This window comes from Apteryx mantelli, chromosome 3 (assembly GCF_036417845.1).
Source record: "Apteryx mantelli isolate bAptMan1 chromosome 3, bAptMan1.hap1, whole genome shotgun sequence".
Taxonomy (NCBI): Eukaryota; Metazoa; Chordata; class Aves; order Apterygiformes; family Apterygidae; genus Apteryx; species Apteryx mantelli.
This window is the reverse complement of record NC_089980.1, coordinates 73,921,699-73,993,787: the sequence shown is the minus strand read 5'-3', so window position 1 is coordinate 73,993,787 and position 72,089 is coordinate 73,921,699. Positions and strand designations below refer to the sequence as shown.

The 72,089-nt window shown below is 44.5% G+C and overlaps 1 protein-coding gene across 1 annotated transcript; it reads right to left on the bottom strand.

The window, feature by feature from the left end:
• Positions 1 to 40,583: 40,583 nt before the first annotated feature.
• OLIG3 (oligodendrocyte transcription factor 3) lies at positions 40,584 to 41,405 on the bottom strand. Its single transcript, XM_013958922.2, has one exon. It carries the CDS (start codon positions 41,403 to 41,405, stop codon positions 40,584 to 40,586), a length of 822 nt encoding a protein of 273 aa, XP_013814376.2.
• Between the last annotated feature and the right edge of the window lie 30,684 nt (positions 41,406 to 72,089).

Below are 72,089 nucleotides of genomic sequence, written 5' to 3'. Positions count from 1 at the left end.
CTTCAGTGAAACCATATATGTTGTTATATAGCTTGAGAGTTAAACCTAAACAGACAGTATGTGAATGAATATAATAGAAGAAAATTTGGTTTTGTGTCATTTTAAGTAAGTGATCCAATATAACCAGCAGTTAACCATTTCTGAATAACTCCTTTTGTGTTACATGCTGAATATATACAAAAAACCACCCCATAGTTCAGAATTTGCTGTTTCTGTGCAGGAATATGCAAGTTAGCTTACCTTACTTTACCTGCATGAGTTTTTTCTTTACCATTATATTTCCTTCTTCTCTCAGCTTTTCAGTGGAGAAATTACATTTTACCTATAAACACACACAATACAGACATGGGTGCACACAGCTGTTCAAACGTACATGTATTTGTATGCTTGTACACATAGATTCCTCCATAAAAAAGTTAGTAAACTCAGACTTGCTGGTGACTTCTGTTGCCTCATATAATAGAACTAGCTGATGGGAAGGGAGTATTCCAGTATAATTTGACATTTAAGAATTTTTGATATATACATTAATTCTAAAACTCCTTATAGACATACCCATATCCCCCCAAAATTCTAATTTGTCTTGCCACACTCTCATATAATGTTATAATGAAAGAAGCTGTGACCCCCAAGCTACCTTGGACAAGCAAAGGGAGGGTGTAAAGATAAGCATTTGTGATGCTGATCTCTTTGTCAAAAGAGAGATTACTGTCCTGTGAGACAGTTTAAATGAAGTAGGCAAGAATCTGCCTGGTATCTTCATAGCTTTCTGATTTATACACATGCACATACACACACAGTAACTTTGGGCTCAGATCAAGACATGAGCACGGTATGGCCCAGCAGTGAGGGTTTGCTGGGAGTGTGAAAGCCTTCCTGGAGTGAAAAATTGGATTCCTCTCCCCAGGACATGCTCCCTCACCTATCCACAGGCACCCAGTGGCAGCAAGTCTCCCCAGCACCCCAGTGAATACCCTGGGCCCTTTCTCTGGGGGATACAGGACATGCTCTTCCCAAACCCCTACCTGCCCTAGGGAGTCACAGCAATGCAACCAGCCAGTGCCTGGGTTGAAGCTGAGAGCTGACCCAGCACATACCTCTGGGCTTCTCTCGGTCTGAGGTCAAATGCTTCAGCTTGCAGTCGGGTGAGAGGCTTCACAGTACCAAATAGTGTTGGACTGCAAGTGACCTTAGATGTTTTGAGCCCGCAGAGAAAACGCTGCTCCTCCATGACGGCACCAAAAGCTGGCCACGGCACCACTAGTAACTCGCGCTTCAAAACCAGGCCTTTCTGAGCACATGCAAGGGCTGGCAAACACATTCAGGAAAAAGCTCACGAGCTCCTTGAAGGGAGTATTTCAATACTGAATGATAGTGAGAATGCTATGAACATGTCAATTAACATCACTTAAAGATTTTTTCTTCCCACTAAAACAGCTTTTCAATGGAAAACCATTTTTTCGACTAAACATACTTTTTATGAAAAGTGTTTTCTTTCCCTAGAACATATCAAGTTTTTATCAAAACCCTTGTCGTGAACACAGACTAATTTTTTGGGGCCATAAATATTCGGTTTCCTAAAACAAAAGAAATAGAAACTGATTCTAGGAGATTCACTGAATAAATTGTTTATAGTAAGTTATTTAATTAGCACTGCTCTTAACTGTGAATTATGGGAACTACATGGAGTTCATTTAAAAGCAGAATAATTCAGTAATCCTTTTAGCATCTCAGTGCATTTGCCATTATCTTGCTACATCATCTTGTCACCTTCTCATAGAAAGGAAGAGACAGAAAGTGTAGTGACATAGGCCCCTTGCTCTCCCTTCTAGCATTACTGCTCCAGTGTTTGCAGGAGATTATTCTAGTATCTTGATATCATTTTAGTCCCTGAGATACCTTACTGTACTGTGTTTTCTCTTAGCTGCACTAATCTTCATCAGCCAGGAAATCCTTGATCACACTGACATTACAGTTCATGAAGTCAATATGAGATCAGCAGGTTTCATGAAATGTTGTGGCTTGCAAAACTTCACCAAGTGCAACATGGACACAGTCGGTCTGCTTACCATGCACTCTGCAATCACCAGGTAGGGGCCTGATCTAGGGGAGGGGTGCAGTATTTCTTCTGACCTCAGTGCAAACTGGGAATAGCACCCCTAGGACAGGGCACTGACTTCTGCTTCCGCTTGAGAACAAGATACAGTTAGTCCATCGCTATGAATATTACAGAAAAATAAGTCCACAGCTCTCCATTTCCACACATTCATGGGCAGTGACAGGTTGTGATTCTTCTCTGTAGCACTAACCAAGTTTTCTTGTTCTGGTCAAGGAAAAAAACATTATTATAAGTCTTCAGAAGTCAACAATAACCTCGGAAGAGTTAATGCACTGACATTTTTACTGGGGGGGCGATATTGTGTGTGTGGTCATTTCAAACCATTTTTTCAGATTGTGTCAAAGTAAAATCATTTTCTATGATGAACCACATTGTAAATGGATGGTGTGTGGGGGGAGGTGGGAGAGCAGGGAATCAAATTACATTTGGAAACAAAAGCTTTAACTTCTGGCACCTAGACAATTAGTTTTTGCTTCTTCTGTTGTTGGTCCTCGTGGTTTCATCTGTAATATGTATGGTGATTGTTTGCAGCCTGGCAACAGCATGAAGTTGTGTGGGGGAGGGAAAACTATAGCCCTTGTTAGCTGGGATCCAAACTTCAAAGGCTTTGGGGACATTGAGCAGACAGGTTTCAGCAGCCGTTAAGGCAGACATGCAAACAAAAGGGCTCCTTCCATTTCTGTGGAGCAGGGGTGACTTTTTGGCGCATTTTTGTTGCTGTTGTTTTAATTTTGCCAGGAGTGGAGGGAGCAAAGCTCCTGGCACCAGGGCCACTGCATTCTGCCCATGACTGTGTGCCCTCTCCTTGCCGTGTCAGAAGCAGATATGGGCATTTATGGCCTCATAAATCACGGGATAAACCATACATGAGCAGCTGGTACATGTGCTAATAACTATAATTATTAATCATGTCGATTTCACACCCTTCAAATTTCTGCTCCGCGCTTTCGGCAGGAAAGCCGTCCCTGGCGCCTTGAGCTGTTTATGGTATGAAAATATGATGAGCTGACAGTCTTTGATAATTGTCCTATGACAGTATTGATCTCCCTACAATTGGGTTTGTGGGGTATCACTACCCAACAAAAGTGGCTCTCCTCGCCTCCTGGTATATATCATTGTCACACATCCCCCATTGTTACGGAGGGGAGTGAATTACTTTCAGTATTCGTCCCAGTCTTTAGCTAGCAGGTCACCATTATTCTAGCCTTATGTCAGTGTGGGGACATTTACTTTGATGTTTTCTTTTGTATCTTTCTTAGGGCGAAAGCATTTGGCTATATAGAGCTGCTTCAAAAAAAAAAAAAAAAAAAAAGTCAGCAGTTCAGGTTGGGGTGCCTGGTGCGAGGCAGGGAAATATTCGTCCTCGCGGGCAGACGCATCCAACCTCCCTTGTCCTTGGTGCTGGCTGCCTCCACCACGGAGCATTTCACCCAGCAGCAGCCCAAGAATTGCTTCCAGCCCCAGTGAGTGCAGTTGCTGGTGACTCTTCCATCATCAAGGAGGGAAAAAAAAAAAAAAAGAAATCTCCCCCTGGCCTCACTGCAACAGCAAATTTTTTTCCATGGAAGGGCTTTTTCTTTATTAGTATTTTGTTATTTAGCATTTATTTAGCAGTTATTTAGCACATTCAGCAAAGTCTGGCAATACAGCAAAAAACCAGCTTTATAGATGACACTGCTCAGTGATTAAAAACAGTAATGATAACAATAATTTCCCTTACAGCAAAATAACCCTTTCAGGGCTGGGTAGCAGCACCTTCACAGGCTAATCTGCATGTTAACTTGACACTGTGGTGGCCAATCATCTCCCACTGGCCTGAACAAGGGCATGGGACTCTCCCCACTTGTTCCAAAATCTGCATGGCCCCCATTGGGCAGCTTCTAAATTACTCCTGCTGTCTTTACAGCTGCTCCGTTCCAATGACCCCCAGAAGGGTCCAGGGATTGTTAGAAGAAATTTCTATTAATCAATCACAAACAGACTGTTACAATTTCACACTTTTTCTCCCATCATTTCACACATTTAATGAATTTTGGGGTCTGTTACTTTCAAAACAGTTACGATCAAGGCCACAAAAAATTAATTAATAATAATGGAAAAAATAAAATGCTGAACAAAACAAACAAACAAACAAAAACAACTGACAGCAGCAAGACAGGAAGTGCCACTTCCAAAGTATTCCTGCAATGGACTCAGAGAAGGGCCGAATGGGAACAGAGGACATCAAGCAGCAGATTCCTAGTTCCTTCTGGGCCTGATCCTGCTCTGTTTTTGTCAAGAGGATTTTTGCATTTGACATCACCATGAACAAAACAGGCCCTGAGTCAGTTACAGACAAAACCCTTAAACCTCATTTCCTTCAGGGCTTGAGCCCATTTGTAATTACCCAGGATTAAAAGGCAACCTACTATGTCAAAGGGCCACATGGTCCCTCAGCTGTTTACTGTAAGGTCATTTGCTCTTTTCCCTGAGGGTATAAACACATCAGGGTTACCAATGATTGGCAGTGTCAGACACTGGACTGCATGTTTCACCTTCTAGTCCATCACCCTCGCTCTGGTTCGGGGGGACTGGAGTCTGCTACCATCTTCAGAAACCTTCAAACATTACTGGAAGCCTCTTCTTATTCCTGAACTGACTAAGGCAATTCAGATTTCAACTGGGCAAGGGTCCAGCTTGCTTTCTGATGCTCTTTTATTCACGCTAACAGAAGGGGCCTTACCTTGTGAGACAACAGCAGGGCCAGGCCGCCAGAAGTGGGGCAAAGAGTGGGACTTTGTGCAAACAGCACCCACCAAGCTCATTCACAAACTGGGCACCAGGCAGTTAGTTGCCTCTGTCTTAGGTCACTTTGCTGAGGAGGAGGTAGTGGCTGGGGAAGGAGGAAAGCAGCGAGACAGCATGGCAAACTTCAGCAGGCAAAATATCTGGTTTGCGCTTACTGACCTTGAAGTCACAGATGTATTTCACATTGTGGTTGTGTTTTGTGAACATTATGTTCTGTCACGGGTGCAATACACAGGCCAGGGACCTCTATCTGTAGGTCTCCAAGTCTACGAAAAGGCCCTCTTTATAAAAGTCGTTGAGATGCTGTGGAAGTGAGCTGAGTACTCATCACCCTGGGCTGAGGGCAGGAGGAGCACCTCCTCTGCCTTTGACATCCTCTCTAGCTACATGAGGTGTAGCTCTCTTGAGTTCTAAGCCACTGTTTCCTGTCCCTGTCATGTCAACTAACACAGGCTTAAGGAGAGTGTAATAGTAAGACCACATTAAAAAAGTCAGTCTCACTGATGCCTGTGACAATTTGCACTCCTTTTTCCTTCTTCCCCCGCCTTCCCAAATCTAATGCAATGCAGCAAATAAGCATCATGCTAAGGAATATCAGCAATTAACAAACCACATAAATAGAGCCATCTAGGATGGAGGGCAGGATAAACCACTTAACCCTCCTGACAAGTAAGATTATATTGCCTCTTATTGGACATCTATTAGCAAATGCAGGTCCCCAACATCATTACTTCTCTGACCACATGGTCCCCTCCTGCTGTCTCTGCTTGCTACTCTCCCCATCATCCATAGGCAATGCCAGGAGACTCATGCTATGCATTGAAACCCAGAAATAAAAAGAGGAACAAGCAAATAGGTCTGGGTGGTCAAGCTGAGTGTAGGACACAAAATCCCTAAGCCATTGCTGATTGATGCAGATTATTTGAATTTACTGTGTCTACTGCGTGAATGGACTTGACTACTAACTAGTCCAACCTGTACAATAAAATCTCACCACGATGTATTTGGATGGATATGAACTGACTGTGGGTCTCTGAGCCCATCTGGACCCACCGAATCCATCTTCTCTGCAGCTGCATCGGTGAGACAGTATGCAAGAGCATGGCTCAGGCCAGAGAGGCCACGATCCAGCGATGAGAGGAAACTCTTCCTCCCCAAGTGGTATTGGGGATTAGCAGGCTTTTGGTTTTGTATTCTGTGGGTTTGGAGAATTTTATACTTGCCTGTGAAGTGGCTCTTGATCCCAGCCAGAATTAGGTGCCTTAGACTCTACACAATACCTCTGAACTCCTACTGGGATGCTAGGGGTTAGAAATGGGTGGGTAATGGTTTTCCATTGTGCAAATACATGTTTTTCGAGATGTCCCATACTTCCAGCAGGGTATCACTTCTGACTTTTGCCTGGGAAAAGTGGGAATCCCTCTCAAGCATTGAACCTCCTGCTCAGCAGAGCCCCACCAGGGCTGGAGTCAACAGAAACTTAAATCCCTGCTCTGAATTAGTATCTCACATTCCAGCCAAGTGGCTTCATGTCTAGATTATTGCCTGATTGATGTTCCAGCTCAACTGCACATCTCACAAACTTCACCAAAGCAAATTTCATGGTCATTATAATACTTTCATGACAAATCTGCAATGTGCTAAATCTGTATTCCCCCCTCCCCCCCCCAACCCTCCCAAACCCTCAATGCACTCTCATTTTAGCTTAGTTGAATGATTTGCAGTCTCCTAATGCTTGGTTTATTGGCCTAACAATCTTCGTAAGGAGTCTTCTTCAATGCAGCAGGTTTGTCTGTAGATCTAATACATTTATTTGGAAAAAAACTTCTGTTGGTCATTCATCTAGAATTATCCCTTTGTGCCTCTTCACAGATGCACTATATTTTTCTCCTCTGTGTGACAGCTGTCTCTATCAGAGACTGTGAGGCCATGTCTAAACGTGTACATATGGTCAGAGTGTGGGCTCAGGTACCATTACATAGCCATCCATACAGTTTTGTTGTTACCCTCCTTGGAAAGTCTCTGGCTTGTGTCACCTAATGCTTTCCTTGGCAATGACTTGGTTTGAAGGATAGTACAAAGCAGGGGTTGTCCCCACCAGTGTTATCAGGGAAGAGAGTTTGGTCATATGGATATGAGCTGCCCTGTGCCACTTGTCCTTGGTATCAGAAAACATAGCACAGGTCCATTTTATTTAGTATAGATGTTGCCTGCAGCCCTCATGTGAGGGCTGTATGCTATATGTCTGCTGTATGGAGACAACCTAGGGTTTGGTTTCAACCTCAGGACTCATAGAAATTTCCCAAATATTCAATGTCTCATCTAAATTATTCTAGCCAGAGTTTACTTGATTAGTCTTACCTCCTCTCATCTAGTCTCTCTTCTGTTATTGCCGGAAGGAAATAGGGATGCCCCCAGACAGCAATTCATCTCACCCTGGGATATACTCAAGATAGACAGAACGAGTTACCCTCAGGAGGTGCCTGTTTGGACATGAGAGGAGCTGAGATGACGAGCCGAGAGCAGAACACAAAAGTCTGGACAGCTAAAATTAGCTAAGATGAACACTTTTGCTTCCCTATGTCCTGCACAGCCTCATAGACACCCTCTTCTATCTACTCCAGTTCATTCTGGTATGCACATTTCACTAACACATTTCGCTCGTTTATGTCACAGGCCAAGGTGGTGGAGACCTTTGCTTTGTATTCCACTTTGAGTTTCATCATCATGTTCGATCCAATACCTCCTCTCCCCAGATACTCACTGCTCCTTTCAGAAATCCATGCGTTCTTGCAAAAAAACATTACCTCTGTAATGCAACATCACTAGTGCTTGAAATCTGCCTGTGCTATAATTTTCTCCATATCTAAAACAAACAAGTCTGGAGTCAAGGCCTAATGCAGCTTATGCTGTTGTTTGTAGCTATGGTTTTTTTTCACCCTTAGGTTCTGCCCTTAACCCCATCTGATCAGGTAACCCCACCCTGACCAGACATACTACATTTGGAAATCAATTTTCATTTTTGAAAATATTTAGTTTTCTGGGAAAGTCAAGTTCATTTTGCAAAAGCTCTTTGTGTTGCTTGCTAGTGGTGCCATAAGTTTTAGAAGGATGCTAGGTACCCTTGACTAAATTGCTTCTGAAATGTGACTTTGAGGGATGGAAAAGGCTAACCAAATTTAGGCTAACCTAAAGTTAAGATAGTCAGCCTAATCCGTCTATGTTTCTTGTACAGGCAATGGAGAAAGCCAGAGTTCTCTGGAGGGCTATATAATGGTTCTCAGATTGCCTAAAATTGGACTTAGTACATTTGGATACTTTTGAACATTTACCCAAGCTACACTGAATCCAGATTTGCTGAACATGACTTTATTAACTGTGTCTATAGCAAAATCGCCCGTGGTTTAATCTGGCAGTTGTTGTGAATAGAAAAGGCATTTATACGTCATTCTTGCATGGATGACAGTATTCCTGGAATGTGTCAATATTTTGTCTAATGCTCTTTGTCTCACGGTCAGCCATTGCCTACACAGTCCCACACACCCCACAAGGATTTGAGATGCTGGTGTCTCTGGGCCTACCACATATAGCAAATTTGGGGAAATCATCATCAGATTTCTTTTTGCAGAAAACTACAAGCACTGTGTTTGCACTGATCATCTCCCTGACATTCTTCCACTTCTCTGGCAGCTTACTGTCCAGACTGAGTGATTAAAAACAGTTCATTTGCTGTATTTCTGCCAAAAGCTTTTGATGCTATGTTACAGAGGGGTGGTATGACTGTGAGATGCCAGTTTTTAAGTGGCATGGATCTGACTAGATTTTTGTTTCAGGATTCTTTTTTGTCCTTCTTTTAGAAAAAGTGTTCATTTGAAAGTGGAAATTAGTACATACAGTTTTGGTCTGTGTATGAGAGGGAAGTTTCAGAGTTGTAACTGTTTCCTTGGTTGAGGATTTTCAGTTCTTGGTTCTCAGACCTTTTCTATTCCCACATCGCTCGTTCAACTTCTGTCTCTGTCTCCTCTCCTCTGTCCTCCTCTTATTTTTTCTGTGGTTTGTAGTGATACAAGGAGAAAAAAAGAAAGGAGGGGAAGATGGAATGGAAAAAGTTGGTGAGAAAAGGATTTTGAAATGTATTCTTTTTCAGGCTTCTGCTCTACCTTTTTAAGAAGGTGAAATTTACTGACTTCCAGAAACTTACTCGCCTCTCTCCTCAGCTTTGGGGATTTGGATCAAGGTGCATCCCTGTCCCCAGTTACATGACAGGGGTCACTCATTGCCACTTTCCATCTCCACAGCGACTAACTATTTAGGCTCTTTACTAACATTCATCATTACATTATCTGAGCAGTTGCAGTTACAGTTACAGCAGAAATGTTGCTCTGCTCTCACTTCTGCTGTTGTAAATCTGCTGCTTTACCTTCACTGTACAAATAAACAGATGGGGGGATTAGACTAGAGTTACTCTCTACTTTACCAGGCTTTTCACCCCCAAATAAATAAATAGTGTTGGCTCCCCTTGCCTCGAAACAACATTCCTGCGATGCTTGCAAAAGAGCTGAAGCTCGCAAGCAAGGGATGTCGTTTTTATTTGCCTAACGCTCCCGAGGAGCAGGAAAAAACAAAACGTCAGGACAAGGAGGGCTGTCAAATGAAAGGGTTTCCCAGAGGCTGGCCGGCTCCAGTGTGCAGTAGGTGTATATAATGCCATTCAAGCGATTCAGGCGAAGAGGGTGCGGTGGACAGGCAAGGCTGCTCCCTTTGAAGATGATTCTATCAGGCTGGAAATACAGGAGAAAAGCACAGCTTCTTTCAGCTGTCCCCTTTTGTGTGCTTTCCCATACGAAACTATGTTGCCACTGCTGCTCTGCACTTTGTTATTATGACAGGAAAAAATGAATTTCTAATGAGCTATCTGTGCCAGCTGCAAGCACCTTGTGGATCTCCGTGGCCCAGGAGCTTTGTCAGCCTCTCTTTACTAAATGCTAACCAGCTTGGGGGAGGACGACTGACTGTCAAAGCACATTCCCTGTGAAAACCCTTTTTCTGTACAAATCCAAACAAATGGAAACACCCCAGTTTCCCTAATAAGCTATGCTGTGACATGTCCTCATTTCACAGTGATCGACTCCAGGGACAGAAGGGCTCAGTGAGGCTTTGACAATGTGTAAGGAGCTCTGATTTTTAAAGGCAAGGAATGGTACGTTTAAAATTGATTAATATCCTCTGATTCCCAGAAGGCTTTTCATATGCAATGCAGGAAATGTTGTGCTCAGCCCCTAAAATGCAGTTGCATTTCCCAAGACCATGTCAGCTCTTAGGAAAGCCACGGTAACACAACTGCTTTGGATAAGTCTTAGCGAGAGATTACCACATCCACCATCTGCTTCAAACTGCTGGCCAGGCGGAGGGAGGTCAGGGGTATTCCCAAAGAGGATTTCAGCCACAGTGTTCATACCGCTATGGCCAGTTTAGAGGCTACCATTTTAAAAGTTTTTCAGCTGTTAGCATGGGCTTAGCCAAATAGCACAGAAATATATTTGTTCTTGCATGGCTTGGCCCGCACAGATGGTTACCTGGCAGTTGCACTTGATCATATTTTTGCCAGTGCAATGCCACAAATCAGTTGAAATCAGCGCTTCCATTTCTAGCAAGGTTGTGCAGTGAGGAGCCAATGGAGCAGCACTGCAAGCTGTTTTTACCAGGGATCACACTCACCCCTCATGGCTGCTGTCACCCACGGAGCCCGCTTGCTGTTCAGGCTCTTTTGGTTAGTGAGACCAGGAGTAGTCCAGTCTGGGGAGGGGAAACTGGTGAGTTTTGAAGGATAGCTTTAGGTGAGTTTGAACCCAATTTTCAAAATAAATCTATGCATCAGTGTGCTCAGCATCAGCTAAAGAAGCTTAAAAAGTTGGTGATGGGAGTTTACCGTAACTGTTTGGTTGTCCCCATGCCAAAGGCACTGCATTTTTGCATGGATTAACCACCAACAACCCCGAGCATTTGCACGGTGAGTATCCACACAGTACCTGACCTCCTGAGGGTTTTTTGTGCTGAGAAACTAAGCTCAAAGTGCAGCCTTCTTAAGTGATTGCATACCCTTCAGTAGCCTATCTTAAATACCCCTGAAAAGTCTTCCTAGTCCCTGTGATGATACTGACTGCTCATATCCTCTCCTTCTGCTCACGTTGATGGACAGAAATGAATGACTGACTGAATGACTGACTGGGGGTGATGTCCCTGCAGGTGGTGGTGACATTGATGGAGAATGATGGATGAGGGTGACATGGCTCCACCCCACCCACTTACCCATGTGCATGACAGAAGGTCCCGTAAGCCAGCCCCCACTCATCTGACAATGCCTCCAAGTAGGTATCTGGAAGTGTAAAAACAATGGGTTTGGCTCCAGCAGTGATTGTGCTACAAATTTGGGGCCATTTAATGAGTTACTAATGTGAAAATAATGTTCTGACTTCAGAATTGAAGGAGTAAAGACAGATGGCCCCAAATGCAGGGAAATGCAGCCATAGAATTGGTAATGGCTCTGCCAAGGCTTAGAAAGCAGCTCTTCAGGAAATGTAAGGAAAGGGAAGACCTGTCACTGTCAGGAGCTGACAGAAACCCTCTGATATTTTTCCTTCTCACTTCTCTGGTAGGGGCTTTCCTGCCAAAGCTCACCAAACTGTTCTGGAGATTTGTCTTGCAAAGTCTAAACTGCTGTTTCAAGTTGAAAGGCATCCTGTAAAGGGGAGAAGAAGAAGTTCCTGGCATATGCCTGAGAATGGCAATTGATTGCTAATCCAGATATAGGGGAAGTATTTGGTGATTGATCACTTGATCCCAAATGTCAAAACAAAAAGGCTAAAACACTTGAGGGACTACGGTAATAGTGTTAATGACTGCAAGGAATGTCTGTGTCTTGCAGGGTTTTTATGTTTTAGATGTGGATTGAAGTTAAGAAGATACATTTGGCATTTAAGTGGGAACTGTCAGTTCTTTCTATCCACACTAATTCTGCTTTTATAAAAAAAAAACCTCATACACAAAAATTGCTAAAATTCCTATGAAAAAACTCATATTTTTGTAAATGAATAATACCTCTGAAATCTTAATGCAGGGGGAAAAAAAACAGAAGTGAAGTTAATGTAGTTTATTATTCAAGACGACAGGGAAAAAAATAAGCACATTATTCAGGAGCAGCTAACTGTGTATCAAATTCATTTGGTTCTAATGACTGCAATAACAATGTGATAATATCTGATTTCTGTGAGATGTCAGACCCTTCCCAACAATGAATGAGCAGAGCTGCATGCCCAGTAATTTTTACCGTGAGTGTTCCTTTCAGAAGGGTAGCTCTTTTGGCTGCCATTCCCTTTAAAATCCAGTGGCTGGAATTTCAAAAGTAACAGAGTTTCCAGTTTCTGGCCTGACATTGCTTCCTTGATAAATAAATGTTAAATTCTCTTCACTTTCAGAGAGTTTTCTGAAACCCAAATGCCTTAGCGGTACCCAGAATGGATGTGCCCATAATAGCCAAAAGTTTGACACAGACTGACTAGGCCAAGGAGCATTGAACAAGCACAGAAGGAAGCTCTGAAATCCCACTTGGAAGTCCCATGAAAGTTATTGGACGCTGTTTACCTTTGAAAGCTGCTCGCTAAGCTCCAGGCTTTACCCTCTCACTCCTAGTGGCGTGAAGCTCCCAGCGAGGAGGTGACCAGGTCCCTCCTGCAGGGATGGGGCAGTGGCACATCCCCTCCCGCCAGCTGCACACAAGCCCACTCCTGTCTGAAAGCCCTGAATTTAAACTGATCCCAAGCACATAAAAGTATCAATGAGTAAGTTGTCCATAGAATTACGCTTTTCTATAGAAAATACATAAGATTGTTTGCATGATTATGTATTATTATATAATTTAGGTACCGAATGTGTAAGTTACTAGCTTTGTCACACCATGATTTTAGACCTCCCTCATCAGAGCAGGTTTCTTCTCACCCAAGGAGGACACAGATAAGCAGAGACAGGACTGTCTGCGCTTCCCCTTTTAGACACACTGGTCAGGGCTTGTAAGAGGCTTTGGCTGAAAAGAAGATTGTTAACCTGTGGGAAGCAGCTTCTGTTATTTACTCAGTACAGCTAGTGTAGCAGAAGGCTATCCATGTGGTATGCTCTGCAGAGATGTGCCTCAGTCCATGAAAAAGCCTGGGAAATCCTGTATTGGGAGATGGACAAATCACATAGACTAGGCAGCTCCCATCCATCATGCTAAAACCTCAGTCAGTTACTGTCAGTCCACCTCAGGGGAAGGGGAAAATGAAGAAAGAAAGAGTAAAGCTGTTTTTGCAATGCTGAAAGTAGGAGAGGAGGAAATACGCTTTCTGTGCCCTGTACTGATCAGCTGACAGGTCCCAGCTAGAGATGGGGTATGCTTCCTGAGAACAAATCATGGCAAATGTGGCTCACAAATATATTCATCCTGTTTTAAGTAGCAGTCATATTTAACTCTGTGACTTACTTCTGTGCCGCCTCTGCCTTAGGCAAGACCATGATCCTCTCTGCCCACCCACCAGATTGATCACCAAGCCAGGTTTTATTCCCTGTGCAAATATAATCTACACCCTTTTAGTCCTTCTGAGCCATGGCATGGCACAATGTGCAGCAGCTGAGAGCAGTGCTGGTGGCAGCTCTTTTAGCAGAGGCTTAGGTGCAAATCTCTGTCTTGTCAAGCAAGCTTAGTACAAATAATTAGAGAGGCGTAAGCTAATCCTAAAAGGGTAGACTGTGGCCAGAGCTGATACAGGAGCACAGCATGTGAGTGCAAGCGAGGAGTCCTCTTTGCTCCCGGAGAGGATCTGCAGCCGGGTCTCTGTGGAGCAGTTCAGGGCTGCCTCTGCAACGCTCCTGGGGAAACATGTTCCCACCCCTTTCCTTTCCATCCGCTTGGCCAGGAAAAAACTTGCAATCGCACCATGGATGCCTCTGCCTGTGGGGGCATATTCAGCACTTTTCAGAAGCATCCCTATTAAGGACATCTGCGGAGGCAAGCACTAATGATTTGAACTATTACATGACTAGTTTTCACTCACTCATGAGAATCTCTCTTAGCTGAATAAATTACTGTGAATCTAAGGCATACAAGCCATGAAAACGCTCCTTGAGAATGCAAATATTCCTTAAGCTGGGGACAGAGACTGTAGCATCTCCAGTTAGATATTCTAACATGGAATAGGTGCTGTTCACCAGCCCCTATCCTATAATAGATGAGAGTGCCATGCTCCCCTTCCCTGGGAGCTTGCCTCACAGAGCCAGTCTCCGGAGAGACAACGTCTACAAAGCGCTAACATCTGGTGCCCATTATTTCACCAGCTCTGTTGTGATTAGTCCATATGATAAGTCTGGCCAATTGCTCCTGGTAAGGGATTGCTATGCTCCCTCCACCAGCTTCCTAGAGCTGTCACTTCTGGTTTGTGGCCCCTGCTAATTTGCCACTGCAATTTCCAATATTTGCTCAAATCCCATAAGGAAATATCCCTGCCTTTCAGACAGAAGGGTAGCACTGATAACAAAAAGGGAAGGTTTATCAATTAACTCAAACCGCTCTATTGAAGCAGGCTCAGAACCCCTCCTATTTCAATTATGTGAGACTCATGAAATGCTCTGGTAAAACTTTTGCTCAGGCAAGCGTTTTGTGAGGGAGCTGGTGGGATTTACCCAGGCTTTAACAAGTTGGAGAAGAGGTTAAAAAAAGAAATCCTCCTGCTTCCCCAAGGCTTTTCCAGTTGTGTGTCAGCCACTATGATAGCTGGATTGTGTCCAGTTGACAGAATGGCTTCTCCTCAGAGGTGTAGGAGAGGGATTTAGGGCCTTCAGACAGAAGCTTCCTCATAATTTTTCTTTTTCACTCTTCTTTTTTTCATTCATTTGTTCATTCTTTCTTTTGTTCTACAAATGTTGACTCTCCCACTCAAACTTGTAGGACTATAGGAAAATTCTGTTATTCTCATTTTATATTACTGGAAGTAGGCTAAGATAAATAATTCACTAAGGACCAGAAAGGAAATTGTTTGAAGGGCTGGGTTTATACTTCTGGGTATCAAAACAATGACCCAAACTGTGGACCTATTCAATAAATGATTCAGATAATTTTCATATTATGCAGGTTCCTTGAGAAGATATGAAAGAAAAAACATGATAAAGGGGCCAAAATAATCCACATGTATAGAAGAATCAAATTTTATATTTTGTAACTGGCATGTGATATTGGTTTGATTAAATAATTTCCATTATTTCTCACTTTTTAATAAGTTTCTCTGTAAATTCCATACTAAAGAATTTGCTTGCAAGGACAGAGCTCCACAAGGAGAGTTCCACAAGTGAATTTAGCTGAAGCATTAGCTCCAGGCAGCACATTTCCTTTGCAGTTTTATTACACATGTAATACACTTTATTCAGTTCAGGGCATGTGTTTACCATCTTTATGTTCCATCATAAACTTATGCCTTTCAACACTGGATGATGTTTAAGCATAAGTCAGATGTCAAATGTGGCAACACTCCATGCTATTGTGGAGATGATGGCACTCAATTTTTTTTCTGCTGAAGTCCTTGCAGTACTGAGGAGATAAGTGCCACTGAACTGGAAGAGAAGGAAGCTAATGTGTTTTCTAAATGAGCCGCAAAAGTAGAAGCCACAAATTTTCCAAGCTTTGCACTTTCCTGGACACTTCCAATACTCAATTTTGACAGTACTATCCCAGTTTACATTAGCTAAGGATCTGGCCTATACCAGATCCTGTGCCTCATCACCAAGGATCTCGGCATGGCTTGCTCTCCTTTTATAACAATACTGAGGTAGCAGTCACGATCCTGTCCTGCAGAGGTAGAGACTGAGGTGCAGAAGAGTTAAGTGAAATGGCCAACACCATGTGGAAAGGCAGTCTATGTTACAGCCTCAGACTTCTGGCTCTCTAAACATTATGGTATGCGGATTTTATGATCAAAATTTATAGCTTGTCTGATTGAATATAGCATGCATGCACATACAGATATGCAAACACAGATGTGCCCCCCCATGGATGAGCTCATGCGCATACACCAAGTTCTTGTGATGTTAGTTGCTAGTGGAGTAAAGTGAGAGACATAACGGGCTTCAGTGGGTCGAAATGTCATATCAGTACTCCCCAGTGCAGAGGCCCTCTATTTCTTACAACAATTTATGTCAAAAATACATTTTTTTCCTGTGATAGAACTCACTGTTTTCTCACAGAGGATGACACAACCCAGATAATGACTTATACTTGGGTTTCCAGCAAAACTTGGGTTATAATTAGCTGGTCTTATAGGGCCTCCCGTCTCTCCTGATGTATTCAGTGCAAGGCACTGAAGTGCAGTCTTCTGTGCAGAACCACCTCAGAGACATCTGCTCAAAATCACTTGCTTAACTTCTTGCAAGCATGCTAGCTTGCCAGCTTGTTAGCATGCTAGAAATGATGACCTATAAACAGACCCAGACACAGAACATAAGAAGAAGCCTGAAAACCATCTCACAAATTTAAGGCAGTATGATCTCTTAGCTGTGCTCCCTTTACCTGTAGGGCCCTTGCTTAATGGTACTTCACTTTCCTGTGTCAGTGCAACAGCAGCATCTAATGAAAGACCTGGTGAAGTCCACCAAGAACTAAACAGTTGGCCACTTCTCTCACTTTTTTGAAGGCCTCACTCTCCCACTCAAGTTTATAAAGTCTCATCAGAGTTAACAACATATCCAAACACTTCATCTTTCTCTGGATGAGGGCTAGGTGCTCTGGGCCTCTGGGGAAAACAAAGTGAGGGAAGGAAGGGCTATGGTTATTTTGGAGAAGGATAGGAGACAGATACAGAGGAAGGGGCTATCAAAAAAATGTAAAAAAGCTTCATGTCCATGTTTTTCAGGGCTTAAGAGGCTGGACATCTATATTTGTGAAGAGACCTGCTCCACAGTGCAGTGGAGAGCATCCTGGGTCAGAAGACAGGCTATGGCACCAGGCTCTGCTGACTGCTGAGTCCTCAGATTTGCTCTTGATTTGGTTCATATTGCAGGAATTAGCTGATCATTTTGCATGGTAGTTATCCTCATATGTAAAATGCTGTCAGCAATTCATATTTACCTACCTCCCAAGAAGCTTTGAAAATGACTTTGATTTTACAAAGAATCCAAACAGAAAATTCTAATAAGGTAATGTGGTGTAGTTTGAATTCTGTATCTGCCTTCTTAGCTATAAGTACCCTTCTTCTAGGTATCGTAATAACCCTTTAAGTCTCTCCAAAAGTGTTCCTTTTGAACTTGCAGAAAATTGGTTTGGTCCTTTTAAGAAGTCAGGAACAGAGGCCTGCAAAAGGTCCATTTTACCATTTTACAAGAGTTTGGGCAGCTCTCACCTACTCAGAGCTCAGCTGCACCAGGCTAATTTCCATAAGCATCATGTGGTGTTACAGAAACCACATTTTGCCAAGCTGTCAACTGTACAGCCTTCTCTTTGCTAAACAGACTCCCATTAAAACTGTCTGCACAATTTGTCAGTTAAATGAGGTACAAGAGGGATGCTCTATTTGCCCCTAATTAGCTGTGCAGACTACCTTTGTCTGTTTGATTAAGTATTCACATTATCAATTTTGTTTAATCTGATTCATTTCACACACCTCCCCTGGGACTCAGCCCATACGGTTAACTAATCTCTGATATCATCTCTCATATCAGCCTGCAGTAATCTCCCACGGCACGCTCTACCCACATACACACCACTCACCAAAATCTTCACCGCAGAAGATGTTTCACTACTAGCAAGAATTACACTGCCTTCCTGGAGCTGAGGGTCAGCATCTTTAAGCAAAACCAGAAAGAGGAAAATTCTTGCTCACTGTTATTCCCGGACACCCTTGCAGGGTTTTTATCCAAGAAGCTGCCCAGATGCAGCCAGTTAACTGCCGCACTAACTGATATGTGTCCTGCACCAGCACCCTGCTTTCTGCTCTACGTGGCTGCCTGCAGAGTGACCTGCTAGGCTTTCGAGAAGATCTCCTATTTTAACAGGCAGCAACATGAGTATCCAGGTCATATAGTGACATGGGAGGGGGCTTGCAATAATGGGAAAATGAACTTGATAAAGCAGGATGCCTGTCTAGTCCTACATTACGTAAGAGAGAAAAGGGACAGCATATCTTCAAAGAATTGGTTTGGAAGTCCTCGAGGTCTTGACTGACTGTTTTTTTCAGAGAATAAAGCCCATTTCCAAAAGTAGAAAGATACACCTGAAGAGACATCTACCAAATAGATCCAGCTCAAAGCCACCTTCATGGTTTTGCTTGAGGCACTGCTGGTAAAACCCTAGTGAGAAGCAGATAACCCTGGACAGGGACCAGACAATGGCTATGGATGAAGTATTGTTTCATCTTCAATGGATGGGTTATTTCACCATAAAACTTGATGCCTGTCTTTGTGGAAACTGAGTGCATTCCCATGCACATGCCTGTCTGCATACATATATACACTCGCATATTAGCATGAGTGTGGTAGAAAATAATTCCAGCAAAATTTCAAACCTTCCACATTTGAGATATTATTATTGCTGGCTTCTATTAGGGCTTTTCTTAAAAGGTGTTATCATGCTATTACTACTGGTCACACTTCCGATGAAAACAAAGTTTTCATAATTTTACACTGACAAATTTTATGTGAACAGAAATCAATTTTTGCATCTTATCAGTATACTCTGCCCCGCCCCTCACAATTTTTTTCTGTGCTTCGGTGTGGAAGAGTTTGATTTTTAATATTTTCCAGTGGAATTGCAATTTCCTGCTTCTTTGTTTCAAAGGAAGTGTGGGATGCAGCTGGGATTTATTTCGGCAAGTCTGTTATTCCCAGATTCTTTTTCCTGTGCTACCAATGTCACACGCATGGCAAGAGCAAGAAAGTTACATGATAGACTCAAAAGTCAGCTACGCTCTTCATTGGGTCTGATTTTCACACTGCAATATATTGAAAAGGTCTTGACAACTATGGTCTGGCTTCTGCCCTACAGTAAACACCAGCAGTGTTGCATCCCTCCACCTTGCAGGGGTTTGGGCCATGACTCCTCTTCTTTCATGCCAGATAATACAGCTGAACTAATGCTAATGCTGTGCTTCTCTTCTTGGATAGTGTAATATTTGTTAGGGTCAAGGAAGAAGCAAAACAGGAAGATCTCTGAGAGCTACTTTCTTTTTGCTAATCCCGGTGAGTTGAGTGGGAAGATAAAGATCGATAAATATTGTCATTGTCCCAACCCCCCGAGCCTCTGCTTCTGGGTATTCCTTCCTGAAAACAATTTTAGATGGTAGGATTGCTATATCATAATTTGTGAAATAGCATAGATTGGAAACACAATGTACCACTGCATTTAATTGGCTTTCATTTAATAGTGTAATTCAAATAAGTTTGTTTTAGGAATCCCCAGCTGCCTCTGTGAGAGTGGTTTATAGGTGAGAAACTCCTATAAATGCTTTGCAAAATGTCTTTCACTTTATTGATTCTAACCGCCATACAAATTGTTATTTCAATGATAACAAACTGTTTTATGGTTAACGCAAAAAAATTAACAAGATCAAACCTTGTGAATTACTTGATTGCTCTTCCCAGCATTAAATGTCAGTGAATAGATATAACTTGGGGTACTTAAAACCAGCAAAGAACATCTGGCTTTTGGTGCTAATAAAATGAGACTTATTTTTTTTATTTAGAAAGAAAAGAGGCTCACAAAATCTTTGTTTTAATATTCTCATTTCTACAGATCCTTAAAAAAAAACAATTTTTGAGCAATAACTGTGGAAAAAATGGCATGAAATATAAATTAAAGTCCCAAATAGAAAAGACATCAATATTTGGAAGAATATTTTGGTATACACTTGAAGTTAATTGAAGGCTTAAGTGCTGTCCTGAACTGCAATAAGCAAGTATTTAGGTGAGCACATAAACAATCTCAAAGGCAGAAAACTGAAGAAATGGTATTGTTGAGAAGTCATATTTAACATTTTAATTAATTTTTAAACTAATCAGTCCCCAGTATCTACACAAAGAAAGAGAAGAAGTTACTATTTCTGCTATATATTAGAATTTCCCTGAACTCATTAACTTCTATTCTGTGACACCATTAGGTATCAATACTCATGCTCATTGGCACTGACATAAATTTTATACCAATCTAAGGAGTCATTCTGCATAGACAGACCATTAATTAAAAGTGATAGTGAATCTGAGAGAAGGTAGTTTCACTTGCAGTTGTACCATTAAGCCAAAGAGGTACAAGCAATGAGGGAAGAGTGGCTAGACAGAAGGGTTCAAGGACACTGGGCACCAAGGAGGAGGAAAACAAACGTCTTCACAGAGGGAGGGAAGATACATTTTCTTATACTGAGCGTCATTAACCAGCATCCTATAACTGAGCTGACAAAAGCCGAGGTATCTTATCTGGGCACTATGAGACACCTTCCACAGACTCCACGCTCTCAACAAAATTGCCAGCTTTTGCTTGCTGTATACAAAGCTAAACATGTGGGAGCAGGTTAAAATCTAGCTACAATAAGAACATCGTCAGTCTCATTTCTGTAAATAGGGTTATGGCTAAAGATGATAAATGGTTTAACACCTCTGTTTCATGTCTCCTCTGCAAAGTGTCGTTCCTTAGAAGCTGTTATCAACAGCATCCACTGGGTGGTTCTAAGCCTGTTTTGTCTTGCTGATAATTTTTTTTTTTTTTTAATGAAAAGATGACACTCTGTGGGAAAACTGAACACCTGCTATCTCAGAAGCATCTATATTCCCATGGTTGGTAAATTATCAACAATGTGTTATATTGAGGCCATGGGTGATCATGATGTAAATGATTACTATTTTATGCTGTATAGTCCGAATCCTTATTCCAAGAATTTTCAAGATGAAAATTCAGCATACCGTCATTAGTTTCTAATCTTCTCCAAATGTGTCAGCTCAGGGTACAAGAGACTATTTTAACCAATAAAAATTATTCCATCGAATCTGAGACAAAGAGGTTAGAAAAATGGGGTATCTTGATGAATTTTCTTTCTTTCTTTCTTTCTTTCTTTCTTTCTTTCTTTTCTCTCTCTTTCTTTCTTTCTTTCTTTCTTTCTTTCTTTCTTTTTTTGTCAAATTTCAGGGATGGCTGGAAACATCAGGCCTGGTTCACTGTGAAGCTCTTGAATGGCTCTGTTGCCTTTTGCTATTTCCAAGAAATGGTGGTAACTCTGGGGGAATGCGCTCATGGTTACTTAGCACAGCCAGAGCCTTACATTGGCATGTCACTGTCTCCTAAGCTTTGCCAAAAGTCTGAAGGATCCAGTGCAGATCACCAAGTGTCTGACAGGCCTTGGCAAGTTCACCTAATTAACTTGAGGACTCTTGCAGAGCTTCTAAGTCTCGTAACAAGTCCAGCCAACATTTAAAGCCATGTTGTGAAGCAGATCTCCTCAGTCCCAAAAGGGGTTCCTGTTAATCTCCTTAGCCCCACTGAGTTTGTTAGCCAGAGAGAGACCCCGACAGAGTACAAATGCTGTGAGGAATTTCTAATCCCCAAAGAGACTCTTGTGGGGATCTGAGGCAGAGCTAGTTGGGTTAAAGGGTTTTGTGAAGGCCCCAAACGTACCTTGGAAAAAAAAAAAGAACAAACTTTGGGTGCACTTCTAGCAAGCAGGAGACCAAGATATGCTAATTAACACAGCTGCCATGAAGGATGTAATCTAATTTACATAGTTCGTAGTGAATAAATGCTTCCATATGGCAGAGTACCAGTATTTTTCCTTGACAACTTTATCAAACAGCTAATGAAATTCCCATGCAAACAACTTTTTCCAGCTTGTCTAAAGGTAGCAAACCCAGTAGAATAAGTGAAAGAAATGCAAAATAATGATGATGCTTATGAAAAGTAGATATTGTAAAGCCAGTAAACTAAGTTTTAAATATCCATCTTACAGTATGGTAGGAAAATTAAGAAATGCAGTATAATGTTCCCCAAGCAAGTTTAACTGTTTCCTCCTCTTCTCATCCCAACCAAATCCAGGAGACAGCCTCACACTTGTTCATCCTGTACACTCACCATTGCCAATTTGAGGCAGATGCTCAAATGCTCAGGTGCTCAATATGAGCCAGATGCTCAGATGTGGTGATACCAGACTTCCTGATGCATGTAAGCCCACAGATCCATCCCTGCCTTTGGAGTCCTGGACTAGTCCATGATTCACTGTGCATGACAGCAAAGCAAGAGCAAACTCTGCTCCCCATACTGCATTAGACTATCAAGGACAATTTGAACAGTCATGTCATCTTCCCGGTGCATGGTAGCTCTCTTAATCAAATGAGTGACATCCAAAACTCTGTGTATGCCTCTTGTTTGGTTAGAGAAACCAACTCTGTTGATGACGGCAGATGCTGTTGAAGATGACCTTGGTGATGGGCCACAAAATGGACCACAGTGCTCTGAAGTGTCACTTTTTTTCTGACTAAACAAGAACTCTACTCTGAAAATGCTAGACTGGCTGATCACAGGCTGGCCACTGAAGTATACAGCACTGTGCTATCCTTGGACACCAAAGGTCTTAGTCAAGTCAGCAAAGTAAAATCAGACTGAAGATACCAATTTAGTGGAGCACTTTTCTCTAAGTGCCAGTGCTTTGCGCACTGAAGCTGAAAGTGGCAGTTTAGGAAGATCTAAATTCATGCACAATGCACACTTGTTTAATATACCCTCCCCCTGTTTTTCTCTCAGAGGGGAAAACTGAAAATGTTAGTGACATGTTCTGAAAACATCAGCAGAGCAAGGCCTGTGCCCGCAGAGCTCCCCAGGAGGAGAAGATGCTGGGCTCTGGGTGTTGGGTGGCCCTTTCCTTGTGGCTCCTTTTCTAAAGCTGGGCAATCTGAGAAATGACTGCTCTATGTGCTGTGTAACGCCCTCCACTTGGGTCCTAAAAAATGAAGCTGCAGTCATTGGGTGTATCTGTCATTAAGCTATTGATAGCTTATCTCTAAGTGGTCAAGGGTTATGAACATCGCATTCATAGGACCAGTACATGCACAAATACAGTAATGCAGCTGTGCAACCCAAATATAATGCTGAATGTCCTACCAGGCAGTAGAGTGAGCTGTGCTTGGTTTACGTGTACCCATGTAAGGACACAGTCAACCATGCTTGGCCAGATTCTGAGAAGCATCCCAATCCAGACATGATGAGAATTTTTATGTATCTGCTTAACTTTAGACATTGGGGTTGTCCTACTCAGATTGTACACTCGAATGCATTGCTGAATACAAGCCAGGGCACAAGGCACCTACTAAGGATCAGGCTTAGTCTAGTTATCATTCTCCTTTGTACATGTCCTGATCAGTAGTGACACAGGCAGCACTGTAGGTATTTAAATAATTCTCATTGGGCACTTGAGTTAAAATCTCGTTGCATTCTTAAGCAGATATCCTTATCCAGTTAAAGTATATCTCTGTTTTTCTCAGAACTATCTTTATAATCAAAAGGGAAGAGTAGAAACAGACATTCATATACAAAAAGTAAAAAGGAAAAGCCAGTACTGAAACTCAGGGAAAACTGCTGTATAATTATAGATTGGCCACAACAGGACTGTAGTTGGAAACTTGATTTTCAACTTTGCTTCTACATTCCATCTTCAACAGTCTTTAAAAATCCTCTTTTGTTGAAGTAGTTGAAATTTCATTACAATCCTGATTCCAGCTAAGCAAAACTTTTGGATCATTATTGTGCTGGATAGTTGTTGTCATAATTGTTGCACAGTTATTGTGTAGGTTTAGTTTTGTTTATATATATTCCAGAAAGTGCTTCAAAATACTCTGATTAAAAAAAAAGTTTGCACTGGAAGAAGCTGATTTACAAGGAGACACCTACCTCAGCAAAAAATATTTATTTTAAGATTGGATTTGTAGAAGACTGGAAGGTTTCATTTCAGCAAAGTCAAAGTGCTTCATTTTGGCCTGATTTATTGAATTAATAATTTTGTATTTATTCAGTACTTTTATTTTTAGCATGAATTCAACAGCAAAAATAATGAGGTCAAAGCTGAGTGATTCAGCCTTTATTATGATACTTCATTTCCGACATCATTCTGTTAAAGTTTTTCTTTTGCAGGACTTCAATTTTTATACCCTCTACCTTTTTCTTTGCAGATATTACGTCTGGGATGAAAAGGAATTGTGCAATGTTAGAAACGCTTTGTGAAAGGGAAATTCTGAGACTGGATCATCTCTAGGTACCTCTTAACCGGTCAGAGCAGGAGCAGCTCCGTTCTCCCCATCAGGCATCTGACTTCAGCTGCTTCTATTGGAGGCCCAGGCACACCGAGCTGTCTGCAAGACCAGTGGAAATAGTCTGTTTTGAGGCATGGGGAGATAAGGGCTAGATGCCCTCTAGGATGAGATCCCAAAGTCTGAGGGTACTGTGAACACTTTCATGGTCTACACACCACAGCTGAAACTGTCACAAGACAAGGTGTTGGAAAAAGGCACAATTACTGTTTTTAACAACTGGCATCATCCTCTGTTTTTCTCCTGACTGCTGTAGGGTTTTTGCTGCATAGGACTGATACATATCAGCTTCCCTCTGCATGTGGATGTTGGAGACCTCCATTGCTGCCATCTCCTGTTTCTCCCTTCCCTCCTGCTAGCTGCTGTTGGTGCAAGGCCACAGCAGCAGTGAACAGCTAGGCTGGCCGGCTGCCTCCTTGCTGCGTGCACAAAGCTGATGGTGAAGCTGGCTGGTGCACTGGGACCTTGAGCCACTGAAAGGGTTTTTCATGCTACAGGGCAATGTCACAAAAGGTCGTCTCCTCCCGACGGCTAACACTGGCCAACAGAAATCTAAACCGGGCTTGGGAAAGTTGGTGGTGGAAATACCGTGCAAAGTATTGATGCCAGGAGGAGGCCGTGCTCAGATCTCTGTCTTTTGGCTGAGGTAAATATTTGCTGCAGTTTCAGGGCTAGCTATATGGAACCGGCCTGCGAGAAACATCATCTGGGCTGGCGCAGCCCTGATTTCTTTCATATTCCCCTTGTCAACAGTTTGAAAGTGAGATGGCTAATTTTGTGCCTGACAAGAAAGGACGGATCTTTTTCTGAGATGCTGCTATGAGCAGAGTCAGTGCTGGTACACTCTCCGAGGGAGTCCCCAAACTACAGGTTACTGGCAGGCAGACAAACACTCGCTGACAGCCATTTGTGACCAACTATGAAACACCATCTGCTGTAGCTGGAGAGAAGGAACATATCCAGCAAGTGATACCACTGTGAGAAATGATTTTGTGTGTTGACACACAGCAGTCTTTAGATAGCCCTAAAGAATAAGCCTACTTTGTTTTTGCAGATTTGTGTAAGGGGGAAAGAAACATTTTATCTTGATGTGGGTCCATGGGTGAGAATTCCTGGCTCCACTTGTATCAGAGCCAGAAAAAGGAAGAGTTTGATACATTAATATTAACAAGTGTACTAAATACACCCATGAACTTAGCCAAGTGTGTCTTTAGCAATGTCCTCTTAAGGGGGTGAAGCATTATCTAATGATTAAAGCACCTGCTGGAGTGTGAATCTGCTGCTAACTTGCTTGTGACATTGGGCAAGTCTCATCACTGCTTTTCTGAATTGTTTCTCAGTTTGGTGAAACAACGATAACATTTTTCTTCAGGAAAGTGTTGCAAGGACTAATTATTGTTTGTTCAGCATTTTCAAATCCTTGGAGAAAGGTGCTAAATATTTTTATTAAAGCTCACAGGTTGGTGAAAACTGTTAAGTAGGCAACCACAAAGTCTTTTACCTTCACTAGGCAAAAAAGACATGTTTAGGCTTACAAAGATGTTCTTAAAGTCATTTAAGTGAGGAAAGTGCAAAAAGTACTTGAAATTCTGCCCTAAAATGCTATCCAAAAGCAAAAGGTTCTTCTTTTTAATCAGCACAGGCCAGCAGATCCCAAAAGTTTCAGGATAAAAGGTGTTCAGTTCACTTACAGGGAGAAGGAATCTTCCTTGCTCATTAACTTAAATAAGGCATGCAGCCAACAGCATATGCCAATTCTTCCCTCTCTGGTCAGAGAATGAGGCTTTCATTTTTAAGAGTCTTAATAGTCCTGTGTCTCATGATTAAGTAATGAGAGCTGGCATCCAAAGTATCTGAAGTTCAGCTGATCTTGCATTATCCTTGTAGGCCCTGACAGACTATAAAACACAATGTTTTTGAGAAAAATATGCAGACAGAAAATAAATAAAATATGCATTTTAAAACTGCAGTTTTATCTTAAAGCAGAGAAATATCAAATTATTATGGCAGATTATAATTTTTTTAATTCTAGTGAAATTTTTAAACACACATACATATGCATATGTATTTGTATTTATATGTGCATTTTTGTATGTGTGTATGTATTTATTTTTATATACTTCATGTCACTCTTTTCTGGTCTGGCTTGCAGTTTTGTGAAATCGCAATGATGCTTGTCATTGGAGTGTTGGAAGGATTAAATATCACTGCTATAGAAAGCCTTTCTGGAGACTAACACTGGAAGTCTGAATTCAGTATCTTTATGTCAATATATATCATATAGTATCAGCTATGGGAGGACTTGATCCATATCCTGTTGAAGTCAGAGTTGAAGGTGAAGCCCATCGCCTTCAGGAGGAGTTGGATCAAGCCCATCACCACAGACAAGAAATAGCTTTCAGAAAATACACGGCTGTGCACAGTGAAATCCTGCGAACTCCAGTGATATATAGAAAGAGGGAGCAGGAACAGGGTTTAAATCAGTGCAGTGGAGGGGAGGGAAAACCTTCTTCCAGGGCACGGAGAGTGACGTGGTGACAATGCAGAGAGCCAACAATGGGGGAAGGAGAGAGAGAAGAAGAGGAGAGAGGTTAAAGGAAGCCTTATGATTTAAATATGCTTTCGCTTATGCCTGTGTGATATGAAAAACAAATCTAAACATTTGTCTGTAGAATCAGGTGATGACTGGCCCTCTCCTGTCTCAAGGGGGGCAGGAAAATGGTCCATGCACCTGCCACCTAATTCAGTTTAAAACCTGACACATTTACCAAGAGTGGGCTGGCATAATGAAGTTCATTCATGCTGTCAGTGGAGTCAATAACTTATCCCCAACTGCTTTTGTCTCTGTGGCGGCAGTGCCTCTGATCGGGCTGAGGTACTTATTCAAGTAAAATTTATTTTCAATTGCAGGCCATAATACTACTGGCACAAGCCTTGCTTTGACAGAAGCTTTTGCTCAAGGCTAAACTATTGTTAAAGTTTGTGCCCATTGTCCAGGGTCTTTGATCTGTCAAAGCTGCTTAACAAGCTGGTTAAAAACTGTTTCAGATAACAGGTGTGTCCTTTGAGGACACAGGGCCATTTTTCAACTTCTTTAAAAGAGTAGTCCAGTAGCTGACTAAAATTTACATGCTGGTTGGTGGTGATATATGTAAAGCACTTTTAAAGCAAGAAATTAGATTTAGTGTTTTATTTCCCTGAGCTTCCTTGCAGTTTGTTGTTGGTTTTGTTTTGTTTTTCCAGGGCGCAAAAAGATTTATGAGGTGTTTCTCTGGGGTCTTAGGAGTATTTATCGGAAAGACGAGTGAGATGTAAAATTTACCTGTAGTTTTACAGCAGTGCCCTAGAGCACGAGAGAAAAAGGCCTTTTGGTGTCCAGGAGAAAGCTAGCATGTGGGAGGAGTGACAGCAGTCAGAGGGAAAGGGGGTCATCAGCAGAGCGAGCAGGGAGGTCCCCAGTGAGGTGTCCCAGCGCTGCAGTCCCCATCCCCTCCACCCCGCGCCTGCCCAGCGCTGGAGGTAGGCCTGCCCTCTGGCTGCTCGAGGTGTTCGTTTGACCCTGTGGCCCACCAGCCACACTCTCCTGCTTGGAGGACAGCCCAGTTGCCCCTGCTCACCAGGTCCCCCAGGCACTGCCAGTCTGCAGACACAGCAGTGTCCCAGGCCAGTGCATATGGGTGCATACGTGCTTGGCAGCACAATCCTGAAGGTTGCTCCTTGGTCACGGTCTGCAGCAAGGCAGAGACACGCTGTAGCACTTGCTTTTGCTACCTGAGAAAATCCAATTGCTGGTAGAAGATCCCCATCTTAGCTTGCATCTCCACTGCATAAGCTAGGCCATTCACGCGTGGCCAATGGCCTGAACAAAATTTCCTTTGAATGGTCCATATGTCAGCTATATTCTTTAGGATGTGTGAAAAATGGTTCCTCCCCCTTGCATATGTTTTAAAACACGACTGAGGTCCTGTGGGATTTAACCAGTTTTAACCTACCCTAGCATTTTATTTTTCCTACAAATCCCCATCAAAAACAGCTAAGTGCTGTCCACGATCATGCTGAAATGCATGGGGCTGGCTCCATGACTTAGGGAAAAGGGAGAAAAGAAACTCACTGTACATGCATTGTATATGGTGGATGAGCATCTTTAGGGGTCTTTTTCCCCTCTCCAGATCAATGCCACCTGTTTGCAGAGCTGGTGATATTGGCATTTTGCACCACCCCAACAATTTCCATGCCTTTCCAAACTGCAGTTGACCAAATAAACTGGGTAGCCAATTACTAGCAACTTCCCAACCTGTCTTCAAAGATCTGCTGAAGGTCTTGAGTGAATTGGTGCCATTGCTGAGATTGGAGGTGCCTCACTCATGTGCACCCCACCAGACTGCAGTGTGCCGCAGAGTTGCCTCAACGTCAAGCACACATCCACAAAGGGTGCAGAGCCCTTGGAGAGCTCATTCGCTGCGGTGGCCAGGCAGCCCTGGTTACGTGGCTCTTCAAGCACCTCTTCATGGCAAGAGCCACTACGCTCCCTGCTGCTGGGGGGGCTGCATTGGCTCCACAGGAGCAAGCTGATCTGACTGGGGGCTGGCCGGCCAGCCCTCTCACAGACAGCTCCCCAGCTAGGGGAGGCTGTGAATAAAATGCAGCATTTAGGAAGCACCTGTTCCGCTTCAATCTGCAGGAATGAGCGCCCTCACTCATTCCTGCATGAGTGTGCACAAGGCCATCCCCAGCAGAGGAAAAGAGTTGGAAGTGCCTTTAGCAAGCAGACAAACTCCAGCACGCCTTTCCCTCCTCAGCACCTCCCCTGAGCCAAGCCCATCAGCTCTCCTTGCCAGAGGAGCTTGCATGCCTTGAGAGGTGGGCAGGATAAACTGAAATAACTTTGCTTAAAAAGTGAGCCTGCTTGCTAGGCATATTTTCCTCAAACAATCCCATCTGTACAGGAAATCTGTCATCAGCTTGATAGCTCAAAGCAGCTGGGGAATAAAACAAGCACTTTGTCAAATGTAGTAGTTTTGTGAACATCCCTGAACCAAATCAGAAATGAAAGTGAAAAACAAAGCTTTTCTAATACCACTCAGCTATGCTTACCACTAGGGTCATTACAACTGTTCAAAGATTACTTTGGCATGTGTATGTACCATCAATTAGCTCTGGAGCTATGTTTGGAGCAATTCATTTTCATCATTCCTATGTAGCCAGAAACAGGCGAGACAGAGGACAAATTCTTGCTGCAAGGCTTCAGTCCTGCTATTGGCCTCTAAGCAAAGCTCTCAGTGACTTTACTGGATGCTCCTGGATGAAACATTAGCCCATTACATTAACTACAAAACATTTTGTGCACCTTAGTGCTTCAGTCCATGTCTAAGCACAGGTTAAAGGTCTCAGCAGAGGTAAAGACATATCATTGACCAGATAATTAAGAATGATTTTCACTTTCTCTATAACCAGGATTAAAACTCATTTGCTTTTCTGGGTTGAGCAAGCCAAAATATTTTTAGCTCAGCTGAAGGTGAATGTAGAGAAATCTACTATTCCCACTTCTTATCAGGAACTGTTGTTTTCCTTGTGTAAATAATTATTGTATGTGGTTGGTTTTAAAAGCCGATTGTCTGATACGCTTTGCAACTGGTGTGTTATCATTAAACTGTGATGAAACAAAGAATAAGGGCCTGTTTTATGTCTCTCTCATCACAGAGGAATACTGCAGCAAGGATTAAGGGGCATTGAATCATAGCAAACATTTTGGGGAAAAATATATAAAATAGCCCAAGGACTTTAGACCCTTCTAATTATTATCACATAATTGTAATCTAAGGAGTGAAATAAGAAGACAATAAGAAGTGGAGGATGTCCGGTAAGGCCACCATACTATTACAAGAGGGTATCCTTGGCTATTATTTGTCACTAGCTATTATTTATATTGCACATCATTCAACAGATGGTCCAGCAGATGCAATGGCAAGGTGAGACAACCACAGCAGTGAAGGCTGGAATAGAAGATGCTGCAGCTGGAAGAAGAGGGCTGCGCATGGAGAGAGAGAGATGGAGCCAGAGGCCAGGTGAGGGAATGAGCAGGAGACATTCAAGCAACTGAACTTGAAAATCACAAAGAAAGGGTCAGCTTTCTGACCATGGGGCCCTGGAAGATAGCAGACAGGCTGAGATCTCCACAGGGGCAGGCCAAATATTGCCACTCCCATGGCAACAGAAACAAGAGAGAAGGAGCTGAAATGTTGATGATAGATGGGCTGGAGGTCAGTCCTTCTGCTGTGTTACTGGAAACTGATAAAACAGGATTTACACCAGAGATCTCATGTACCATCCACATGGGCAACAGCCAAAGAAGCAATCAGTGCTGATCCTTACTGGAGGAAATAAGTTAGTACTGACTTTGCCTTTGTCAGAGTTCGGCAGTTTGGGTACAAAGACACAGCAGAGGTGCTGTGGTTCAAAACCATGGAGTGCTGGCAAAGCCATGAAATGCACCAGTGGGAGGAAGAAGCCACAGCAACTTTTTGAGGAAACACATTAAAAAGGGGAAGGGAAAGTTTTCTCCAGGGGCCATAGCTTTGGGTTGATCAGTTGATATATGCTGGAACAAGTGAAGGATGAGGTGCTAAGTGCAGCTTGGCTGGTCTCAGCAGATGGGAGGAAGAGGGGACTGGTCTCAGGGAAAAGTGCTAAGAGTCCCATTCAACCCATGGGTGGACCACTGGTTCCCCTAGCTATACAACCCTTATACTACAGAGGGCAAAACCTCTGTGCTTGCCCCAATTCCTCATAAATCTGAGGATGGCGAAAGCATGAGTGGTAGTATCATAAATTTATTTTCCTTGGTGGAGATGTGATGACTGGTGAGGGAGGTTTGTCTCTGAACACCTTGAGAGCTATTTATATCTGTGCAACGTATCTATGAACTAAAAAGTCTGTGTGGGAAGTTGGACTTTACTGCCTTTGATACCTTTGTTCCCATGTTATAAAACCTACAGAAGATGGAAGAAGGATTTCTTACACATTGCACAAGCCTAGAAATAGATACTCTTTACAGTTTCATAGTTGTGGTTTGATAGACCAATCTGGTACAAGAGGCTAGCCTCCTGGGCAAAGTTAAGGAGAGAAAGCCAGAGAAGATTACTAGAAAAAAAATCATCTAATGGGCAGCTTTGGTCAGTTAATAACGCTGATAAAGATCTCACCTCAAAAAGGAAATATATCTTCCTAGTAATCTAAAGAGAGATAGAAGGGGAGAGATAACACCAAGAACAAAAGCAGAAAGCTTGGTGCAAGAGCAGTTAAGACTCCAGGACTACATCTATATAAAACCTGCCTGTGACAATTCTCTAGCTCTGAAGCCAGTTGGCATGGAGTGGCTTGTGTCCACATTATTAAATTCTTGCTTTCCAGACAGTGTGGCTGCATGCAAATTGCCTGCTGGGATTGGTCTTTGGCCTATGCTATCCTGAAACCATGCCTGGGAAATGTTTAGGAGAAAGCTAGTCTGCTGGAGTCAAATCATGCCAGAAATCGTTGTAACAATTTGACTCTATAAATAATTGAGTTCCAGTGCCTGGGAACATTATGTGGCACTGTTTAATTTACCAGTAGGGGTGAAGTCCACAGTCCTAGCCAGGAGTGGAAATCTTGGACATGTTGGAACACCCTGAGAACTGGAAAACCCTAGTGTACCCAGCAAACACAAGGGGGTGCTGAGGAAACAGAGGCAGGCAAGATTTTGCCTACAGCTGCACCAAAGTGCTATGCGAGTTACAGTAAAGAGCATGTGCAATAAAGAGCAAGTGTTCTGAAACACTTACAGAATCAATGTCCTTGCTTTAACTAACATATCTGCTTAAGAAGGTGAACCTGGAAAGCCCACGAAGTTGGAGACCAGGGAAAGGTACAGCCAAGCTACTGAGGAGTCACTATTGATTCCTGGAGTGTAGGATAGCATGAGCAAGGTCTTATGGTCTTATTTCAGTGAAGTGGTAAGAGATGAAGACAATGTCCAAGAGCATTGTGGAAGGGACCAGGGCTGAGCCCACTCAGACTAAGGGCATTTTAAGGCAAAAGGAGTTGGGACAAGGACCCAAATGCAGCAGGATGCATATCATGGAGGGGGATTTGGGTCATCACTTTCATGTAGAACAGCACACAAGGGCCCGTAACAGAACTAAATAAGTCCTGATAAATAAAATCTAATTAAAGCATTGCTGATAGGCTCCTTCATTTAGCTATGCAAAACAATGCATGACCTGTTAGTGTCAGCCATATATGACATCAAGTTTAGCCCAAGATGTATCAGCCAGTCTACACCACAGTTCAGCTCAGAAAGATGCATTACCCATTAAAGGTGAATGGCAAGTTGTTTCCATCACACTTTATGAATGAATAAGAACATGCAGAAATATGATACATACAGGCATATATTTCTTATATCCATCAACCAAAAATCTCATTGATGTGTGTTCTGAAGCAATGGATGCCACAAGTCACCCGTCTACCAAATTCAAGGCTTCTGCTGAAATCTGAAAGTCCTGAGAAATCAGTAAGATTTGGTTGGCTGAGCACAGTATGGGGAAAATCTCATACATCTGACACTATCTCCATAAATCATATAAGGAAAGGCTTATATGCTGGCAGAAACTGGCTTGTTCCTCTTCACAATAGATGGACTTTTGAAAGCGATAGGACTTTGTGATACAACTAGCTACCCGTTGCAAATAGCCCCAGCTTTGTCGGTGGTGCTATTTCCTACTTGTTATTGTGGAGAAACTTTTACACACAAAGTGTCATTTAAAGCAATAAAGTAGTGGGGTGGTACATGTCCACCTCTGTAAAGGGTCCAGAGACCTTTTGCTGCTCCTTCAGAGCAGCAGGGACAGAGCCAGACTGCCCACGGCCACCACATGGCTCTTGACTCCTTTAGGCCAAAGATCAAGTTATGTAAAAATAAGTACAGTATTAATTCTGAAATATTTCTCCACTTTTTAAAAATGCAGAAGAAATGATACATTTTTCAGACAGCTACCTAGTAGTTTGCAGCTGAAACACAGCAAAGTAGCACCTGGTGCTTGACAGCTGGAGGCACTGAGTATAAACTGATGAAAATAAAAGTGGAATATTCAAAAGAAAAAAAACCTCACAAAATGTTAGTAAGTTTACAGAGAGGTCATTTAGTATTGTGAAAAACAAAATCCATTTTTTATAACACCAGCATCAACTTTTCTTTAGTGAATAATTTGTAAAATGTTTCAATGTGAGTTACATGTTCTTCCAGTGGTGCGACTAAAGCACGACCATGTCCTTATTTCTATCACTGACATGGGACCAGGTTCCCTGGAAATCGGACATGCACTCAGAAACAGCAGTTCCTGTCCTGCCCTGTTCTGTGTTTGACTGGCCTGTATTTAAAGCTGCCTTTGAAAACATTGCACATGACTTATTTTAGAAATAAGAGGAAGCTCCTTTTGAGGAGCTCTCTGTTCTTTATCATAATTCAATGTCTGCACAATGATCACGAAGCCATATGCACTAACATTTAAACACTAATAAACTTGCCTCTCATCTAGCTGGTCTCAATCGCAATTGAGGGGTATATAACATTGCCGCTGCTGCTCCTGTTCCTACCTGTTGTAACTAGAGGCTTTTGTGATCTGCTGCTGCTCTCCCATTATCTCTGCCTTAAAATTTGAGTCTTAGCTACTTAGCCTAGCTTATATGGCATCAGAAACAGACCCTGTACAAATCTCTCTTGTTGTCAGTTCTCTATGTGTTTTAGAAGGATTCCATTAATTTTTTTGATTTGCAGGTCTCCACAGGTCTTCAGCACAAATACTGAAATTACTGCATTGCCTACAGTTTTTCTTGCCCTATCCGGCAGGTTCTGATGCTGTTCTGCCAGGTAACTTAAAAATCATTCACATGGGTCAAAGTGCACATGAACCCAAAACTTAGGGAAACTTTCAAGATGTACATATCAACAACTGTGTGGAAAAGGAAACAAGCAAAAAAGATTGAATTAAAAATACTGATCTGTGTTTTTTTGCCGCTGCTGTATCAAATCACATCCTTAAGATTCATAAGAAGTTTGGGAGACTCTGGGGAACTGGGCACAGATTTTGGTCACGCAATCTCAAGTGACGATGCTAGCTTTTAAGAAGCTTTGCCCTTCAGCCAGACGTTACTGTCCTGCAGCTGCAATGGCCGCACATAGATGCTTACTTTAATGTGAAATCAAGCAAAATGGTTTTGTTTCAACTCTAGGAGGGGGAAATGAAGGGGGAAGAGAATGATGAAGACTGTTTGGGATAAGCAGACTGCAGTCTCTTCCTTTCACTCTTCTGGTGTCTTCAGTTCAGTGTTTTCTACTTGGAAGTTGTTGGATGTGCTGGAGGAAGCGCACCTACAGCTACTACTCTGTTAAAAACTGCATCATCCCCCTGGCATGGTGTAAGTTTAGCAACTCCTGCTAATTTTATTCCTGTGACCTGCAAGCCTTTCTCAGTTCTGGTCAGCTTCATTACTTTAAAGAACAAAGAACACAAAATGATAAACAATTAGGGCTCAAATCAGCTGCCTAAACATAGGTGTTTATCGCCACTGAGGTGCCCTTGGATATCCCACTCAGACTCTGCTGCTGGTCCAGAAGAACATGAGTGTCCTGGATCGTTTTTGTTGGCACAGTGTGGCTGTCTCAGGTGTCTTAGGGCATCTCCAGTGGCACTGAATGCATCTCAAGCCCTCAGGTTTCACAGAAGTCCTGTGAAAGATGCCCACTTACATTTTAGTATTTAGCTTGCACTTAGCTTGCTGTTTCCATTTCAGAGCTGAGAATAGGCTTATGTGCCCCCAGAGGGTCCATTTTCCCCAAGTATATCACTGCATCTAATAAAAGACTATAGGCCCCTTCCAGCCTTGCCCTTTGTTTTCCCCGGCAGCAGTGCAATGTTATGCTGGGACAATTCTTTCCGGCTCAAATCACTATATACCTGCTTCTGCAGGAGGGAAAGTGGGGCTGCAAAGAATAAACAAGTTTTCCTGGGAAGATATGAAGTAAAGTCGGAGGTAAGGCAGAGCAGGATGTATGCATTTTAAGAGACAGGGATCTGTGATAAACTCCTTATTAGTTTTGATTGGAGAGTGGGGGCCTGGCCAAAGCAGCTGGGCCACAGCCCCCGTGCTAGAGCTGGGCGGACAGCAGCTGGGTCAGACCCAGGGTGGATGACAACCTATTAAAAAAGATTTTTTTTCTTTTTTTTTTGTCTTTTTTATTTTTTTTTCTCTGCTGATTTCAAGAAAAACGATTTGTTCATTTGGTAATAACTGGTGAAGACTGTGAATTACTGAGCTAGCCCCCAGACTAATGTTTATCTCCTTGCCAATAAATCTCTAAACTGGAGCAATGAAGCTAAGTACTGCTGCTATTTCTGCGTTTTATTTCCATATTAATCAAAACACAAGCCGACCTCCCCGCCTCCCCCACGGGCCCCCGTTTAGCAGCAGGGGAAAAGGCGCCCCTTAAGGGGACGGCGTGGCTCTGGTTTGTCAGATGGGGGAATCGGTGGGAAGGCAGAGGGGGGAAGAAAAGAAACCAAACAACTGAGGGAGTTAAATCAAACGCCTAGGGCCAGGGGGGATTGGTGTCAAGACTGTAGTGAATCCGTGGAGGTGGAGGCAGCGGCATAACCCCCCCCCCCTCCTCCAATGGGAACTGGGAGGTACTGGGAAGGGAGAGGAAACTGCTTCCCAGTGGGACTAAGAGACCAGAAGGCTCCATCCCCCACTCCGATCCGAGACCTGGTGGAAAGTAAATGGATGCACAGCTGAAAAGGAACCAGAATCTATCCACCTTTTATGTGTGCATATATATGTGTATATACACACACACACACACACACCCATATGTGTTTTTATGTATATATATATATATTTGCATTTACAGATATATAGAGATATATACTGCATATATAGATATATACGAGTATACACACTTACTCGTGTGCCGCGCAAATCACGCTGTGCCGGCAGCGCGAAGCCGCGGTGCCTCCGGGAGGAGCAGCCCGCGCTGGGCGGCCCGTGCGGAGCCGCCGGAGCCCGGAGCCGGCTGCCGGTCGCGGGGCCGGTCGCGGGGCCGGCTGCGGGGCCGGGGGAGGCCCGCGCTGCCCGGCCGTGCCCTCCCGCCCCCCGGGGCCTGGACGGAGGCACGATTCCCCCGCCGGCGGGTCTCTCACGGCTTCCTTTTCATACGCACCCCCCAGTTTTCCTCTCTGCTTTTTGCCGGATTTATTGTATTTGTCGGGTGTATTTCAGGCGGCGGGGGAAGGCGCCCCCCAACACACAAACACAAAAACCCCACAGAGCTCCCGCCTCTCTCCGCAAATGAAGGCCCCATGGGCAGCTTCTCCCGATTTTTTTCCCCCCAGTACTTAAAGACCCGAAGGAGGGCGGGCGGGGAACCAGGGCCCCCGGGCCCCCTGGGAGCCCCGGCCGGAGCGGCCGCCCTAGCGCCCGGCAGGGCCTCGAGACCTCGGGCAGGGAGCAGAACAGGGGCAGCGGGTGGAAAAAGGCCGGTGACCGAGCCTGAAAGCCCGGGGAGAGCCCGCGCCCGGGCCGCAGGGAGCACCCCGAGCCGGCGGGGCAGGGGGGAAGCGCCGGTGCCGGCTCCGGGCGGGAGCCTGGAGCGAGGGACGGGACACGGAGCTGCTCGAGTTTCTCTTGAACTGGCAGAGGTTTCCTGACCCTCAAGCAGCAGGCGAAGAAACCTCCCCGAGGGCGCTTCCGCAGGTCGCATCCCTACGTGGCTTGGGATTTTCCCACATCGGAAAAGAGAAGGAAACGGCATCTCGGCGGATGCGCTTTTCCTTTCCCCCCTCTCCAAGGGCCGGGAAGTCAAACTAAGGAGTCAAGAAGCCCCGTATCGCACTGGTATCCTGGGGTGCCCCTGACCCGCGGGCGGGGGGCGAGGACCCGGGCTCCCCCCGGCAGAGCTCCCCGGGACCCCGGTGAGCTGCCCGGGCAGGGCGGGCTCCGGGGACACGCGTTTATTGCTCCTTCCTCGGGGACTCGAAAACCTGGCTCGGTACCGTGCAGCTGCTTGATCGCTTTTGCTCCGGAAAAGCAGAGAATGGGTTTGTGCACCCTGAGAGCAGCGCCCTGAGCCAGGGGGCTTCAGGGTGCGCACTAAAGTTAGGGGAAACGGGGAAAAGAAGGCAGAGCCCTCTGCGGCTGCAGCAGCGGCGCTCCTTTTGCTTCTTTCAGCCAGCGCCGGAGACAGGAGGGAGTGGATCTGCATGTCGTGGCTGGCTGGAAGGGATGAAATGCCACCAAACCTGCCTTTGGCTCAGGCAGAGCTCCCTCCGGTCCCCAGGGCCGAAGGGCGCCCAGTGATGCTTTTGGGAGCGTGAGCTGGAGTGCTTTTTGGCAACTCGACCACGGCCAGGCAGGTCGGGGCACCTGGCTCCGGGCTCCTCGGCGGCTTCCCCGGGCCGGGGCAGAGGCTGCGGCCGGGGGGAGGCGCAGCTTTGCGCACAGCTGCATTAGCCCCTGCCAGCCTCGTCCCCTCCGCCACCAAAGCCGCAGGCTGCCTCTGTCGGCCGGGGCGGGGGGGACCTGCCACTGGCTGTCGGGGGCCGGGCAGGGGGGCCGGTGGCGGGACAGGGCCAGCACCCCGCGCTGAGCCCGCAGCCCGGCCCGGGGCGCCCGGCAGTCACGCCGCGCCGCCTCCCCGGGGCTCCGTCCCCGCCGCGCCGGAGCCGGCCGCATGCCGGGGGGAGGAAACGCTTCTGGAAGGCTGAGGAAGTGTGCACGGCTGCAAACGGGAAGGAGAAGAGGAAAGGAAAGGAAAGGAAAGGAAAGGAAAGGAAAGGAAAGGAAAGGAAAGGAAAGGAAAGGAAAGGAAAGGAAAGGAAAGGAAAGGAAAGGAAAGGAAAGGAAAGGAAAGGAAAGGAAAGGAAAGGAAAGGAAAGGAAAGGAAAGGAAAGGAAAGGAAAGGAAAGGAAAGGAAAGGAAAGGAAACTGCAGCAGCTCTCGATCATCTTGTTGAAGTACTGGAAGGATTTACTTAACCCAGAGTGGACTTTTTACATCATGATTCGTTAGTTTAGTATGTTTTCGGGGCAATAGTAGTCCTATTATAGTTGTCCTATTTATTTTTAATTTTTTTGTGCATGCATTCTATGTCTTAACGAATTAGTTGTTATAATATTGCATAGCTCGTTCATCAGTGCGATTACCTTAAGTACCTTCGAAAAGTTGCCCCGTATCTCGATTTAAATGCCACCCTCTCACCTGTCAACACTGAGCTTTCTGGGGAAGGGAGTCGCGTTCCCCATGTTCCTTGAAGTCTCTCCTCGACAGTCCCCCATCACCCGGCAGCACGGATCACCGAAGGGGAACCGTCCGTTATCCTCCCATTCGCCTGCCTAAACTCGGTGGAAATAAGTCCCTGCCAAAGCACAGCTTCTCCCCGACTTTTCCCCAGTGCCTCCGGTCCCGGGGACAGCTTCTTCCCCGCCAAGCCGGGAATTGCTCCTGGCTCGACAGCAGGACCCTCTCTCCTCTGCCTCTGCCCCGGGGGCCGGGACCGGGACCGGGGCCGGGGAGGTGCCCCGCTGCCCCTGTCCGCCCGCCCGCAGGGAAGCAGCGAGCGGGGCCGCGTCCCGGGGGATTCCGCTTCCACCGCGGGACCCGGCAGCGGGAGCCACTTCCCTAGGAGCACCCTCTCCTGCTCTTACTGAGCACCGTTTTGCTCCCGCAGTATCACGTCCCGTCGCGGAACAGTTGGCTTTGGCATTTATTTTTCAGGCTTCGGTTTCCCTCCTGGTAGAGGCCTGACAGCGGATGTCCAGAAAAAAGTTATTGCCCCTTATTAGTTATAAACGCATCTGCCCCCTTTTGCACCAACTGTGACCGCGGCCCGTCCTTCCTGCCGCTTGGCAATCGCTTGATGGCCATTAGTTTCTGAATTCATACATACTTCCAGCACTATTTAAAAAGAGAGAGTCCTGTAATTCAAAGAACACACTCACACACACACGGGGACGTTTGGACAATTGCTTTCGTTTTTATTGCTATTTCCAAGGCAGTGCGACTCGCGAGCCACACAAGCAGAGTTACCAGCCTCCTCCAGCTGGCTTAGAAAAGTCACAGCGAAACCCGAAGCGATCGAATACGTATCCTTTTCTCAGTTTATAGTCCCAGACAAAGGCGAAACCAGCAGCTTGTGTTTCTTTTTTTTTTTTTTTTATTTGGAAATCTCATCCAGAAACACTGGTCAATAATAAATATATCGATAGTTATCAAGAATATATAAAAAATAAAGACACGGTGTTGTCTTTCAGGGCCTAACCAAAAACAAACAAACGAAATTAATAATAACAGTTTTTCAAGCAAATGCCCAGGAAAACATACCAAGAAGGAAATAAACAGCAACAAAGATTCCGATTTAGTAATACAAGTAACCGATCTGGCAAGCGCCGACCCCGCATGCAAAAAAACAAAAACAAAAACAAAAAACAAAAACAAAAAAACAAAACCAATGCCAACAAGGGAAATAAGTGACGAGGACCCCAGCCAGCTGAACTAGTACACTCCACTGAGAGCAGGAGACGAAGATTTGGCAAAACAGACCCGGAGGACGGTTGTGTTGTGTTTTGCACAATTTCCCTCTCTTTTTTTTCAAGCAGACGCAGAGGGAAGAAGAAAAAGAACCGCAAACAAAACCGCATCGCAACCAAGTCTGAAATAAACTTTAGTAAATTCACTATGAAGTCCTTGTTACAAGGAAAACTGCATCATTGCCTGTACAACGTGTTTAAGAAGATTCAGTTAGAAGCATGCATGCACTCTTTTCGAGCTACATCGGGACTCCACTACGCTTCCAGACCCTGTTTTGGAGCAGAGAAAAGATTTTTGAGATGTTGCCGTTCAAAAGAAAAGAAAAGGAAAATCCCGGAAAAGAAGAAGAAGCCCCAAACCGATCCCATCGTCTCTGAGTAGCCGCGAACACTACAATGACAACCATGTCTTTTTTTTTGCATCCATTTTAAGGAAATATTTACATTTTATTACCACTAGCGGCATTATTGTTATTCTTTTTACAAGAGGGATTTTTTTTTCTTTCGTTTTAGCGTAATAAGAAAACGCCGCCCCAGAAGCCGCCTAAAACATTACCTTTGCAAGGTCCTTGCTACACTAAGCCCGTGCGAGGCGAGGCAAGGGCTGGGCGGGGGCCGGGCCCGGCCGGGAGGGGGGCGCGGGGGAGGCGGCCGCAGCCCCCCCGGCGCCCGCCCGGCGCCCCCCGGGCCGGCGGGGGCGCGCCGAGTCACTTGAGCAGGTCCTTGGTGTCCCCCGCGATGCGGGCCATGCTGGAGGCGCTGAGGGCCGAGAGGTGGGGCGGGGGGGGCACCTGGCAGATGGTGCAGGGGCACGGCAATCCCGCCCAGTGCTGGAAGCCGCTGCCCAGCTGCAGGCCCGGGGGGGTCGAGGGGGTCTTGAGCAAGGAGTGGGGGGGCCGGATGGTGCCGAGGGCCGGCAGGGAGGCGGGCAGCGAGGTGGGGGTGCTGGCGGAGGACAAGGCACTGCCGAGGATGGGGTGCACCTGGTGCACGGCGCTGGCGGCGTGCGGCGGGTGCCCAGCCGAGTGTCCCATCGTGCCACAGTGGAAGGCAGAGTGGTGCCCCCCGTAGATCTCCCCCACCAGCCTCTTCATCTCCTCCAGGGAGCTGGTGAGCATCAGGATATAGTTTCTGGCTAGCAGGAGGGTGGCGATTTTGGATAGTTTCCGCACGGAAGGTCCGTGGGCATAGGGCATCACCTCCCGCAGTCCGTCCATGGCGAGGTTGAGGTCGTGCATCCTCTTACGCTCCCGCCCGTTGATCTTCAGCCGCAGCTGCTGCAGGTCCTGCTCCGAGAGCTGCTTCTTGATTTTGTACTTGCTGCCTTCCCCTCCGGCCTTGGAGCCGGTCCTGGAGAGGCCTTCCCCAGACATCTTCTGCACCAGGTCGTTCTGGGTGGAGGAGACAGAGTTGAGCCGGCTGTCTTGGTGGTGGTGATGGTGGTGGTGGTGGTGGTGGTCTCTCAGGTACATCTCATCCATGTCTGGCGAGGAAGCTCTGCTGGAGACAGAGCTGGAGTCAGAATTCATTGTATTCAGGCTTCTGAGCAAGAAACTCTTCCCTGCTCTGGAGGTGGCGGAACAAGACAAGTCTCCTTTAAAAAACAACGAAAATGAAATGAAAAATAAACAAACAGATGACAGGCTCTGTGAGGAAAAGACTCAAAACACTAGAGGAAGAAGAAAATGCCCCTCAGCCCCCTCTCTCTCCAAAATGTCCCTCTCTCTCTCCCCCTGGTTATTCAGCCTGTTTACAGGATGGCTAGTTAGTGTATGCTTGGACTAACCTCAGCCTGAAAAAGAGGGGCTTTTATAGAGCTGCAGCAGAGAGCAGAGACAAAAGGAGCCCTCCTATGTGTAATGGTCTAGTTAGGATGACGTGCCATTATTCAGGGCGGTGCGCTTTGACTGTCCCATTTAGCAAGGACCCCTATTCATATTCATTGTGGTGCCACCCGGGACACCTCAGCCATGGACCATCAGGAGTCAAGGAGACACAAAACCCCTCTGATTGACACCACACACTCATCGCTCCGTGTGCACGCCATCTCCTCCCCCTGCCCCTAATTTCCAATATAAAACCGCATCCCGTCTACAGTAGGGAGGCCGGGGGCTGCGCGGGGGATGTGTGCCTGCGCGGGGCCGGTGGGGAAAGCCCGGCCCCGGGCGGCAGCGGGCAGGAGCAGCCCGGGGAAGTCCCTCCGCCCGCCGGGGGGGGGGATCAGTCCCCCCCTGTCCTGCAGCGTGCCCGGCTCCAGGTGCTGCTCCCCGCTTTGTTTTCGTTTCCCTCCCCCTCCCCCGGTCCCCCCCGTCTAGGGTTTCTTGTGTGGCACCGGCTCTCCCTCGCTTTGCCGGGCTCTTTGCAATTGGCTCGTACCTGGCTCGCCGCTTTGTTTAAAGGAGCGATAACTAGCGGCGCGGGCGGCCCGCGCGCAGCCTCCGCGGAAAGATGCGCGCTGGGAAACCCGCCTCCCTCCGGGCGAGCGGCTCCCTGTGAACCGGCGGCGCAGCGGGGCGCCTGGTGGCGGCGGGGGCCGCCGGGCCCGCGGGGGGCGAGCGCCGGGCAGGAGCGGCCGGTGGGGCGGGGGGCGCGGCGGGCGGCCGGAGCCAGCAGCCGCGGGGACCGAGCGGCTGCCGTCAAGCCCTGGACACACGCAGGCCGACAGGGAGCCAGCCCCGAGGGGCAGCGTTGCGAGAGAGCCAGAGGTGTTTGCGCCAGTAAGTAACCGGCTGCCATCTGAGCGGGGGCGTCTCTCGGCGGCGGCGGGACGGGAAGTGGAGGGGGCGCACGGGGGCCGGCGGGGCTTGCGGGGTGCCTGGAGCAGCTGTGACCGCCCCGGCGGTGGGGGCCGCTGCCGCGATGCGGACCGGGACGGCTCGGAGGTGCGCGGGAGGGCCGGGCGGCGGGGCTGTGGGTCCCACGGGGCAGCCGTGGGCGCGCCCGACGGCAGCAGCGCGGCACTTGCTCGGGTGTTGCCAGCCCGGGGGTGCGCTGAGCGCCGGCGGTGCCGGCCGCGACGGGGTGGGAGCTGCCCGCGGCTGTCCCGGGGCAGCGCGCACACAGCGGCGCCCAGCGCCGCCCCGGCTGCAGCCCGGCCTCCCCCTCTCCCTGGCTGCAGGCAGAGACGGCTGCCGGCGTTTCCAGCCGGGGCCCGGGAGAAGCCTCCCTGGCGTGATCCCACTCCTCCAAAAAGTGTCTCCAAGCCCCGAGGAAAAGAGGGACACTTTCATCCGGTTGAGTCTGACTGTGCTTAGTCTGCTGAGGAAAATTAAAGCCTTCTGATTTTCAGCGTTGTCAGCAAATCCCGCGGTGAGAAGGAGAGGAGGAGAGAAAGAATAAAGAAAAGAAAAGAAAAGAAAAGAAAAGAAAAGAAAAGAGGAAAAGAAAAGAAAAGAAAAGAAAAGAAAAGAAAAGAAGAAAAGAAAGTTACTTGAATGAGAGATAAGGCGAATCACCCCTCGTTTAGAAGAGTGTTTCACAGAAATAACTGAACGCGGCTCCAACTTATCACGCATCCGCCGGGAGAGCCGCAAATCCATCCCGCTCTTTCTCCATCTGAGCGCGGCGTTTGCTGGACAAACAGGCAGAAAAGGCTGCCGGCCCGTGCCCGTGCCCGCACCCGTCCCCGCCGGCTCCGCCGCCGCCCCCCTCGCGAAGCCGGGCGCGCCGGGGCTCCGCACCCCGCGGGGGAGGCGCGGGCGGCCCGCGGCGGCTCCTCTCCCCGCGCTGAGGCTGTTCCGGCAAAGCCGCCCCCCCTGCCTGCTCCGGGGGAGCGCTCCCCTCCGCCTTTGCCTCCCGGGCGCGTTTGCACCGGACTGCAACACACGACCGAGCACCGCCACCGAATTTAAAACCGCGAAAGAGCCGGGCCGTCGAAGTGTATCGGCGTAGCCACTTCACAACCTATTATCGACTAGTAAATCGGCCGTTCATCACCCAGCTCGTTAGCGTTTCGGCAAGAAAACGCGACGGTGCTTCAGGAGCGGGGGGGGGGGGGGGGGGGGTGGAAGCCGCGTTCGCGGGAGGAACGCGACCCCCGGCGGTCCCCCTTCGCCGCCCCGGGCGGCAACCTGCCCCGGGGCTGCCCCGGCCAGAGGCAGCTCCGGCCCGTGACACGGCGCCTGCCGTCCCGGAGCAGAAAACGCAGCCCCCCCGGGCTTAGAAACCCGGGGGGGGGGGGGGAAGTTGCCTCCCCGCTGCCCGGCGACGGGGGCGGACGGGAAGGCCTTTTAGGACGGCACATCCCCAGCCGGCGGGGCCCGGCGCTGCCGGCCGGCGGCGGGCCGGTGCGCACCCCCGGGCCGCCCTGGGGCGCCGCGGCGGCGGGGCAGCGGGGTCTTCACCCCGCCGGCGCTTTGGAGCACCCCGTGCCCGGCCCTTGCCGAGGCGGGCTTAGGCGGCAGGAGAGAAGGTGCCGTCGGGGGAGCAACAGGCAGCGGTGCCGTCCGGCCGGCGCGGCGCTGCCGGGCCGCGCTGCCCTGCCGCCCCGGGCCTCGGTGTTTCACCGCGGGGGCGGTCCTGGCCTCATGTGGGACGAGAAGGAAAGGTCGGGCCCCCACCGGGAGCGATATGACGGCCCCATTTCCACTCGCTCCCCTGCCCGGCGATGTCGCTGCTCCCCAGCGCCCTGGGGCTGGCTGGAGGGGGCGTCCCGCTGCCCGGCTGCAGCATCCCCCGCCCCGGGACGGGGCGGCGGGACCGCACCCGGGGCTGGGCTCTGCTTGGAGTCGCGCTAAAGCAAAGGAAAGATTTGAGAAAATAGCGCGAGGTTGAATCCCGGGCACAGGAAGTCTCGCCAGAGACGGGCTCCCTCCCGAAGCCGTGACTGAAAGGGCGGCATTGCTCCAGCGCTATTGCCGGGTCCTGACCGCGCCCGGGGCGTTGAGCCTTCCCGGGGCCACTTTCCTTTGCCTTCTGGGGAGGCAATTTTGCTGGAGAGGAGAGAGTGAAGTGAAGTGAGAAGAGAGAAGAGAAGAGAAGAGAAGAGAAGAGAAGAGAAGAGAAGAGAAGAGAAGAGAAGAGAAGAGAAGAGAAGAGAAGAGAAGAGAAGAGAAGAGAAGGGAAGAGAAGGGAAGAGAAGGGAAGGGAAGGGAAGGGAAGGGAAGGGAAGGGAAGGGAAGGGAAGGGAAGGGAAGGGAAGGGAAGAGTTGTCAGAGCAGCAGCGGCACCCGGGGCAATGCGGTTCCCGGGCGCAGCACGGACCCGGCACAGCCGCTTGAGCGCGGCCGCGCTGTCCCCGCCGGCGGTGCTCGCCCGGAGCCCACCCCAAGCCGGGCTCGCTGCCGGGCCGGGGCTGCAGCCCCCCGGCTCACCCAGGCCCGGCCGGTGGCGCTGAAGTTTTGCAAGTGACAGCGATGCCCCCGCGAAGGCCGCTTCGGACGGGGCTGCTCAGGAGGTCACGGCGCGCCGCCATCCCGCTCCGGTCAGGAGCAAAACGCACCCTGACTTCAACGAAATTAAGCTCCAGGAGTCAGAAAATCAAGTGTTTTAATAACCGGGGGTATAGGAGAAGGGAGAAAATGATAGCTAAATTGTGCTAAGTCAAATTAACCCTCCCCCCGCTTTTAATTTTATGTTTTCATAAAGACAGAGAGATTTGGGGAGGGAGGGAAGTGTGTTTTCCGCGGAAAAGGCAAACTCTTCCAGAGTGCGCAGAGTATCAGGTGCAAGACGGTCTCTGAGCAGCGCCCGCGCTCATCCTACACGGACATGAAACGCAATCCGTGCATAACTGAAAGTTTAATCGTAACGGCGTCTAAACGCATGGCTGCAACTTGCAATTCATGGGACAGTTTTGATTTTTCGAGCTACCTCACAGTGAAAATTATGTGTTTTTAAATATAGTCTATCGGATTTAAAATAAAGAATGTACTTTAAGGTAGTGCCTAATTTTGAATTCTCATAGAGTTTGCTGCGGAAATGTGATGTACTTTTCCCATACTCAGTACAAGTATGAAAGAATTTACCAGCAACTCAGGATCTGATTCGTAATATGAAGACTAATTAAATCAATATTATGTATTTTTCTTGTGAGTTTATTAGAAGGCAATTAGTTTTTTTGGCTTTGTTATCTCAGTTTGCTTTTAATTTAATTTGGACATTTGAAAACTGTGCTTTTAATATAAAAATTAGTTATACATTTTAGTATTATAATAATGTAGTTATTGATACTAAGAACGAAACACAGATCACTGCTTAAGATGAAAGTGAGCCCTCAGCCAGCTCTCTCTGAGATGAATGTTGCTACGAATTAATTGTACTAAATTGTATTCGACGCTAAAGCTTAAATTTGCTCGTGTTTCATTTTATTTAAGAGAGGACAACCAAGATTCCTTAAATGCATGTTGTTTTTGTTCAAAATGTATTACTGGATTACATTTAGACTGACAGTATAATTCAGATTGATAGCATCTCATTATCTGACACTTTTGACAACACTAAAGTGAATAGACTGAAAGTCTATTTTAATTCTTGTTGTTATCACAAATTTGTTTTCTAGAAATAGATTTGACCATACTGTGAGGTCAGTATCAAATTCCCTTGTGACTGTGAAGGGATTAGAAGGCTGTTCTAAAATACTGTAGTTCTCCAGTCAAATAAACCTGGAGATAATATCCCACTGTCTGATTACAGGAAATTTTCTTTTCTGTTCATATATTTTCGAACCCATCGACATCAATGAGTCAGAACAAAATTTGTCCCTGTTATTTGACTATGATCCTCGAGCCCTTATTCAGGTCAAAGTATCCTTCGGAGGACTACAGGATTGGGCCCATACTAGATAACTGCTTCCTAGGAGAGTCTAACCTTACAGAAAAATAACTGAGGGGTAATTAATGGTCATTTCAGTGCAGTTAATAAAGAATGACATTTTATTTTCTGTATTTAAATATTGATTTGCAAAACTTCCTGAAAAAAATAGCGTATCAAAACTTAGTAATAAAATTTTAAATGTCAAAGACTAATTAGAGGTGTGTAAATTGTTAGTCCTCTGATATGTGACATTTGCTACTGAAAGCCTGAAATTGGTTTCTGTAAACAATAAAAAACCCTTAATCAACAGTTTGCACTTCATTCCCTTATTTTGTCTTTAGCAAGTGCATCTGAAGCCTACATTTTATTTAGTAAAAAGATTATAGCAAGCCAGTTTGAATATTTCTAAAGCAATCAGATGCGTCATGGTATTAGCCAACTGTGAAATAATTTGTTGTCTTTGGAATGTAAGAAGAAAAAGTATTGTTGAATATGCATCCACTAAATAGTTTATATTTAGATGCTTGCTAAAATTTGTAGTACCTCCAAAATATTGAAATCATCCATCAGTCACAGAACTAAGACTGTGATGCACACTTCACATGCAGAAACGGCTAAATCTGGCGGTTTTATCTTAAACAAACTTGTTTGTTAATTAATTTGGAATCAAGGCTAGTTTGTACTGTGTTCAAGGGTAGTAATACTGTTCAGAGGCCTGTATTTATCTTCTCTTTTGCCTTTATGTTCTGTATCCTCAGACAATATTCATACCTAAAATGCCAGCATTCTCAAATAGGAGAGATCTCTTTGTCTTTCTTTCTTGCCTCTCACATCACTCAGAGTTGCTTGCACCTACATCTCTGTGAACTTTCTCCAACTAGTACACTTAATACAGAAACTTGTCCACTGACTTTTAACAGTGCTTTCCCTCTTTGCTTTAGTAGGTCATTGACAGTTACTGAGTTAGTCTTGAAGTCACACAGGCTATTTAAATATCAGCTATAAACAAAATAAGAGAGAGAGAGTACATGAGACTCCCCGCAAACCCTCCTCACCAGAAACCCCGGATATGCTGCTTTTTCATAAGCTTCTCGACTTTGTAAAGTTGCCTTTGGGCCACAGTGAAAACATTAATGTTATAAAGACTAAAGATTCAAATATTTGCTGTCTAAGAAAGAAGCAAGTTCAATTCCATTCAATTTTTTAAATAGCTATAGTGAAAACAAATAAAGTCATAGAAATTATTGAATAACTCTTGCACTGGATATTAGAAAGCATGGATGGCTCATTAAAGAGAAAGAAAAAAAATCCTTGTCTCATTTTGTATCTCAGTTTTAAACAATGCGTGTCTCGAGTGAATATTTATGGGTTGTTAATAGGCTAGTACATATTCTAGAAGACACAACAAAAATTATCTGCAGTCTATTCACAAACCTTTGCCATGTCTTAGTGTTTGGGGATGAGCGTAAGGGCTGCCTTCACCAGTCTTGAATAGAACCCTATTGTGTGGGCTTGTTAAATTGGAATCAATGGGATGACATGTGCAATGAGATGCTAATGAACACCAGCAATGGCAAAATCTGGCCCAGCTAACATGTAAGACTCTTTTTACAGATTAATTCCAGGTCTCTTGCTACGTTACTTTTAGTCAAGCTGTTGAAACTTTGAGGTGCAGGGAGGCTTTACTATATGAAACAAGTTTTTTTGCATCATTTAAATCACACTTTCCCTCCCTTATAATTTGAATCACTCTCCATTCCCATCTTGTTTAAAGTTGTAGCTCAAAGCAGGCAGTCCCTTTTTAGTGGCAGTTGCACTGTTAATGTAGATGTGTTTTGACAAATGGAAAATAAAATACACTGGAGAAAATAACATCAAACACAATTCCAAATAGAAGAATGATGGTCAGAAAGCAGGCACATGAGAAAGTATAGTGTCAGCAGTGTGTAGCCCAATGGTCATTGTCCCACCACACCTGAAAAGAAAAGAAAAGAAAAGAAAAGAAAAGAAAAGAAAAGAAAAGAAAAGAAAAGAAAGCTCATCTTCTGAAATGTGTGTTTCTTGCACAAAGGAGACAACAGTCCCTGGAACCACTTGCTCTTAAAACCAAGCACACGGCCCTTGTTTCATGGGAGACTAGAGAAGTGCAGGGTCCATCAGCACTATTTCTTGGGCTGGAGGTTCTTCAGCCTACATCAAGACGGATGATCAGAATGGGCCACTTGACTGGGAAATACACAGACCTACCAATATATTACTGGGAGCTCACATTTTCTGAGAGCTTGTAGCAGACTTGTACCGAGACAGGTACTCGGTAATGAAGATTGTAAAAGGTCTCTCTGTCTCTTAAGAGACAGAGAGAAGGAAAGAAAACTAGGTCCATTGACACCATGTTTTCTCATCAGCTTATGGCAAAGGTTAATTATTAACCACTGAAACATTGACAAACTGTAGTGTTTGTTTGCTTATTATGAGACCTGTCAGGGCCAGAACCAAACCTTACTGAAGCTGACTGATGTCTCTCTGTTTCAATAGACTCAGAGGTCAGGCCCCTAAAATTCAAATTACCAGTGCAGTTCCTTGTAATAAAGAACTCATGAGTACTGTAAGGAAGGGCTTAATTACTCCAGTGAGATCATTTAGTTTTTAAACAAAAATGCTTTAATTGGGGGCAGGCCCTTTCATATTTGTTTCCCAAGAAGGAAATTGATTATTGAAATATTAATAATAAGATCTTAAGAGAGTCCATGCCAGCCATAGACACAAAGCTCAGCTAAGGGAGATCACAATTTTGTTTCAGCCGCTGATGATGAGTAAAACTGTTTTCAGGGAAGAATATGTGAGTGAAAAGCAAGCCATCTTCTCTATTTCGCTAATACTTCTTCTGTAGCCTTTTCTCTTTTCATGCTTCTGTATCTGAACCAAAGCTGAGTGTCCAGTAAGAGCAGCTTCATGTATCCAGGTCTAGCCTAAAGCCATTATCTCTTTCCCTTTATCAGTAAAACACCTCCTTGCAGGAGTGCTTAACAGGGTCCCTGATGAGCCACTACCTTCATCTGGAATTCAGTGGCTTGAGATACTGTCAGCAAATCTAATTTTGAAAGGAAAATCAGGGGAAATGAGTGATTCCTTGGTGAAGGTTAGCACTGCTGAGCACTCTGCCCAGCAGTAGGAAATACCATGTAATCATGCTGCTGGCTAGGAGCTTGGGAAAAAAACGGGACATTGGAAGCTACAGTCCTTCATCAACCAGTTTGTGCGCAGGGAACATGCAGTCTGCACTGCCCCTGTGCCACTCCCTCTTCTCTTCCAGATATTTTGTATGTATACCCAGGGGAGAGCTCCAGGGCTCTTCTGAGCACAAAGAACATCATTTTGGAGAGGGATGACACAAGCACAAAATGAGGAAAATCCTTTGCCTCCTAATTGCCAGAACATTAATTCACAGAAAAGCAAATAAACATTTTAGCTCACCCACTCATCGGTAGTGCAGTGTCCCTGTGTAATTATCAGTGGTCTGTTATTTTCCCTAACAGTTTATTATTGTAGTTCAGCGAGACCAACAGGCCCAGCAAAGATGGAGGCATCAGCAAGGTGTGAGGAACCTTCATGTACCTGTATGGATAGGTAAAGCAGATTGGAAAGGGCAGCAGTAAAGAGAATGATAAAAAGTAAAGGGAAAGAAGCAAGAGATTCTATGCATTTTTAATTTTAGAGCTCTGCATGACTGCTCTCCACAGCTGCAGTAGAAAATAAATATTTTTGTCACCTCTAAAAATAAATTCAATTTAAAATGAAGTTCACAGGTATATGTGCTTCGAGTTGTCTTCTCTTTTTCACATTGGGTTTGATACTAAGTGAACATCTTCGCAACTGGCAGGTATTTAAATGGATGATGAATGTGTAGCAGCTCTGGATTCTGCCAATATTGCAACCTCCTTGCTAAACTGCAGAGGACCAGTCTTGCATTATTAGTGCATGTGAACTGCTGTGAACTCCCTGGAGATTTGGGGCACACATACAGACCTGATACTCTCCCCACTTTTAATGGTTTCCACCATCTGAAATCCCATACTGTCATTTGGGCACTGCAAAATTTTGTAGTTTATCAAAATCACCGGAATTTCAACACTTAGCTCCTTTAATCTGGACATTCATGGTACCCTTCCCCATATATTTTTATCTGAAGTCAGACTTAGATAAACCTTGGAGTTGCAAAAATGACAAATTAACAAAATATTAGTTCAAACTTGGCCTATCTTACTCATGAGAATAAACACCCACTGAGCTTCACACCGAAATACTGGTCATATTAGTAGATTAGTATCAAACATATTGACTGCAGATAACACTCCCGCAGAACTCAATGCCTTTTAAAAATAAAATTAAAAAGAAATAATTAAGAAAGTATCTTTAATACTTTAGCAAAAATTAAATCTCCTTCAGCTTACTTCACATACTCTGAATTTTCATTCCTGGGCTGAAAATTGTAAAACAAATACACACTTATCTCCAAAAAAAAAAAAAAAAAAAAAAAAAAAAGATCACTTAGAAGATATTCTGCAGGGTATGAAAAAATTTATTTTCTTCCATGTGGGTATATATATTCCTATCTCTTCTAAGTCATAGCAAACAATATAGTATTCCACAAGAGCTTTTATCCTAGTGAGCAGAAACTGACTGAACAAAAGAACGAATTAATTAATTATTGGATGAATGTACTAAAAAAACTCCACCTGCTCTGTTCCAGAAATCTCTCACTCTACTACAGAGAGGTTTGTTACTTTGACTAATATTAAAGTCTTCCTCTTCACTTTTAAACAATATTTGTTTATAATTGGAGTGAGTGCCAAAATGCAAACTATGTAACAAAGACTGTGCCTTTACTGATGTATCTAATATCAGGAAATCACCACTGTCATTGCTCTAAAGGCAATGAAGAAGACAGTCTATCAAAAAATGGAAGAGAAAATAGTAGATTTTTCTACTGCTTTTTAAGAAATGCCTAAAACACTTGCTTAATCTTAGGGCCTTGCTCTGCCCACATGAATAGTTTACTTACACACATGAGGAGTTTAACCTAGCATGAGCAAAGGGACTTTTATGAGAATTTTGTAGGATCATGCCTTTATGATCTAAAACTAGTGATGCTTCGTTTTCTTCAAACAACAGAAAAGAAATACTTGTAAAAAACTGCACAGGAGAGGGCCTTTACTTGTGTACCAAACCCAAGCAGAGATTGCTAGAAGTTCACAGGATGAACTTCTAAAATGAAAACCAGGAAAGTTATGATACTTCTGTCTTCTTGTCAGTGCACGATTGAGCGGGCTGTACTAGAGACCCACCAGTGTAACTGAAGCCAAAGTGTTTGTGGCGAGGGGTTGCTGGTGCTGCATCATGCTGGATTAAACAGAGGGAAGAATTTGTTTATCCCCAGAAACCACAGCTTTAAACACTGATAAAAAAGCACTGTCCCCCACTGGAAGGTGCTGAAATGCAAAGCCAGCGCTCAGCTCCTTTTCTCTCTCTTGGTGGCATTTGAAAGTGTAAAGCTTTGAATACCAATTGCTTGAACTGGACATATGTGAATCTCTTCTAATCCTACTAATCCCGTCCCCAAGTGCTTCTTTGTATGTGGAGGCAACACACATAGATCTAAGCAAAAGTGGCCATAATCCTGGAAATGTGGAAAAATGTCCCAGTGTGGGAGTTGGGAGAGGGAAAAGCTCCCTAGCAGAGGGGACTTGCTGGAGAAAGCATTGTCTCTGTGGGGTGAGCAAGGGGTGGCAGTGGGGGCAGGGAAGCTATGAAGGAGATCTCTCACCTTTTCTGAGCTGCTAGGAGGAAAGCAAACCCACCCAGCAGGAAAGCTCCCTTGCAAACAGCCATCGCACACTTGAGCAAACCCACAGAACTGAGACAAAGTTTCCAAATGCTGGGAAATTCACCCATTGGCAGCTTTCAGCAGTGTGAGCTCAGCAGGCCAGGCACTAATGTGCTGACTTCATTATTTCCCAACCTCGCCGCTCTGAATGGCAGATTTGTTTATGGAATTGTGTGCTATTGCTCCTGCTCTGCACACAAAGATATGGAGGGGAATTAGGATCTCAGCTCCAGTCGGAGGTCTGACTCTCAGTCTTAGTGATGACCCTTTTACTCTGAGCAGAAGTGAGAATCAGGCCAGGTAAGCAGATGTCTTCGCCAAACACTAACAAGGCAATGGAGAAGTCAGCTTACAAGTGATCAGTTGTATTCATTCAGCTCTCTGGAAACTGATTGCAGACTTCAAATCCTCTAAACATACATAAATAATAGAATAGATAGAGACAAGAGAAATTTTCATGTCTTTTACAAGGAGAGCGGGCTTATTACTCAACACCGAAACCTCAGAGTTCAGTAACCAGCTGTGACTTACAATTAACATTCACCTGGATACTAACAGACCCTTAGGTTTTCCAAATATAGAAGTCATATAATTCAGACATGTGCATTTCCCAAAGATCAGACAACTAATTTACATTTTCTTGGCTGGCCACTGAATAAAGCGTATTTATACCCCGCAGTAGATATTATACAAGGAAATTAATCTGTTTTTTGTTTATGCTTTCAAAAGATTTTAAATTATGGAGAAATTGATAATGTTATTTGCCAGCCAAATCTTTATTTTGTTCAATAAATCTCTAGATAAAACCATGCTAGGTAGGAAAATCTAAGGCTATATATTCTCTAGGAGTTGGCTTTTTTATTACCTCACCAGACTTTGTGCTTTCATAAATAAGTGTTGGCTGAAATTAACCTGCTGTTTAGAGATAGTATAAAGCATCCCAAAATCAGCCTGGGGGCTAGAAGTCCATTTTTTTGGCACATGAACCTCTTGAATGTCACAGGGACAGAAAACAAGGCTAGATCCTTAACTTTGCATGGATAGAGCAATATGGTTCTCTCCCGGAAAGATGCTAAGCAAAACCCCACAATGGGCTAAAGTCACTTCAGTAAAAGAAAATGAGGCAGGAGAAGGTTTTGTATTGTGTATCAGAATACATGCAGAATAAAATGGGCTGGGATTAAAGCACTAGTTAAGTCTAGCGATGGTGGCGCTATGTGAACTTGCTATCAGCTGCTTGCTAGAGAAACACTGTTCATGCGAGGAAACGTTCTCGGTCTCAGAACTCAAGGGACACATTTGATATTTCACATGTGCTGTCACCTGATTTCAGCAGTGCTGTCCTTCCTGCAGCTCCTGCCCGGCACTGCCTCTGCACTAGTTTTGTCAGTGTGTTGTCTTACGGGCTGGCACAGGAGGACACTTAGCAAAGCCCAGCTCTTCAGAACAAAAAAAGTACTCACTGTACATTGACCCACTTGTCCATTTACTTTAGACTTGTATCATATGTGTCTCTGGCCCTCCCAACTGAGGGAGAGAAAGAAAAGAATTTCCCTATAAGTTAGTTAATTCAATTTATATTAAATAATTTCCATACAACATATGGATAACCTTTGGAACGTATTCCCACAGAATGTTGTGCATACCAAAAACCTGCGTGAGTTTAAAAAATGATTAGAAAAATTCACAGAGGAACCCCTCCTCAGGGACTGTGCTAGGAAACACACGGGAATACGCACTTCTGGCTCGGGAGGTTCCTGAGCTGCAGGTTGCCAGCTGGCAGTCGAGCAGACTTTTCTTTACGGGCCTCGGCCCGGCTGGTGCTGCGGAGGCCTTAATGCCTGCACCCTGCTGTGGGTGCCCCGGCAGTGCTCTCTAGGCGAGGCCCGCCCAAACCTTCAGACCTCAGTGAGCTCAGCGGTGTGACCTGGCACCTCAGAAGCTTAGTCCGGATTGGGAACTGAGGATGGCTCTGTCCCCACTGCCCGTTTCGCGCCCTTGGGCCTCCTCAGCCCGCCCCACGCAGTGGCCGCCCTGCGCCAACGGCCCCGCAGGCGCCGCTGCCCGACATGTGCGGGGTGCCCGCCCTGCCCGCTGGGCAAGGGGCCTGCACAGCCCCCCCGCAGGCTGCTGCCGGGGAGCGAGGGGTTACAGGCATGTTAATGCCACCTGCCCACTCTGCGCCCCGGCCGAGCCCTAGGCCGGCACCCAGGGACACCGCAGGCCCCCAGCACCAAACCTGACCTTGCCAAGAGACCCAAGCCTGCCTAGCAACCGACTGCATCATTGCCCCTGATGGTGGCAGCCAATCAGCATGCCTGGATGACTGATTTCCCCTTCCTTCCCGTGGCTGGCGCCATTTTGTCTCTGAGTGCTGGTGGGCACCATGGGTCCCAGACTGTTTGGGGGCCCTGAGGCCTGAGGCAGGGAGCAGTCCATGTCCGTACCATTAGGCTCTCTGACCCTCCAGAGGAGGGTGGCTGCATGCACACAGCTTACCGGGCAGAAGCCACGGCCTGTGTTAGCTCCTGTACTGGCCCAGGCCAAAGTCAGTCAGCCATTTTGGGGCACTGCTGATGGAGCCCTTGGCCTGTGCTTGTGCCCTGGCACCAGGCATTTTACTGGCACATGTGTAACCATGGTGTCTCTCAGCCACCACAACACACGGCGGTGACTGCTGGCCCCTTTCTGTTGCTGCTCCCACCAGCTTGCAGAGCTCACACCAGCTGGTACAGGACCATTTTTGCACAGGCATCAGCACTCTCCACTGTCTCAGCCAGCACAAACGCACAGCAGAAGGGGCCTGAGCCGACCTTTGGTGGCACAAAACAAACCCTGTGCTGCACAGGCGCAAGGCAGAAACCATCTCGAGTGTGTGAAATGACTGCTGGAGACTGCTGGAAGCCGGAAGCAAACTTCAGGTTGGGTGCAGTGCTCATTTGTTCAGGTTTTCCCTTAGAGGTAGTTGCTCAATAATTCTCCCTCCTTCCTGATCAGCCTAAATGCCTGGACAGAGGGTGTTCAGTCCAGACTGGAAGGCCAAACTGGTAAGACTCATAAAATAGGATGCATCTTCCTCAGATTAGGTTTTATGCCTGTAAGAAACAAGTACCACTGGCATGTGCGCACAGTTACTTTTCGGAGGAGTGCATCTGGAGAAGATTCTTATGATATTGCCTGTGTTTTGTGGAGTTTTTGTTCCAGGGCCTTGAAGTCTAGACTTGGCTTTCCTTTAGGTGACTACTTTTAGTATAGTCTGGGGTGGTCATGAAAGGAGATTGCTCCTTGCCAGCTTTGGCAGGCTTCTAGATGCCCAAAATATTACATTGTTAACACAGTCAGGAAGGCCTGACCATGTCCTTGCTCTGGGCCCGAGAGAGCAAAGGTGCTGTGCTCGGGCCAGCAACAATGTTTTTTTGGGTTGTATTGAGCTCTTTCTTCCTGCTTTCCTCACCCAGGTGCTGACCCTGTTTCTTGGTTTCATGTAGGCCCTAGGTTAGAGGCCCTGGAGGGGATGTGGGAAGCAGTTGGTGGGACTCAATTTTGTCTTGTGGGAGCTCAGTGTGGTCTCTGAAGGCATTCAAGCTTCGAAGACCAAAGGGTTAGATGTTCATTTGCCCGACTAGCTAAGACAGGCCCTGCAGAAGCAGTGTGACTCCAACCAGTGGCCCACTTGCTACAAGGTGACAGTCTATAATGGTGCGAGCAAGGCTATGTTGTACTGACTGGAGGCAAATCTGTGTTGTACTAAGTGGTGGTAATACAAGACTTCTGGCACAACTGACTTGAAGTCAAGACAAAATTTAGAAGGCCTTTCTAGAAGTGCCTCAAATGCTAGCTGATGAAGAGTCATGCCTGGGAGCACCCTGAAAGGTACATCAGCACAGGCGCAACCTGGTAAGCCTTAGCCTGTAGTGTTGCTGTATAAGGGAGCTGGATGCTGCCACTAGATTAGTCCTCGTTTGCAATCAGGTCTGTAATATACTCACCCTAATGTACTGAGATGAGGAAAATCAAACCTAGATGTTGTTATCCCTGTTTGCGTAGAGTCATCTTGGCCCATTAATGTTCATGGGGAGGCAATTTTTTTCCTGATACAGTCATAAAACATGGACATTATATCTAGGCTAGATAAACTAGAATCCTCATTGTCATTTTGTTTTCTTTAATGGATTCACACCAGCTAGGGATCTGACCCTATTTCTATAATCTGCCCCAAATGCCAACAACTGGAGTCTGTTTCAGTTTAAATCAATGAAGAATATTAATATCTTTAAAATAAATTAGTTTCAAATGGTCGCAAACACAATGAAAAGATGTAGCACCCTGTAGGCTAAAGGAAACATTGAAATCAACTGGGTGAATTTGGAACTTAATATGTACTGTTGGGATCTACAGAAATTCAAGAGCCAAAGGCAAGATTAGTTGGATTAGTGCTTCAGTGGTCCTTCATTATCAATTTCTCCCTCAGTGACATGTTTTGTGTCTTCAGTTAACTGTGCTTATTAAATGAAAACGATGAAGGATTGAGGCAAAAGGACATATGCAGAAGGAGGATGTTGAATCTTGCTAATCTTGTTTAGAATATTATTGCATTTCATTACATGGGAAATTTCACTGTGGTTCCCTACATATTCTTCCAGTGTTAGGACACAGAGCCTCACTTTGTCATAGAAAAATGGAGATGCAGAAATGTATTACAGTTTCAATGACTTGTCAAACAGAAGACAGAAAGAAGGCAGAATCAAGTCCACCTGAATCTGGGATTTTTGAGTACAGACCACTCTTTGCTTGCTCTAGTTTACATTGCTTTCAAGGCTGTGATAACAACCAGAGAGCCACTTCTGTATAAGAGGATCCCAGCAGGCCTCTTACGGGGAAAGCAGAGGAGGAAGGAGCCCCATAATGACCTGAGTTCAGGTGTCACTGTTCTGCAGGCACTCTCAGAACCGACTAAGACAGTTTTACAGTTGTCTTGTACAAAGTAAAAGGAGGGAAGGGGATTTGTACATGTCCCAGGCAGTATTGGGAAGACAAAGGTATTGTTCTCGCAAGCCTCCAGTTGTCTGCAGCTGAATCTGAAAATCATCTCATACATTTTCTCATAGTGCAGGTAGAAAGTATGTCCCAGAGCATATTTCAAATAGCCTTTTAAACAGCCTGTTTATCCAAAATAAATATGACAACATTACTTTTTAATTTCTCATGGTTTCAGACAAGGTTTAATTAGGCACACTGCAACCTTGGAAAAATCTAAGAAACAGGGAAGTGATATTGATTCTTTATTATCACTTTAATTGTCTATTCTGATGTGTTAAAACTGAAACATTCTTCCAGCTGCAATGTCTAATGAACTCCAAGATCAAACAAGATCTTGCTAATTACGGAGTTAATGAGGACAAGTTCACAGGCAGAGTTAAGTTAGTAATTACATGTTTCAAAGCATCTTGAAGCTCAATAAGATCTTCATTTGGTGCTATAATGGTATATATTTTGCATTTCTGCTTTCTGAACATGTTACAGAAGGGCACCCTATGTGTGGTGTATGCTGCTAATCACATGCAAACAGGGCACAAGACAGACTTCAATAAATTAAGAGAGTGGCTGTTTATAAATCAACTCAACATTGAAATCTCATTTACATTTCTGTTATCCTATGTAATGTGTTTACACACAAATAATGTCAACATTAGCATGGGAGGGGAGTGAATTTAATTCCACAGCATGTTTCTCAAGCCAAACAGTCAAGGAAAGGCAAACAACATTTTAAATGAGTATACAAGCAGCTAGATTAAAAAAAAACCACACTACTAAATCAGGCCTTTGAACTCACAATGGCAAGATGAACCTTACAGATATATCCATGTCAAGGGGATGCTTATATTGGGCACAAGTGGGATAGGGCAACCAAAGCAGTACTGTGTTTAAAACAAGTTACTCTTCTCAGTCATGCCAGGAAACAACTGCATGTAACTATTATTGTTTCCAGGACTTTGTCATCAAAGCTTATTCTCTGCTCATCTCCTGCTCTCCTGAGCTTCTCTTTTAAAATAGGTGGTACCACTGGACTGGTAGCTCTACCTGCTGTCCTTCCGCCATAGGCACTCCTAAAGGGTCTGCAAGAATTGCAATTGCAAAAAAACCCCATGAACAACTGGATCGTTGTAGTTGCATTGCTTAATGCAAGTAGTAGAAAGGATGCAGGAATCTGACTGCATCCAGCAAATAACTTTGCTGGATTAAGCTATCCATTTCTTCTTCCCTACATTAGGCAAACTATGTTGCATGGAAAAAAAAAGGTCATTGGACAGCATATTGTGGTTGCTTTAGAGCTCACATTCCCAGAATGAGAAAGGTGGACCAGCAGGTGACAAGCATAGCAGGTACCAGAAGTTTCTACCAAATCTCCAGAAGTTCCAGACAAGAGATGGAACCTGGTAGCCCTGAACAACATGACTGTCTCACATCTTAGAACTGTAAATACATATATTATTTCATATTTCTCTTAACAATTACTTGGGTGATCCATCTCTATGAAGAAGTGGAGAACGCCAGATGCAAGGCACTGAAATGCAATTTTCTCTTGTTTTTCCATCAAATCTGTTTTTATAAAATGTAGTTCTTCAGGCCATGGTTACATGAGCCACTTTTTAATATCAGTCCTGATTTATTTGATCCTTACCCCTACATCACTTTCTCCACTATGCTGACCCAGCTGTTCACATGACCCCTACAGCAAACCATGTCAAGAAATTGATCTGGGTAAGAAATAAAGGCTTGTTTTGTTTTTTACAGGGTTATTTTTCAGCCAGATTAGTTTATGTTCTCATTTACCACAGTGCCACACAAACCATTGTGCTGCCAAAAGAGGGGACAGACTGGGGTGGAAATAGAGGTGTAAAGGAAATTTGAAGAGAAGACAATTATAGGTGGTTTAAACAGCATTGCCATGGTTAGTATAATGACTATCTCAGTTTCCTGATTCAAAATGTACTTCTCTACCCCAGCTTGAAGAAGTAGATACAAATTCTGTTTCTTAGCAACTTTTTCTTGGCAACTTAGCAATATGTGAATGTATTTTTCAACTGCTCTGTTTTTTTTCCGGAGTGGTATCACCTGTACTCTCAGCATGAGATCTGGGGAGTTATCTGCTATTTAGTCTGCAAGCTAAGCTGCAATTAGATCCATATTTAAACTGGCTCTTTAGAAAATAATTTTTCAGAAAATCATAGGTTAGATAGCAATGTTAAAAAGTTTTAATTTGCAGTTAACTGACATGGAATAGCAGTTTTTACCCTTTTAGCTAAGTTTCATTTGGAGGTTTGTATTCATTTCAATCAGAAGCTCAGATTAAAAATTAAAAAGTATAACCTGTGTTGCTAAAGTTTCCCTAAAGTTTCCCTAACTGTACCTATAGCCCACATATGCTTAAATCAGCCCTCAGTGAAATTTCCTCCCTTACAACCAGTTTATGGCCTCCCGTCAGACTGCACTGCACCACATCCTTTCTCTGCCAGTATTGGCAAAGGGAGCTGGAACAGCTCTTGCACTTCTCTCTCACTTGCTGTTGCTCCCATTTGCTTTGCAGCACTGAGCTCGCTGTCATTTCTGCTAAAGGGTCTGGTAATGTTTCTCTTGGCCATGCTCATTTCCTCAGGCGAATTGGTTTCCATTTGATGGCCTCATGTGGGAGACTGTTGGCATCTGAAGTACATATGCCCTCAGTTCCGTCTGATGATGGAGGAGGTACAAGATACCTAGCTCCACCTCTCTTCTCAGCATTGCCGTGAGCTACCTTAGGCAAATTCCTGTTCAGCATGCTGGCTTTTGTTCCTCCTGTTTGGTGGTGCAAAACTCATCCCCAGGTCTGGAGAACTTAGACCCCTCACTTGGGGCTGTGAATATCATGGAAGGGAAATCACTGAGCTGACAGTAGCAATCTTGTTCCCTGTGTGGATGTATCTCTCTCTCTAGCAGATACCCTGAGAAGTCAAAACTGGCTCTTAGAAGTGGAAGTACAAAAGGCTTTTGGAGATGCTCCTAAGTCAGGAAAAAGACATAAGAAAGAAGCTAGAGGGGAAGGAAAAAACCTTGAGATCATACTGAGCAGAGGGACTCTTGATCTGGTGTTGTGTTTGAATAGTCTGCATAAGCAAAAACTGGTATAGCATGACACCAATCTTTCCTAAAGGTGAGGACACAGCCTGCCAGCTAGTAGATGGGACTCTTCTTACCTCCTTACGGAATAGAAAACCCTCTAACATATTTTTAATCTGAATTACCTTTTTCCTTAAAGCACAAATTCTAACATTGTTCTGTTAGCTTTGCATATAGTTGTGCAACAGGTTTCTTTAAGCAGCCCCCAATAGTACCAAGGGTTTTCTTACAGCAATTAGAAATGAGAAATGTTTTCCATTCTGTGTTGTCTTCTGGTTTCCACCCCTTTCAATGTGATTTTTGCTTTGTTCCCTTTCTATGCTAAGAGAAGATAATGAGGTTCACACACCTTCTGCTCTGGTGCTTGGAAATCTTCCCTGGGTTTAGCTCAGCTGCAGAAAGCTGAGAGGTTTCCCCTTGCATGCCGCCAATTTTCAGTGTGTTCATATGTAGCTGACACAGTAGGAGGCTAATCCCAACAGCAAACATTATACTCTTTCCATACTCACTTACACTTTGGAATCAAGGGTAAAAAGTTCTCTTTGAAGCCCCTTTTCTCTGAATGGTCTGGCAAGCTAACTTGGACTTCCCAGTCTCCAGCCAGAATTCAAATAAGTTGCAGTGCAGCTCAGTGACTGTAGCAATTGTTCCAGGCCCTCCCAGAATACTAGCCTTCCTGTGGCACAGGATCAGAAGGATATGCTTCTTTTTTAAGAAGTAGGAAGCCATTTATTTAAGCACAGCTGCAGCCAACATTCTTGAGCAAAGTTTACCCACAACAAGTTTGCCTATTTTTAGCAATCTGCTATATCCGAGTCCTTATTTTATAACATGCACCACTTCAAAAATAATTATTTAGTGAAAATAATTATTTAGTGAAATTATTTCTGATCACTGGACATAGGTTCAGCTGGTAAGTCTGACCAGTAGAATAATATTCAAAATCTCATGCCCTTTTCTATTTCATTAACAACTGAGACACATTCTGTGCTCAATCTGGAAACAAATGTTGCCCATATTTGGATCTCAGTGGGAGCTGTGCATGCGGAATTTGGCCCAAAGAATCGTGTTGCAAGACACTGTTTCCCCTTGCTCTCGTCCAAATCTTGATTCCTGCTATCTGTAGACAAATACAATTGACTGCAATGGAGGCCGTGTTAAAGTACCTGCCTGAAAACAGAAATTTGCTGCAGGTGTGCATGTGGATGGAAGTATGGAATTATTCTACTGATCTCTTGGGGGTTACTTGAGAACTGGACTGGGACAAGTAAGAACAGCATTGGATCTGTTCTATATCATGCTGGGTTCATGTTTTCATACCGAATCCCCTTCACCAGTTCCTTCAATTTTTGTAGGCTGGTCTTCCTTCTACCTGTGGTTCCAAAGCAGAGAGACAATATTTTTAGCGTTACATATTTGCAATTGTTTCCTATATTAGTCTGATTTTATTGGACTAATACTGATTTTTCAGATTTAGTGTAATGTAGGAAATTGGATGATGCTTTATATACAGATAAAGAGTAAAAGGTTCTATCACAGGTAAGAAGTAAAAGGGATCTCATGTAGGCATCTGGGGAGGAATCCCCTTTCTTCCTCACATGGAGGAAGGAGAAAGCTTCCAAAAGGAGGAATTCAGAAGAGGGCCTAAGCTGCTCCAGTGGGTACATTTTTTAGCTGTAAATGTTACCAATTTAGCTTCCTTTGATACTTATACATAAATGTTTAATGGAGACTAACTTTCCTATATTGGAGAACAAGCAAATAAATGATATTTTTTGGTCCAGACGTTGAACCCAAAACATTAAAAAAACCTTTTGGTCTGAAATGAAATTAAATCTTGGAGAGATTTTATATATATAAATATGTAAAAATAAATAGAGAAGTGTATATATACAAATATACACTTTTTCTATAGGAAAAAAAAAAGAAGGCCTAGAATGTTGAAAACTGGTTTGATGGTTAAACCAATGTCCTGAGAGATAGGTGGGACCATGGCTTGAATCTCTGCCCTGAATCAAGCAAGGGCCAGATCTGAACAAATATATTTTAGCGGTGGCACACTTTCATGTTGTGTTAAACACTTAAAATCAACTGGGGAGAAAGGTAGGTGGATTCTTAGATCTCACCTGAAGGGGCGAGACACCTGTGTTTCTCTCTCAGTCCCTGCTCCAGTGGCTTAGCAATGAGTGTGACAACAACAGTGCCAGCTGGGGAGAGGAATGGGAGTGCAGCAGAAAGGGAGTGCCAGCCAGAGGCTCTCACTGCGTCGGGCAGTGCTTCAGGCTGAGCTCCGTGACACTGGAGCCAGAACCAGATGGAAGAGCTGGGGCAGGAATTCTTTGGCTCCACCAGCTGGAAAGCACCTGCAAACTTCTTGCCATGTGATGGGAGAGTCCCATACTAGGGACAAGCTGAGTGTTTGTGGTCTCCTGAGTGCTGCTTGCTTCCCCGGCTGTGTTGGTGTCCATGGAGCAGTTCTGCCTGGAAATCCCCTTCCAGGGAAAGGTCACACCAGCAGGAGAGAGAGTGCCACCCTACGCCAACAGAGATGGAGTTGGGTGGTTAGGGCCTGGCCCTATAAACTGCGAAGCAAGAGGGTGAATCACCTAAAGGAAAAGAAGGACTCAAACCTGTGGCTTCCATCTTCTCTGGGTGGGCAGGATCCTGGGACAGGAGGCAGTGACCTTTTGCAGGAGGATGAAGGGGAGAGGGAGTGCTGTGCTTTACCTCTGAACTTTTTCTTCCAAGGAAATCTAGTTTCTGAATTTGACCTGAATTTTTAAATAGTTTTGGGATGATCCTGACTTCATTTTGGGGTGAATTTCTTAATCATCTTAATGAATTTCTTCATTACTTCTCTTTCCTTGCTGTGTCTGCAGCTGGACCTTCAGCTCAAAATGAAATCCTCATGAGTAGAGCATTCTCCCCTTCCTCTATTACAGCCACACAGAGGTCACAGGATATCAAGAATAACAATTCCACTGTCAGACAAACTTAAAGGTGATGACTTCTCTCTGCGACTTGTTTTACATCTCCTAAACTTCACAGAGATCCTAGTTTAAGTCATTACAGGTGGGAGCAGCATGGCTCCACATATTTTTCTTTTTGATCTTTCTTTTCTTAGCATTTTCATGTTTTTCCATGCAGGAAGTCCTTTACAGCAGCTCACTCGCAGTGCAGTATTCCCTAGAACTGTTGCATAAATGTCATTCTGAGAACTTATCTGAGAGCTGCTTGTGGGTCGTGATCCATTTGAATCCATTTAGATCACTTAAAGCGACTTCAGTATTGATGTCTGCTGAAAGGTTATTAGATATGAACAAATGCAGAAGTACATTTCTCCACTATTCTACATAGTTACTATGAAAATAAAATAAAGTAAAATAATTTAAGCGCCACAGAGCCAATAGGAGTGGATGAGGATATGGCTCTGCCAAGTTTGCACATGTTGAGGAGAGCGAAAATGTTATGCTGTTCGGCATCTTTTAGTAAATATTGGGCATTTAGGAAAGCTTATGTAAATAAATATGATTGCAAAACATTCAGCAGTCACTGTGCAATAAGTAGCTTTAGCCTTGACGGTATTTAAAGCGTTAATGTCAGAGCTCTCAAGCACAGCCTCTGCTAGCAGCCTCCCAAACTTTGCCAATGGAAAAGTAGGTGAAGGGGTTACTCTTGTGCAGGAGGAGGTAGTCCTCTTCTGCTGCGTTTTGTGTTAGATTTCAGATGCATTACACTAATGAGAGCAAGCACTTCCCCGGTCTTGAAAGCCTTAACACATAGGGCTTAGAAATCCTTCCTGTGTAACTGCCTTTTCAGCTTGCCTGACTGCTTACCGAAGTCTTTATTTTATAATTTTATTTTTCCAGGGAAAGGAGGGAGGAGGAGACTCTTTCCTTAGACCCCTTGTTCTCTCTGTCTTGCTTTGAATGTTTTGGTGTGCTTGGTTCCCCCCTCCCAACGTGCTCAGATAACCCAAAAGAAAGAGAAGTCGTTCTTTTTTTTTTATCCCTTTTCCCTGAGGAGAGAGCGAGAGAAAAAAAAAGAAAGATTAAGATGTAAGCTGGCTAGATAAGCCTGGAACTGGGTTTATTACTACTACTGAATGAGAGTACAAGGATATAAAAGCAAACCTGCTTTACTGGAGCTGGAGCGAGGTTGGTGGGAGACCTACGCTGATTGTGTGCCATTCCGAGAAGGGATGTTTCATTAATTACACATTAACTATGTGCACTGAGGAGGAGGCAGAGGATAAAAAATGCAGATGTTTCTGCTGCCCAACAGAATGAAAACCACTCTTGATACTGTCAAAAGAACATTTTGAATCAAAGGGCTCCACAGAAGTGGAAGAATGAGTTTTGTGGCTGAGTGCAATGGTGCAGCCTTTTAATCATTAAACCCTTTTATAGCGGTAAAATGAACATCCATTGTCATGGCCACTCCAATGGGGCCATCGGAGCTGGTGAAAAGGGAATGCTTTACGAAGGGCACTAAAACAGGACACAACCAGCCCCGCTGCTGGAGTTCTAAAGGTAACAACAGCAGTGCATGACAAAGAATGAAAAGACAGCCCAGGTTGGTTTGCTTAAATTACTTTCCTCCCTGAGCCCTTCTTACAAGCTAAACATGCACCAACTATAATGAGCATTAGGACTTCACAGGCTGGCAGTTCTTCCCCTTTGTTTCCTTAGAGTTTTACTGTCTTGGTTTAATTTTTTCTGTTCTTTAAGTGAAGGTTCCTTAGGAAAACGGATTGAAATCTTGTTTTATTCTTAATCACACTCTACAGTTGTAGTAAAGCCATTAGCATTGTGAGAGGAATGATCCTCTCTTCTTGCATCCATTCCACCCCCACTTCCCCCACATATGCAAGGACAGCAGCACTGCAAGAATATTTTTCAAATAAAACTTCGCCAACCCATTTTTAGAAAGCAGACTTAATTTTAATTTGTCAGGCCATGACCCTGGAGTTTCAGTTATATTTCTTCCTTACCTCTTTCTTCTCCTTCCCTTTAATTTCTCAGTAGAAATGACTTGGTAAACTATTACTCACATCAGTCTAGGAAGAATAGAAGATTTATTTCCCAGAGTTCATATAAGCCTTGGAAAATCATATTGTCAGGTTTTTTGGAGCAGAACTTGCCAGAGAAAAGTAACCTCATTTCATATCTAGGTTCTGCTCCAATAGAAAACAAAAGGGAATCGAATCCCTGCTCCAAGGTAATCCATCTGATGGACACTCTGGTACTATGAATCTTGAAATTCTGGACTGTGAAAGAAACCAGAAGATGAAAGCTAAAGATACCAGGGTTTTCTGGCTCCCAGCCAGTCATCCAAATGAACTGCTGAGGATTTGAGCACTTTGGGAGCACCAGCTTTTGAGAAACCAAGAGATCAGCTAGTCAGAGACTCTCACTCCATCAGCAGTTTTATGAATTTGAATGCTGAACTTTGAACAAACTGAAAAACTCTGAAAAAAATGGTAACGCAGCTGAATCAGCAGGTTAGGATAAAAAAAAGAAGTGGAGTATTTTAGACCAATTCTTTGCTAATCATTTCCAGGATAGAACTGATGTTGAGAGTTTTATAGTTTCTGTGACATTTGAAATGCAAACACATATTTCAAACAGAAAATATATTCATATTTATATCAAATAAAAAATAAAAGAATGAATAATAAGACTTCTCAGGAGCCCTCAAGGCTACTTGTGTGTCTAACTGTACTGTTTAGGCAGGAATGCCATTTTCCTTTTAGTTAAAGAAGGAAAAAACCCTATGACACCATTCTTATGACACTTGATCCCTATGAGTGATATAATCTGAACCCCATCCTTCTTATGTAAAGGGCAGAGGCCTGGAGAAAACCACTGCTAATGCCCATATGAAGAGCCTTATGCTCATCGTCTCTGAGGAGGATTGATGGGATTGTTCCTTGGAAATATTGCTGCATTTGAACTGAGGAATTGCCAGCTTTTCTAAGAAGAAAAAGGCTTCTTTTCAGACTTGTCTTGTTCTTTCTATCAACTTAAAAATCTTGCAAGGCTGCCTTTTCATTTTTTGGGAGACCCAAATGTTGGTCCTTAGTTATTTAGCTGAAAGAGGCTGTGTGACTGACTCAGTACTTTGCTGTAGTGAAAACGCAAATCACCGAATAAGGAAGTAGCAAAGTAGTAAAGAAATCACTTAATACAGAAGCAGCAGAGAAAACAAGCGCTATAAAAATGCTTCTTCTCTGGCAGCAATCAAAAGGGATTGGCAGACAATTCTGGGTGTAGTTCTGAGGGGCAGTGAAAATACGTTTGAAAATTGGCCATTATGGCCAGGATGGCAGGGTGGTAACAGAACTGCTGGGAGGAGTGATGTGCAGGAAGCATTAAAAAGAGCTATTCAGAGAATGTCTTTAGCGCTACAGGTAACTGAAATGTGCAGAAGGGCTCCCTGTGCCCCAGTATGTTTGCTAAATACATAATTCAGGGAAGGGGTTGGACAGGCAAGGTCACTGATAAAAAATGATTCAGGACTGAACACGGCCGATAATGACACACCACAAAATGGTGCCCAGACCAGTTCATATTCAAAATCATAGAGTCACATCTGGGCAAATTCCACTCCTGCACTGGCTACAAAGGTAAGGAGGCTGTAGCGGGCCACACATAACCAATTCTGGCCCCTGAGATGGGCTTCATGAGGACAGAGTGTTTAGTAGCACAGCTCAGGGTATAGATCCTGAAATTCTGCACAGATGCTGATCTAGAATCAAGCTGGGAAAAGCTGTACCAGTTTGAAGTATTTTTGCTTTTCTGGTGCAGCATTGCATGGTAAAATCACAAGATCATGATGGTTAGCTTTCTGTTTTGCCTTGTCTGTGTTACCTGTAAGCTTTTAGCTGCATACCTGGAAAAATGCATAAAAGTAAAATGACAGCTTCCTGTCATTTCAACATTAGCAGTTCCTTGCTTCAGAAATTTCCAGAACGTATCAAGATGGAAGTAAAGAAGGGCATGGTCCAAATTAAATGAATTTAGAGTCATTAGTCTGTGAGCTGCAAGGAGAAAGAATGCTTTTCTTATCATGGCTAAGCTAATCTTTTTCTAACTCTGCTGAAGCTAGCCTTCTGTAACAACTACCAAGCAGTAATGTACCAATTCTTTGCTTTTGCTGTGGTCCAAGGTGTAATCCACCAAGCTGACTAGGGCTTTCAGTCATCTTGAAGCTGACATCTCCTTGGTCAGATGGTAAAACACCCACTGCCTGTGGTTGGCTCAGACAGGTGGATTTCCTTTTCTGTGTTTAAAAAGAAATGATACATCTCTTTAAAACTGCTACCAGCACCAAAAGAAGAGGTTTCTCACAGCAAGTCCCATCAGTCTGTAATCCTTCCTCTCTTTTCTCCTACTGACAAAACTGTTAACAGTGTCGACACTTCTGTCCTCATCTGTAAGCACCAGAGTTGGCTGTAGCAGTTCCCACCTTCCCTGCTGAGCTGAATTCTGCCTGAGCGCAGTTCCCCAAAGAGCCGTGATGTCCCCAGTGAGGAGTGAGCGTCAGGAGTCAGAGCAGACTCTGCAGTGATGCCCTGTGTCCGCATCCAGCCCAAGCTCTGCAAAGGAGCAGAAAACATGTTTTCTTTTAACTGCAATGAGAAGGGGCAGAGATAGGAGTCTACAAAAGAGTAAAACATATTATATAGATATGATAGCAAAATAATTGTTCCAGTTGCTACTGGAACATAAAGACATTTATTTGTTAATTTTCTTTTGGGGTTTGCAATTGCTCCATATTAATATGCAGTACCCTGAAAAAAACTGATGATATGTGTGGTGCCTGAATTTGTGAGGAATGAATCATCTCCAATTCTGCTGGTTTATATAAAAACAGGGGGTGCCTGGCTCCCTGTATACTCTAGACCATACAGGATGAGACACAGTCCACATGCTCACAGAACTGAAAGTATTCTACAGATTTAAACTAAATAATTAAAGTAAAGTAAAATAGAAATAAAGAAAATAAGCCAAAGAAGTAATTAACAAACAATTTCTAGTCTAGTTTAGATTCAAAATCCTAAAAAAATTTCCAACAAGACATTTTTGATGCTCAGTACAGGTCCGGTTAGGGCGACTTGATTTTCAGAAAAGTTATCCTTTGAGATTCAGGTTTGGTCACCTAACAAACAGAAGGCACCCCTAGCTCCTGCTGGCTTTGAAAAATAGAGTCCCAGAGCTTTGTCAGAGCTGCAACAAGTGAGGGTGTTGAGAAAGTCACTTGTTTGTAAACAAAGCATTTTACAATTCCTGCAAGACATTTTAAGTGAGACTATGTCACATAAAGTTCCTCTGGGATCTGTAACAGCAGCAGTAGCACACAAAACAAAGTCACTTCTGCTGCTGCACTTTATTCTGTTGTCATGTTAAAAGCAATGAATTTATTTCCCCCTCTCAGCCCTCCCTCAACTACTGCAGTCCTGCAGTAAATCAAAAAAGTAAACTCTCATTCTCATTGTGCAGGGCTTACTTCCAGGCCTCTACAGTTTCCACAGTAACTAATTAGAAATTTGCATCTCTAAGAGAGAATTATTTAATACTGATGTAAGCCCTTTCATTCTTTGGAGCTTGGCCTTTTGCTGCTCAACTTCTGGTAGATGTTGGGCCTTAAGGTCATACTGTACAAACTCTGAATGTAGGTGGCCCTAGTCTTGCTTTTTTTATTTCGGATGATTCATATCCTGTGAAGAAAATGTCTTGCCAGGTTTTTGTTGAATGGCATAGATTTGAAAGGCAGCACCCAATTCATTTAGTAGCCATTTGTTTTAAACTGTAACATCTTCCCCATTCCTCATTAGCTAACTCTTGTGTAATTGAGTCATGCATTTTTAGCCTTGTTAAACCAATGGAGTTAGGTCACACTGATGCACCTTTCCCATTAGTTCCATTTACTTTCCCCTTGCTTTCTGAGGTTAAGCAGGCCTTTTATTTTGCTTGACAGAAAAGAAAGTCTCAGATACTTGAAGTGCACAGACATTTGTTTTGTAGCTTGGTCACAGGTACTGTAAATCCAACATACTGTCCCATAGTCTCAGAGAAGATATAAATACTGAGAGAAGAGGAAGTGGGGGCTGCAGATTGAACAAAAGCCTTCCTTCATGTTCCTGCTAGAAACTTTTTGAACATTTTTGTTCCAAACCAGCAAGGCCCCCTCACACAGAATTGTTTGCTACCTCAAGCTTCAGCTGACTCCAAGAGGCTTTGGATCAGGCACCCAGTGAGTTTGCCAGTTCAAGCTCAGCAGTTTTTCAGCTGTTGCACTTTCCTGCAAATGATCTGTGAAGAAAGAAGCACAGCCATTACTGTCCCTTTCTACCATTACATGACTATTGCCTGTCTCCTCTCCTGTGTCCAAGCTTTATACTGCTGTACCTAAATGGACTTCAGTGGGGCCCATCTTGCAATGTTATCAGTGGAAGGGGAACAGAGATGCTGGGTTCTTCTTACTTGCAATTGTTTCCAAAGAAGACATCATAACTGAAGTGGAATGACTGCATTAACCAAAAGCTCTCTGGTTCTGGAGTTGCAAATAATTCATTACTATAACTTAATTTAACTTAAATGAACTGGGATTAAAATTAATGGAACTTCAAGAGCACCTCCATACATTAAAATTGCCTTTTGGAGGAGGTGTATGAGAGACACAAGCATTTTGCACTGTATAAATGAGTCGTAGAACCCTTTTTTTTTCCCTTTCTCCAAAGGAATCTTGGATTTAGACACATCTCAAACACCACATGCATATTACGATCCAAACACTGTGAAAGGCAGATCAAAAATGTAATAATGGGCATTCTGGGTGAGACCCAAGATACATCTAGACCAGTATGCATCTAGAAGAATGACCGTGAGCTGATGCTTACAGAAAGGTGGAAGAGCTTAGATGCAATACTCTGTCAGTGTGCGGTTCTATGCTGTTCTAGGAGATTCTTAACAAAAGCAATTTCCTTGTATTTCCTTGTATAATAGATTTTGATGATTTCTTCTTCTGTGAATTTGCCCAGCTGCTTTCTGAACTCGGGTAAAATTTTGGCACCCACAACATCCTGTAGCAAGAAGTTCCACAGCTTAACTATGCATCAAAAAAGTCTTCTTTGAAGATGCTTTACTATGGCAAGTAGGAGAAGGGATTTAGCTGGTATTTATTGCAATACATTTCTCCTTACCTTGAAAAAAGTACCTAAGCTTTTATCTTATTCTTTACTATGGCTGTGGTTCAGACCCATTTTTTTTAGCATCTTTTAGTCAGTGACTGTGTCTGTATTTAATATTAATAGCTTAAGAGCAGGATCTCTGCCCTAATTCTCATGATCTCATGACTTGCTGTGACTAAGCGATGCAATGCCGTTCCCTATCCATAAGCATCTAAACCATTTAAGAGGCTTTAGGGCATCCTGTCTGGCTGCCAGCTGCTTCTCCAGAAGGGCACCTGTCTTCTGTAGGCCTATGCCATCCCCCTTGTCCTTCCACTGAAGTGCACCTTCAGGGTAGCACCTGTCTGTGGATATCATAAGAGATCACCAAGATATAACATTTTTCATGGCATCTGAGGAGCCTTTGCCTGTTGCAAGGACAAGGAGAGTCTAGGATTCTGCTCCCTTTCTACCTTTTACTATTGGATGGGAACTCCCCCCCACACACACGAAAATAAACAACTGTCAGAGAAGAAGAAGAATGGGACTGGCAGAAATCTGCCATCCACCTCCTAATAACTCTCTCCTCAATCTGTGACAAAAGCAAACAACAAAGTATAGAGAGTTTATCAAGGTGCCAGTGACTCATCCCATTATGCTAACAAGGTACATCTGACAATATGTCCTGAAATTAATTTTTCCTTGTAGTATAAGCTAACTCAGTAAAAAAAAATCAGCATTAACCATGCAGGCAGTGTGATAGGAAAGGTTAAATAAGAGCTTTAAGAAATGGAGAGGCTCTTAGTAAAATTTGTGATATTTTAAACTATCTATGGGTCAAATACTCTTCTCTTGGATAATCAGCTGATTTCCTTTTTTAGTAATAGTGCTTAAGTTCATTCTAAATATTTCACTAAGTACTTCTGTTACTTAAAATGTAATTGCTTAAAAAGCCAGAATATTTCAATGCTTTCTAGCTTTGATGTTAAAAAATTTCTGACTTCTTATTTTTAAATGGGGGAAAAACAGGTATAGATATTTAAATATCTACATAAGAAGACAGGGATACACAAATACAAACACATCCATGTCCACATATTTCCTGCTGACTTGGCTTGATGACTGTTCCATAAATTTTGCTGACTTTTTCAAACTCAAATAAAAAGACACCTTTGGGATGAAGCAAAACAAACAATTGAGTTGGCATGAAAAGAGTTTTTTAGGAAAAGTTATGATTCCAGCTGG

What these genes read in the sequence shown, in the direction of transcription:
- OLIG3 (XM_013958922.2), bottom strand. Translation starts at nt 41,405, where the DNA reads ATGAATTCTGACTCCAGCTCTGTCTCCAGCAGAGCTTCCTCGCCAGAC.